At 40.0% G+C, this 61039-nt stretch overlaps 1 pseudogene; it reads right to left on the bottom strand.

The window, feature by feature from the left end:
• Positions 1-27075: 27075 nt before the first annotated feature.
• On the bottom strand, positions 27076-54134 carry LOC115816313 (butyrophilin subfamily 1 member A1-like; annotated as a pseudogene).
• Positions 54135-61039: the final 6905 nt, after the last annotated feature.

Genomic DNA, 61039 nt, shown 5'->3' with positions numbered 1-61039 from the left:
GAGAGTTGATGGTGTTGGGGGCTGGAGAGTGTAAATTCATCTGTGAGGTAAAGGGAGGGGTATTAGCTGTGGTCTTTCTGATTGATCCAGTCTCTGTTTATAGTCATCCCACAGTGAAAAGACAGGTTCATTACTCTGGATCACACTGGGACTCTGGCTATCACTCTTCTCTCTTACTGTCTTCCGCACTTCCCCCTTTTCTTTCCCTCCCTTTCTTCTCCCTGACTGTAATGTTAATGTAGGACTTTATTTTAAGATCTTTTACTCCTATCACTCTCTCAGTGAACTTCTAGACATCAGTCAGTCAGTCAGTCTGCATAACTGACTGCCTCACAGAGACTGATCTCCTCACTTTTACTGAGACTGTTTTCAGAGTAAGAGAATCCTAATCACCTTCTGTCCTGATTCTTCCTCAGATATTTACCACCATTGTTAAGATTATTAAACTCCCTGCTCTCTTTCGTACCACCCTCTTTCTCCCAGATCACTCACAGGATTTCTGTCTGTCTGTCTATCAGACACACACACATGGATATATGAACATTGTCTTAAATGTGACCTGGACAAGATAGACCTGATCTTCCTGCTCATGGACAGACACTCCACACTTTACACACTGACGAGCTTAGGGTTTCTGTGCAAGTCACTGGACACAATGAGCCAGATTACACCTCTTTCCACAAACATTATTTGACTGGACATTTTTTTTCATCATGGGCTTGAGTTTAATGACCAAAACAACCAGCAATAGAAGCAGCAATAGTAGATTTTAGGAGGAGCTAATGATTCATTTCATCATACATTTTGTACTTACAAAAAAAGTTTAAAAGACATCAGTATGAGATGAGGCATCATTTTGAGATCTTAGAAAAAAATCAATCACTCACCATTTTGTACAGCATTCTGTTTTTCCTTGTAAAAGCCTGTAAACACACATAAACAGTATTATTTGCATTTTTAATAAGAGATAAATAAGTGCCTTGTCTCTTTATAGTATATACCTGAATCTGCTTATTAATTAAATACGTTAATCTGTCTTCTTTCTCTACATTGTTGTAGCTCTATCTGGACATGCTATTCTCTACATAACAAAGTAAATCCCTGAATAATCTATATGAATATCACAGCTGAGCTGCAAATGTGACCTTCTGCAACGTCATCTCAACAGTTCACACAATTCACACAATTAAAGTTGTCACAAGGAAAAATTGATCAATCTAATTTACATTTGAATAAAAAGCAACATTTGAGCTGTGTAAAATGATCATGATTTTATTATTTCCACTGTAACAAAGCCACCTGTGTAAATACAAGATACAGCAGAGCATGCTAATGTGAATATTTGGGGCTTTAACAGTTTTAAATCTCTGGCTCTGTTCTGTTTGGGCAGCGGGTGGTTGTGTAGGTCGCTGAGTGGTGTTGTAGGTTGTTAGCTGGTGTTGTAGGTTGTTGAGTGATGTCATAGTTTGCTGACTGGTGTTGTAGGTTGTTGACTGTATATTCTTTTCCATGCTGAGGGGGGCTTTGTTGTGGTCTCACAAACTGGTCGAATACTGACCATGATCACATGATCAAAACAAGTTTATGACACTGGGCAATAATGAACTCTGGTTGCTGTTCTTTTACTTCTCCTCTGGCATGCTTTAATTACTTACTTTCTCCAAAGCCAGTAACACAAATTCCTCTCTGTCTCTCTCTCTCTATGTCTCCCTTCCATATTACGGTGGCTGAGACAAAAATATTATACGGAATCATTTATTGAGGAAAATGATCCAATATTACATATCTGTGAGTGGTATGTCTGCGAACCTCTAGTATTAGCAGTTAATTTGAAGGTGAAATTAGAGTCAGTTGATTTCAATCAACGGGATTAGGTTCTGCAACAATTACTGCATTACCGCCATACCGCGATATTAGTGGGTGTATCGCGGTGTTGAGTCCGTCACAGTCATAACAGCTTTTTTCCCCTTATCAGAGAGTGCTGCCATCCTCATGAAACTTTTGGCTTGGTTTGTGGCCTTGTCTACATGTATCCGGATATTTTCGAAAACACCTTTTTCTATCAGTTTTGAAAAGGGTCACATCCACAGTACAGGCGTTTTTTTTTTTTCCTTAACTCTCGACACAAGAACAAGAAAATGATTCTAAAATGTCGACCTCTGCACTGATCATACACATAACATTTAGCAAGGGTATCACATCATTCTAACTTTCTGGTCGACTGACCAATCAAATCAATTGAGAGGACTGAGGTGAAGCAGTTTGTGATTGTGGTGTTGAAAACTAGTGAGCAGTTGCAACTGTCAGCAAATAATGCTATGGAGGAAAACATTCAGTGTATGATATCCCCTGTCTATACCCACGTTTGTTAATTATATGTAAATATTGCATTCAAATAAATATTAATACGACATGTAACTATAAGTGGCCGTGTCACTACTGATTGCGACAAATCCTCATGACTGCACATCATGGCAACATTAACAGACGAGACAGACATGCCATGCAGAAATAATCTTTTTAATTACATTTATTTTTAACTCCGTTCAGCTCAATAATTTCAACATATTAGGCTTCCACACAGCAAAACACTTCGCAAATTTCACCCTAACACTTTTCGCTCAGAGAGCGTGGTTGCAAAACTAGTCAGCAAGTCACCTCAAAAGTTCAAATGCTTACATGAAGGTCTACAGTGGTCAATTTACCCTGACCAAGGCCACTGAGAGAGTTTTTTCTACGACTCTGGCTCCAATTACGTTCAAGTAATGTAAATAATAACTCACGTTGATGTAGATACAAAGGGTTGCCCATATATCTATAATTCATATACATGTTGTCATCCTACATCCTTCTGAACTGACCGGCTCTCATGTATTCTTTTTTATTTGCATGAAGTTGGGGATTCGCCATCTCAATTTTGTTTGCTTCACTGGATTTGCTCCGATTTCATCAGAGTGAATTTCACACCCATACAACCTGAATGAGAGCAAAGCGAAATTTGCTGCAATGGAACATAGGACCAGTAAAGTCAACTGAATGAACAATTAAACACAGGGGGGTTCGGATGCAGTATTACTGCAAACTGCAAAGGTGGCATTCTTCTGAGAAAGTTCTTGAAGGAAAGTCACGCCATTTTGGTCAGCCATTTTGTTTGTCGGACTGTTTCGTGTGCAGCTGCTGCATGATTACACTGGAAAATTAAGCGAAAACAAAGCAAAATATTGGCACACAAACGAGAAGGATTCTATCCATTGAACTTTTTCTTATTATTTTAGAAATATGCCTCCGGTATCTCAATGTGATCGCTGTTTATCACTGAGTAAGAAGATTTTAGAACTTGAGAGCCGGATTACCAACCTTCACTCCATCAGGGAGGATGAAAGATTTTTAGACTCGCTCCATGTAGCACCCCAAAGCACTGAAGCCTCACGCTTGGAAACGTCCGCCCACTGGCCTCCCACTGCCGCTGAAACCGGCGAACAATGTCGTTTGATGCCGGTGAAAGATCCCGAAGAAAACCCGTGGACCGGACTTGGAGCCAAACCAAAAACCATGGCATGCTCAACACCAATCACCACAACATCATGGTCCAATGTCCAGTTTCGCAGGCGAAGGGGAAGACGCTTCAGCTGCCACCCGCCACAAGTGGAACTGAGGCTAGAAAATGGGTTTTCGGCACTAAATGAGCAAGATAACTCTGCCACAGTGACCGGACCAGATGGCAATCTCAGACCGACAACCACCAACATGGCTGTTCCTTCTCTGGGTACCTCTCGACCCGAGAGTCGGGATAGGAACAGGCCTTCTCCTCGACGTCACTCACCACCTCGTCCAGTGGCGAAGTTCGCACCACCGAGGCAGATCAGCCGAGAGAATCCCCGCCGCACCTTCTCCACCGCCCGAGAAAAGCCTCGCCGCACATCCACCACAGGCCCTCCCTCCACTCTTGTTATCGGCTCCTCCATGGTGCTGAGACCCTCTGCTATCCGGGAGCACTTGTCTCACACATCAACTCATCCATAGTTAAGGATCACCCGACCGCATCTACAGTCATCACCCATACTGGATCTAATGACATCAAACTCCAGCAGACTGAAAAGCTGGAGGCAGATTTCAAAAGTGTTATAAACACACTACTTGACTCCAGGAAACAATGCATCGTCTCTGGTCCTGTTCCCTCAGTCTCTTTAGAGACATGAAATTCAGCCGCATTCGCCAGCTACACGTCTGGCTAAAGGGCTACTGTAGTGCACTATATATACCATTTGCGGATAATTTCGCAAGCTTCTGGAAAAGACGTGACTTGTTTGCACAGGATGGACGGCATTTAAATAGCCAATTATATCGAACTTGCGCTTCAATCACACATGGCTGTGAACAACTGACACATGGTGAGTCCAATGCCAATCAGCTGTGAACTCATATCACATGTAACACATAATTTCAATGCTGCCAATTCTAATATAGCATTTAGTACCTTGCTCTTGGCTCGGGCGAACACTGTTTCTACTGTCTCAAAGCACATATTACCTATTAACTCTGCCATACCTATACCTCTCTGCACAAATGCCTTGCCTTTATCTCTCATTCCATCTATTACTACTGTGCATAGAAAACGTAGGCCTAGGCTTAATGCTGGCTCCAATCACAGTAACCTAACTAATGTCGTAGTAAAACCCTTGAGCCATACGAAGTTGGACTTGAATATCAACATGGCACTTTTGAATGTAAGATCACTCACAAAAAAGAGTTTTTTAATCTATGATTTTATCTCTGAGAGGAATCTGCATTTTATGTTTCTTGTAGAAACCTGGCTAAAGAATGATGGCGCTGCAACTCTTGTTGAAACTTGTCCTCCTAACTATAAGTTCTTTCAGTCAGTAAGGCAGGACAAAAGAGGGGGTGGTTTAGCTGTTATTTTCTCAAATCAGTTCAGTTGCACTGAAATTGATTTAGGTAAATTTTCATCTTTTGAATATCTGGCCGTTGTTCTCGAACCTGAATCAGATATGATTATTTTAACATTATACAGACCGCCTGAGCATTCCTCAGTATTTCTTCCTGAATTCTTTGAGCTTATGTCCATTGCTCTTACTAGTTATGACCAACTAATCCTCATTGCAGATATGAATATTCACATTAATAACAGTTCTGACTCGAAGGCTGTGGAATTTATGAGTCTCTTAGATAGCCTAGGACTAACACAACATGTTACCGAAGCTACACATCGACAGGGTAATATATTTGACTTGGTAATATCACATGGAATAAGCATCAGCAATGTTTTAGAGTCTGACGTTGCTCTCTCTGATCATTACTGTGTACTCTTTGACGCTCTGTTAAATATGTCTCATAACAAAAAAGAATGAATGATTCTAAAACGGTGCTTAGATGCCACCGCAGAATGAAATTTTTCTGAATTTGCAAGCTCTTTTGATCTATGTAATGCACACTGTTCGTTAAATGAAATGGTTGATGCAGTGAATAGCAACTTAGGAAACGCATTGGACAGCGTTGCACCAGTTAAAATGAAAAAGAGATCACACAACAAAATATCGCCATGGATAAATAACACTGTCCGTGAGCTTAAAAGACTGTGTAGAACAGAAAACGGGCATGGAGAAAAACGAAATTAGAGATCCATCACAGTATTCTGAAGGACTGCATTTCCACATATAACAATGCCATCTGTACTGAGAGAAAAACCCACTTTTCAAAGATCCTTGCAGAGAATCACGGTAACTCTAAGGTACTGTTCAAAACTATCGATAAATTGGTAAATCCCGCTCCAGCTTCGGACATTCTTAGTTTAGCCTCTTCCTCAAAATTTGAAGAATTTGCACAATTCTTTAACAACAAAATAAAAACTATAAGACCTGGTATTGTCAGGAACTCCAGTAACCCTTATTATCTACCCTGTAATAAGCCGGCAAGTATGAGGAACTTTAATAGCATCACTGAAGCACAACTTTGTAAGATTGTAAGACAGTGTAAACCGTCAACTTGCTGTCTTGACCCTGTCCCCACTAAATTCTAAAAGAAATGTCTTTAATAGTGTCTCCACAACTGTTCTAAAAATAATTAACACATCTCTTGAGACTGGTATATTCCCCAATGCATTTAAAACTGCTGTTGTGAAACTGTTATTGAAGAAACCAAACTTAGACTACAGTGTACTACATAATTACAGGCCTATTTCCAACTTACCCTTCATGAACGAAATACTTAAAAAAGTACTTTTTAATCAGCTACACCACTTTTTAAATAAAAACAATATTTTAGAGAAGTTCCAGTCAGGTTTTATATCCAATCACAGTACAGAGACTGCTCTAACAAAAATAGTCAATGATGTTAGAATCAGTGTTGCTGCAAACAAGCTCTCAGTGCTTATTCTCTTAGATTTGAGAGCTGCATTTGACACAATTGACCACAGCATTTTAATCAATTGTCTAGAAAACTGGGTTGGTCTCTCTGAATGTGCTCTTAACTGGTTCCAAACATACATTACAGGGAGACAATTTTAGGTTAGTCTTGGAGGTTGTGTATCAAAGAAACATAGCATATCTTCTGGTGCTGCACAAGGAAGCTGTCTTGGCCCCCTTCTTTTTTCATTATATATGCTACCACTAGGTAAGATCGTCAGAGAACACAATGTTAACTTCCATAGCTATGCTGATGATACACAACTATACATTTCCGTTGAGCCAAATGATATAAATGCATTATACTCCTTGACCACCTGCCTGTCAGCAATCACTCAATGGATGAGTAATAATTTTTGTGGCTGGGTTCCCACAACTATTAAGGACAGAATATTTCAGAGCCATTGTTAGTTAAGACTGCATAAATTATGAAGAATAAAATCTATAATGATTTTAGTTGGGAATGAACACAAATCTACAGCTATAAAGAGAAAAGACTCCAGTGACATTTTTAGTAGAGACTGATAAAAATAATGATTAAGAAACTCTAATGAGTATGAATGAAATAAACAAGTGTCACCTTCAACATTGACTTGAACAATAGTATCATCAGACCAGTCTTTTGACTGAATATAACATTTGTATTCTCCCTCATCAGAGACTTCCACTCTGGAGAGTTTTAATGAAGTGTTGCCTTTCTGTAGTTCCTCTATAAACAGCTATGTCCTCCCTCTGTAAGACTGAATCTGATTTTCATTCCTGTCAACACCATTTTCATATAAATGCACCAGTGAGTCTGACGCATGGAGTCTAAACCACTCCACTCTCATGTCCACAGCACTGATGCTGGGTTTGAGAGAACAGGGCAGAATCACATCTTCACCAGCTCCAACAACAAGAGGACCATCTGGACCAACAACCTGAAACTGCTCTGGAATCAGAAATACAGAATTGAAAAATACATTCCTCATTCAAACTGAAGCGCTAAGGAGACAACACAATTTGTACAAAACACACCCATGTCTTTGGTGGGCATGTCAACTCTAAACACATAGTTTTATTAGATGCAAACACGCACACAATCACACTAAAGCATAAATATTCAAATGATGGTTTACCTGATCTGGACACTGTAATGTAGTGAAGACAGAAGAAAACTGCAAATAGTGACTTCATTCCTAAAAGATATGGTTCCATAAAAAAACAACTTAATGTGCAGGCTTCCAAACAAAAATACTTTTACTTTTTCCAAGTAAAACAACTATCTTGTAATGACAGACTATGTACAAAACTACAAGCACATATTGTTAGGTATATTTATCTTTATAAACCTCACAATTAAACTTTGAACATTCAGTGCAGAAGTCAAAAAATCTCACAAATTTACTCTCTATTTCATACATAGTTTATGGTGATCATGTTCTGTATTATCTTAACCCAGATTCTCAGTCTCCACCTTTTCCTGAGTTTAATGACTAAAGTAAGGTATTTGTGTCACTTGTCATACATGTTCACTAAACTTCTATTCACTGTAATCAGATGGTTTAGACAACCCAGTAAAGAAAATAACTGCAATTTTTTAAAACGGCCATTTGTTTTACAAAAATAAGTTGTTCTGTTGTAGCACTGTCAAGAGTAACAGGTCAACAGCTTATTTGACAGGTGTACAAACTGCTTCAAAACTTTCAGTGTCCAGCAGAGCAACAGTGTAAACCTGACAGACCTTCTATTTTAGCAAAACAATAAATATGTAGGTAAACATTCAAATGATATGATTTATGTCGCTGAAACAGTGTCAAATGTACTAAACACATCACGTCTCACACATAGACCTAAAACATGCTAACACAGACACCAGAGAGAGGAGAGAGAGAGAGGTATTAATGTCTCAGTGAAGGTTTACCTGATCTGGACAGAGCCGTGTAATGAAGAAACACACAAACAGACTTCATTCCCAAATAAGACACAACCATAAGTCACAAGTGACAAGTTTATGAAAACAAAAAAAACAGAATAAGACTAAAAAAATTTAAAAAAAGGACCAAATGTGCTTTCCCAACACTCTTCCTTAAAGCCACAAAAACACAGAACACGGTTTTATTTTCATCTTTTCATAATGCACTTTAATCTATAGGACCTTTGGTAAACAGATTCAGTCACTTATAAACATGCACACACACACACACACACACACACACATTCACATTGGCACACAGACTTAGCAATAATATACAACTCATTTAACAGGTGTGTGACAACAGACTCCTCAATTTATGGTACCACCGACTCTGACTCCGACCTCAGTAACCCAATTTTGCTTCCGACTCCGACTGCATGACTCCAACTCCACAGCCCTTCTGTTTGGGCAGCAACATGCTTCTGTTGCTTTATTTCGGGGATATTACACTGCTGACTTTGACACACCAAGTGATTTTGCAGTTTCTCTGACTGGTTCACTCTGATTTCTCTGTGTCATGATGGCCAGTTTCATTTTCACTTTCTCTTTTATTATCCTTATGTCGCCCAAACTAAACAACTTATGACAAGAACAGACTTATTACAGTTCCAAGATTCCTCAATCTGTGCTCATCACACAACTCAAACTAGTGATTACACAACACAGTGTATGTTGAGAGTGTTTGTGTGTAAAACTCACACATATGTATATACCAGCACACACACTGCACTGCAGCACTGCATAACCTGTCTGTATTCACTCTCTCCTCCTGCTTCATCTGACACTGCAGTAAAACGTTTTTAAGATTTTGGTTTCTTAAGTCAATCCACAAAATAGGAGCCAAATCCCCATAATTTCATTCAGAGGATATAGCTGTTGTTATTGGCCTCTGGTCAGCAGGCAACTTTACTATACATAAAACTCTGAGAGATAATACAGACAGGTACATTTTATTATCCGGGCGAACATTATTCCAGAGGCCCACATGCTTACGTTATCTATATTAAATGACTGCTAAGCAGACAGCAACTAACAAACACCAAGAAATGCATCCAGCAAAGATTAAAACGTTAATTTAATCAAATTAATGCGATTACAAAAAGCAGGAGGATTTGGTCGTTGTGACATTGTTTTTGTCAAAAATGTTTCTAGTTACGGCCTGATGAACACACAAAATAGACACATAAACACACGCGCGCGCGCACAGACAGTCTAACAATGGCTGTGTCCGAAATGGCATATTAGCCTAGTATACACTGCGTACTGAACACTACTCCACACGCTAGTATACAGTATGGTGCGCAATTATGAGAACTTTCGTGTAGTGTACGACACGTTTGTTATCGGTTGGGCTATCTGTTCTGTTAAAATCGAACAACACACGACTACCACAAATATGTATCAAAAGTAGCCGTATAAGAAAGCATATGAAGACTTATTAAACCAAAATATGCAACTGATACATTTATACTCGGAACTGCAGCTTCAGTTGAAGTTGAAGCTGCTTCTGTCGCTGTCCGCCATGTTTATAAATTTTTTAGACAGTTGGAAATCACCGCGTTGCTTCGTGGGATGCAATACCCGACGAAGTGAGCTCTGGTTGTATACTGCAAATTTTCGCCAGAGTAGTACATAATCCGGGTAACTGTCGTGTACTGCAAAATCTTTATTTTTCACGTACTGCATACTACTTACTACTTATTCAAGATCAGTATGCGAGTAGTATGTAGTATGCCATTTAGGACACAGCCAGTGTCACTTCATAAAATGAATAAAACACTGTAAACTTACCGTAAGGTTGCGGAGCATCCATCGTATTGTTGCCTGACCAACGCTGACAACTTCACAAGCTTACCTGTCGTGCAATCTTCAGTTCGGTGCAAAGACTGTAAACTCATACAGAGTAAATGATCATTGGAGAATTTGCGATATCGTTTCAATTTCTTTATTCGACTCCAATTTTCCACTTCCTTGCGTCTCGCTTATCGTTCATTTGTCAATAATGACTGAAACTATATAACCTCTCATGATCTCTAACTAGGAAGTGAGTCAAACAATCACAATTTGTTCAGTGAATCGTGTTATTTTTGTCCAATCTTTTTAATTGACAAAACGGGTTTCATTTTTGAAATCCAATCACGTACCTGAAATTGTCTTACGTCACTAGTCTCTACTAGTTTTACTCCCTCTTAGGTTTTTCTCGGAGTTCAACGGTTGCTGCACCGACTACCGATTACCGCTCAGGCTACAAAGGGCCCCTAGTGGACACAGAGAAATCTATGCCTGAACCAATGAATGAATGAACTTTTCTATTGAATGTGTTATTCCCCGTCTTTCCGTCCAAAAATTTACTCCTGCATACTTGACTGATCTGTGTTCCAGTTGCTGCAGACATTTTTTCCAGTCTCAGTGCACGTGGAAATGAGGATTTTCATAGTTTTTTTTAATAACGTTCATCACAATGGACAATAGTCCTCAACAACTGCCAACTATAATACAAAACCCAATTTAATGTCTAATTAGTTTAGTTTTGAAACATAAAGTTGGACTATAAACTCTTCATCCCTTCTCTCGCTATAGTAGTTTAAGGCATGCATCAGGCTGAGACCATGGGTCTAGAGCAGGGGTGGGCAAATCCGGTCCTGGAGGGCCATGGTCCTGCTGTTTTTCTTGTCGACCAACTAAATACAGTCTCTGATTGGCTGAAGAGCGTGCACACCTGTTTTCAAAGTGAAAATCAACAGGTAGCTAAGAAGTGAAAACAAAAACCTGCAGGACACCGCCCCTCCAGGACTGGATTTGCCCACCCCTGGTCTAGACTGTAATGAAGACCAAGATTTAGAAAAGAAAAAACAGTGTGAAAGTAACGTGTTATGATTTTTGCCTGTCCGATTATAAATACTGTGTGTTCATATGATAAAAAGAGATGAGAACATCCCTTACTTTTGTACTTACATTCTCACAGAAACTAGAACGGGTTAACAGCATATTTCAAAAACCAGTCCACATCTTCATATTAATGCATAAGTATAAACAAATCTATTTTTGATGAGTCAAATATGTTGCTTGCTGGAATGTTCTTTTTTCTTTTTTTTTTCAGATACCGATTGCTGACATCAAGAATTAAGTCTTACATTCCATGATCAGTTGTTTAACTTTTTCTCTAGCATTTGCTGTTTAACAGAAAATTTATGTCCACAATATATTTAACTCAGCACAGGGATAACGGCTGTTCCAAATAAAGATCCACAGTGTTGATTACAGGTGTGGTGATGGAGACATGTCATCCACAGGTTACTGGACTAAGTGATATCAGATATTAGGAAATCTGAAATCTTCCAGGGGATAATCTTCAGCTGAGGAGATTAATGAACGTGAATGTTTGGTAGACATGACTCCTGAATCCTGAATCCAATCTTCCAATCTTGCTCTAATCCTCCTCATATGTAAAATGATGTCCTCATGGACTTCATCAACTCGATGACTGTGGTCATGTTGGTGATGATGGTGATGACAGTGATGGTGACAGTACTGATGAGAATGATTCAGCTGAAGAAGAAGACAACACTGAATGTATGAAGTTACCAAAGGTGCTGTGTGAACAGACTCTAGAGGATGATGTGATACAGAACATCCACTCAGATCTTCTTTGAGAACTTCAGGACTTCTTTTTAAAAGTATTTAAATGTGTTTCTGTGAGACATTACAGGAGAATGGAGCATGATATTTAAAAGTGCTGTTACTATGCTCTAATCTAACTTAAGGTAAATTGTTATGTCCCAGATAGTGAGCTGGGTCTAGGGGTATGATGCAGGGACGTAGCATAAAGAAACCCACCACCAGCGTCGGGTTGGGACGGTGCGAGGACGAAAAAAACACACGGACACGGGAGCAATGTACAACAAAAAAAGTGCAATGTATTAAAGATATTTACAAAGTGAACAAAGGGATATTTACAAGAATATATATATATATATATATATATATATATATATATATATATATATATATATATATATACAGGAATGTTTACAAACGAACACGGAGAGGAGAGAGAACGATAGACGGTGCCAAAGGAATGAACAAAATAGAACAAAAACCACCCTAAATGCCTACCGGAAACACACACTTAACTACGAAAAACAAAAAGGTGGCAGAGCCAAAATAAACCTAACTACACTCACTGACTACCAAAACAAAACATACAATAGTGGCACCCGCCTCTAACCTAACCCCCATACACAGTTAACTCCTAGCGTGGGGATCCCCCTCCTACCTGTTCCTCTCCCCACGCCAGTCGAAAACAACCAAAGCCAATCCGTAATCCAAAACCTTAGTCAAACAATAACAAAAGTCAAACACGATACACAGCGAGTAGTTATAACACAAGAGAGCACAAGAGCGAACGTAACGAGACCGAAAATCTACCAACAGTTAAAAACCGGCATCTTTAAATTTCCACGCCCCATCTCCGGTTGGCCATCCGACGAGGGGCACTCCATCTTTGGTTGGCTGGCTGGGAACACGGAGGTGGGACGCAACACCAGGCCAGGTGGGGAGTGGCAGCTGTTTCGCGCCACCGCTGGATCCCTGCGTCAGATGACAGGGGAGAGGAGAGAGAGAGACAAAAGAAACAAGACACAGGACGCAACAAGACGCACACACATACACACAAATGCGCCGCACGTAACACCCCCACCCATAAGAACAAACTTGCCCCCCAACATCACATAAAATACACCAAGTTTGTACACAAAAACAAACACACACGACACAAGTGGCTTAGATACGAGACAAAGCGTCAGCTATCACATTCTCACAGCCGCACTTGTAGCGGATTTCTAAGTTATAATTTTGCGTGATCAGTGACCAATGCATAAGGCGCTGGTTCTGATTTTGCATGCGGGACAAGAATACAATTGGATTGTGATCCGTATATACTACCACCGGGAGTGAGCTAGATCCCACATACACTTCGAAATCTTGCAGAGCAAACAGGAGGGCCAGACATTCCTTTTCAATGATGGCGTAGTTACACTGATGTTTATTAAATTTTCTCGAGAAATAACTGACGGGGTGATCAATGTCATTGCCATCCTCCTGTAATAACACTGTGCCAGCCCCAGTGGCACTGGCATCCACCTCTTATCCACCTCTTATCTTAAATGGTCTACCATAATCAGGGGCACTGAGCACAGGTGCATGACACAATAGCATTTTCACACGCTCAAACGACTCCTGACATTCAGGCGTCCAGACAAACTCCCGCGAAGGACTCAAAAGACTTGTAAGAGGGGCAACTAGGGTTGAAAAATTCGGCAAAAACACCGATAGTAACCCGCCATGCCCAGGAAACATCGGAGTTGCCGCCTCGTCTCGGGCACGGGGAAACAGCGGATGGACTCCACTTTAGCGTCCACGGGTCACACCTTCCCTTGGCCAATGATCTTACCCAGATAGGTTACAGTGGCTTTGCCAAATTCACACTTGGCCAGATTAAGAGTTAAAGAAGCAGCGTGCAGTCAACTAAAGACCAAACGAAGGATTTCCATGTGTGTTTGCCAATCGGCAGAAAACACGACTAGGTCGTCTAAGTAGGCTTTGCAGTTAGGCACCCCCTCCAAAACAATAGACATGAGTCGCTGAAACGTAGCGGGAGCATTCCGCATCCCAAATGCCATCACCGAGTATTGGAGGAAATGATCGGGCGTAACAAAGGCAGAGATCTCAGCAGCACGGGAAGTTAATGGGACCTTCCAATACCCTTTTAACAAGTCAAGTTTACTAACAAACTTCGCCGATCCAACTTTGTCCATACAGTCCTCCGTAAGAGGCAGGGGAAACGAATCAGGCACGGTCACCGCATTCACCTTGCGGTAGTCCGTGCAAAAACTGTGCCATCACTTTTGGGTACCAGGATGCACGGTGAGCTCCAGGGACTAGAACTAGGCTGGGCTAAACCATGATCAAACAGGTAAGATACCTCCTGCCACATCAAAGCCCTTTTGGCTGGATTTAGACGATAAGCGTGTTGCTTAATTGGCTTAGTTCCATCCACATCGATATCATGGTTTAACAAATTGGTTTGCGTGGGTACATCATTAAACAAAGAGGGGTACTCATGTACTAAAGGTAACACATCTGCTTGCTGCAGGGGATCTAAATGAGTGAGGTTACGGGGAAGCTCTTGTAAAGCGGCAGAATTCTGTGGCCTGGCACACTGCCCCGGCGTATTCCGCAGCAACAGACCATCTTCATCTCTGCCAATAGTCAGCACCGGCACAGCGAGTGCGGAGGGAACAGCAGTTTTCGGCCCTGAACAGGGAGCCTCCGAAACCTGATTACGCACATAGGGTTTCAACATGTTGATACGACACGGTCAGGCGTCCGAATTACATAATCAGTTTGAAAAAGCTTACAGTCCTCAACATAAGGGCCAGAAAAGCGAGCTTGCAAGGCCGACCCAGGAATCAGCAACAACACCAAAACTTGGTCCCCAGGGGTAAAACTGCGGGGCACCGCCTTCTGATCATAGCAAGCTTTCATTGTTTCCTGCGAAGCAGACAGAGATTTATTGGCATAAGCGCAGGCAGAATGAAGACACTCCCTGAACTCACTAACATAGTCCAGTATATTGGACGGGGCTTTTAGGACATCACCCAACAACTGCTCTTTGAGGAGCTTAAGGGGACCTCTCACTGTATGCCCAAATACTAGTTCAGCGGGGCTGAACCCTAGCGACTCCTGCACCATTTCACGAACAGCAAACATAACGAATGGTATGCCAGTGTAACACTCTTTTTCATGTTCATTACAGTAAGCACGAAACATGACCTTCAGCATTTGGTGAAAACGCTCCAGAACGCCCTGTGATTCCGGATGATAAGCACTTGAAACTTTAGGCTTGACAGAGAGCGTTTGCATCACCTGCGCAAACACTTTAGACAGGAAATTTGTGCCTTGATCAGACTGCACAAATCTCGGCAAACCGAACGTGGAAAAGAACTGCATTAGTGCTTTGACTATAACGGGAGCCGTAATATTACAGAGAGGGAAAGCCTCGGGGTATCTGGTAGCAGCACACATAACAGTTAACAAATACTGATTCCCAGACTTGGTTTTTGGTAAGGGGCCCACACAATCAACCAACACACGTTCAAATGGTTCCCCTATTACTGGTATGGGATGCAAAGGAGCTGGGGGAATGGTTTGGTTAGGTTTACTAACCATCTGGCAAACGGAACAGGTTCGGCAATAGTCAGCCACCGCAGACTTCATACCAGGCCAAAAGAAATGCTGGAGCAAATGGCTGTAAGTCTTAGTAACACCCAAATGCCCTGAAAGATGATGATCGTGCGCTAATTGTAGAACATATTGACGATACTCTGCCGGCACCACAATCTGGAAAACAGTCCTCCACCCCAAGTCCCCCAATACTGCTGGAGACCACCTTCGATAAGCAAACCTCTCTCAACAAAATACATGCGCAGCTTACCCTGATCGGTCTCTTCGGCAGCAGACAAACATGAAACGAGGGAGGGATCAGCACGTTGGGCTGATATAAGCTGCTCTAGGGTGATCGGCAACTTAAACGCTTCTTCAGTGCTGTCGACAGGACAATGAATTATGGAGTCAGTGACTGGCGATGCCTCAGACAGTGTGTTTTGGTCGGAGGCAGTGAGAAATGACTCGGAAAGATCAACAGCGTCTTTATTTTTAAGGGACTGAGCATGGGTCATTACACAGGCAGAAAATACAGCAGGAAACTCACGAGCAAGGCCATCAGACTGGGGCTCCTCTGTGGGCATAGCAGTCACCTCTGGCAGAGGCAGCACCATACCACCCGCCAGATCATTCCCCAGAATTAACGCCACCCCTTTTACTGGCAATGACGGTCGTACCCCCAGTTTAACGAAACCATTAACCAGGTCAGACTGTAAATGAATCGTGTGTAATGGAACCCTAAGACAGCCCATCTCAATACCCTGTACCAATACATAAGACCCAACGAAGGTGTCATCTGAAAAATCTAATATGTCAGAGTAAATAAACGACTGCGCTGCACCAGTATCACGCAGTATGACTACAGGTATCTGCTCCTCCGATTTACCGGTCTTTGACACAAATCCGTTTAACAGAAACGGAGCATAGTTAGGGTCAGGAATGGGTTTAACAGTAACAGGGTGGTTAGATGGCTCAGAGACAGTTTTAACTAGACCCACGCCTTTGGAAGTTTCCGACTGTTGCCGCTGATGTTTGCTCTTTAAAGTCGGACAGTCGGCAATTAAATGACCGGGTTTGTGGCAATAAAAACATTTCCAATCAGCCTTTGAACGGGACGAAGTAGGACTGAGCTGTTTCCAGCCCTGAGGCTTGGTAACTGGCCATGTTTTCTCATCACCCTGAGTCAGAGTACGATCGGACACAAACACAGACTTGTGGGTCAAACTAAACTCGTCCGCCAACACAGCGGCTTGAGACAGTGACTGGACCTTTTGTTCATTTAAATACAGCGCCATGCGCTCAGGCAGACAATTTTTAAACTCCTCCAAGAGAACGAGCTCACGAAGAGTCGCAAAGTCAGACACCTTGCTAGACGCACACCACTTATCAAACAGTTTCCCCTTTTTCCCTTGCAAACTTGACAAACGTTTGACTAGATAATTTCTTGTGATTTCTAAAACATTGTCGTAAGCCTCAGGCACCAACTCGTACGCTCACAGTACAGCTGCCTTGACAGTTTCGTACTGCAAGCTCTCGGCCAACGACAGTGCAGAACACACCTCCTGTGCCTTACCTACAAACTTGCACTGCAGCAATAAAGGCCAGACCTCTTTAGGCCATTGCAGTGACACAGCAATGCGCTCAAACGCACTAAAATAAGAATCTACCTCAGATTCTCGGAAAGGCGGCACCAGACTAATATGTTTGCTGACATCAAACCCCAGCATAGCCGGTGGAGCCACTGGGGCAGAGTCCGCGACTGGGGAGGGAGAAACAGGACTAGACTGGGCAACGGGAGCCGCAGCAATTTTCATGGCCTCCAGTTCCAGCTGCCGCAACTTAATTTCTTTCTCAACCTCCAACTCCATCCGGCAAACTTCCAACCGCCAGTTAAGCTCCGCTTGGAGTGCATGTTGCTTCTCATCAGACTCATGCTGGAGGCGCGCCAAACGTACTCTCAAACGAGGGTCAAGGCCACCGGACGGGGAGCCACCGCTCTCGGTCATGGTGGACACGTAGGGTGGCAGCGTGACTTTGGCCTCCGCAGATCCGAAAAAAAGGAAAACGTGCACACACAAAAAATCCAGACAAGGGGTGGGAGAAAAAAAAAAGAAAAAAAAACTGTGTATAAAATTTCCCGGACGAGCCCCCAATTTATGTGTTTCTGTGAAACATTACAGGAGAATGGAGCATGGTATTTAAAAGTGCTGTTACTATGCTCTAATCTAACTTTAGGTAAATGGAAAATATAAATGAAAGTATGGTTACTTTTTCTTTTCATTGTGAACTTTGAGGGGTCCAGCAGAGCAACGTGAGAGACCATTTATTTTATAGGGACACAGACCATGAAAAAAACCCCTTGTTTTCTCAAATATTATGACTTAAGTCACTGAAACAGTGTCAAATGTACTAAACACACCAGTTTTCATACATAGGCATAAAACATGCTAACACAATCAGCAGAGAGAGAGAAAGAGAGAGGTATAAATGTCTCAGTGAAGGTTTACCTGATCTGGACAGAGCCGTGTAAGGAAGAAACACACAAACAGACTTCATTCCTGAATGAACCACAACCATAACTCAAACAAGTTTATTAAAAGAAGAAGAAGAAGAAGAAACACTTTAAAAGGAGAAGAAAAAGTAAAGACAGTGACACAGAACAAAGTTTTATTTTCATCTTTTCATAATGCACTTTAACCTGTAGGACCAGTTTGTCAACAGATTCAGCCACACATAAAAATACACACACACACACACACAGTTTTTAGTCGTTTATCAACAGTGTGTCTTTGTGTTTGTGTGTGCCAGTGTGTGCATTACTACCAGTAAGCTATGCCTAAATATTAAATATAAGTTCTGTGAGTGTTAAGGTCATAACATAACTCAAAGTACCTATGCTCATAACTGAAACAGAGGGTAAAACAACGTGCGACAACTCCTGAGAGCAAATTCACCTTAACTCAGCAGAACAAATTCTCACTTCCTTGTCATATGTTTGTGATGATATTGTTTCTCCTGCTTCATTTCAGTGTCAGCTTTTTCTTTTGTTAAAATAAAATAAGTCGCATGGAAGTCTCAGACAGTTTAATCTAGCACTGAGGGAACTGACGAATCAATTTCATAACTGTAAGGACTGTGGCCATGAAACCCAACCCTGTACAGAGCAGTGTTCAGAGAGTGGAACTTATCTCTCTTTGGACAAAGTAAAACAAGGGGTGGTTTTTAGGATAAAACATCATAGAGATTCCACGCAAGTAATTGTACCAATAGCCTAGGAGATCAGCCAAAGCACTGTGCCAACTGTGCATATGATTAAAACCAGAGTAACAAGAGTTACTTCACAACCTGAGAAAAATGGGTGTGTAGTCATCAGCTGATCAGTGACATACTGGTTGTGGAGCCAGCAGTTTTTCTGGATTTGAGCGACAATGTAATGTAATCCAGATTAAAAGTTACGGTCTTGTGACACTAATGGACTTAATTCTCATGATAGTCTTTCCTACTCATTCTCACCAGTCTTTGGTTACCATGGTCTTGTTTTCTGTCCAAATAAGACATTACACCATCACCAAGGTGTAGCTCCTTCAGTAACTGAACCTGCTTCTCCAAACTTTAGTTGTGTTCCTCACTGACCCCTAGTTCACTGACAGGTCAGCAACGTCTCAACAGGCAGGAACCACAATTCCACCCTTACATCAGTTTATTCCTTAACTATAATCTTCACATCTGGAAGAAAATCTTTCCCTTTGTTAACTCAGCAGCAGGCTCTACAGATAAACCCATTAACAATCTGTAACATTTAGATGTTGGTTGACTCTTCTCAGGCAAAAACATGTCCTGTCTACGGAAGTCCATTGTATGATATTGTATTATTTCTCCCCCATAAATATCACCCTGTGATACAAAAAGACATACCCCAATTTGACCTTTGACTGCTACTGCTGTCTTTAGTGTCAGGGTTACTGCTGTTTTCTCACTCTGCTCTCTCTCTCTCTCTCTCTCGCTCTCTCTCTCTCTCTCTGCATCTAAAACAATGCTCTTCAGCCTGGATGCCAGGGTTAGAGTGTATGCTGCCACTGAGGCTCACTGCAGTTACAGTCAATACAATGATTCACCGAGCAGTAAAGGTGAAACTAGATACTGATGTGACTTTTAAAGGAAGCAGGTCTCTATCTCTTTCACATTTTCTTGTCAATTTCCATTCAGTCTACTAATCTTATTTTATCAAGAGAAAGAGAAAAATACAGTGTAAAATCCATTGTAAACAGTGTGGCTGACAGGGCAAATGATCAGTAGAACTGAATTTTTACCTTTTGGCATTCAAAATAATGGGTAAGGTGTGAATAGAGTTTCTAAGTTAAAAACTGATCAGTGACCCCTTTTTTCCATAAAACAGTGACATTTGAAAAATCATTCTGCTAGTATTTGCATGTCTCTCTCTGTGTACTTGGTTGTAATTATTTTCACCTCCGCAGGGGGGAGTGTCAGTGTGATGACAACATGGAGGGCTGTAGCTTATACAGACATCTAGTGTATGCTGTGACTGTTCAGATGCGTCAGACAGAGGTGGCAAAAGTAAAAGCAGTAGTACTCTTGCTAAAAAAAAAAAGTACTCTAAGTAGAGTTAAACTGAAAACTTAAAAATATTTTTCAAGAGGGTTATTTTAGCTGGAGCCTATCGCAGCGTTCTTGGGGCGAAAGGTGGGGAGACACCCTGGACAGGTGGGGAGACACCCTGGACAAACACACACATTCATACTTACTGTCTCCAATTCCCCTTTGGGTTGTGGGACGAAACCAGAGCTCCTGGAGGAAACCCACGCAGACATGGAGAGAACATGCAAACTCCACATAGGAGTTGCTTTTTGCTGTGAGGTGAGAGCGCTACCCACTGCGCCACCATGCCGCCTTTTTTAACTACCTAAAATAATTTTTTTTTTTTTAGCAAAAGTATTTCTACTTTTACTATCTCTGGCATCAGACATGTTCTTTCACATTTCTGACCCCCTCTAGAGTGAGTTCTAGAGAAAAGGGAAAGAAGAGGAGGAGAGGAGTGGAGAGATCTATTGCTCAGAAAGCTGACCCTTCAGAGAGCACAGGAGAATTGATGTTTGTTCCCAGTTCACCACTCCCTTGTCCTCTACATGATACATGCTCTCTGCTCTAACACACAGACACATTCTTGTAGAATATAGTAATTGCTCTAACATACAGATACATTCTTAGAGCATATAGTAAATAAGAAAGCACAGATCCCTATCCTATTATTGACTTGTCATGAGGAACTTTTTCCTTCTAAGAGTTATAGCTATAAAGCAAAGTGATATTTTTCCCACAAAGCAGATGTTTCTTTTTCAACCTTAGCAAAGACCTGTTTGTTTAAACATATCCTCTTATTGTTGCACAAAATTATGGTGACATAATTCACTCTTATAAATAAGTAAATATAACTGAGTTTTTACTTCTAATTTTATTGTCCTTGTTGTCCTCTCTACCTCCTCTCTCAGAGCTCCTCCCTCAGTGTGTTGATTTGTTAAGATATATCTATTAAGTTTTATACAAATTAAGATGAAATAATGATTGATAAAGATATATATAAATGAGTTAAACTCGTTCTTCATTAAACTCTTATCTAAAGCATAACTTTTTAACTCAAAAAAGCCCTGCTGCTCATTAATTTAGGACCAGTTCACTCCTAAGAAAATGGTCTTATATATTGAGATCAAATATATTTGTAAAAATGAACAGTGCAAATGAATTTGAAGAGAAAAAGACTCACATTAAAGTACAATAATATTTCATTCTTATTCTGTAACTCTTCCCTCTTATAGTGTTACAAACAAAAGTGCAGACATTCTGCTCATCTGATTTTAACAAATTAAATAGTGTAAAATGGTCTAATACAGTCATGTGCAGCATAACGACATTTCGGTCAACGACGGACCACATATACGACGGTGGTCCCACAAGATTATAATGGAGCTGAAAAATTCCTATCGCCTAGTGATGTCGTAGTCGTCATAACTTTGTAACGCAACATATTACTCACATGTGGTGATGCTGGTGTAAACAAACCTACTGTGTTGCCAGTCATGTAAAAGTACTGTATAGCACATACATGTACATAAACACACACACACACACACACACACATATATATACGTGTGTGTGTGTGTGTGTGTGTGTGTGTACAGTATATAATACTTGATTATGATAATAAACAACTATGCTACTGGTTTATGTCTTTACTATACTGTTCTTTTATTGCTATTTTAGCAATAGGCTATACTATATTGCCTAGGTGTGCACTAGGCTATACCATCTAGGTTTGAATGAGTACACTCTATGATGTTCGCAAAACGATGAAATTGCCTGACAACGCATTTCTCAGAACTTATCCCCATCATTATGCGACGCAGGACTGTACGGTGAAAACTCATTCAGTCTGATTGACAGGAGTGATGGATATAGACCAGTGCTTTGCACAGGGACTGAAGTATGGATAATGTTTCTTGGTGAAAATCTGACCAGTGAAAGAGTAGATAAGATACTTGGCCCCCACATTATAAAAAGACACAAGACCATCATCATAATCCACAGACACCCCCACTCTGTCAGGCCATTGTCTCAGGGAGAACTGGACATGGGTGGAATCTAGAGCTGTACATTTATGGTCCATTTCAAGCTTCACAGTCCAGTATCCATTCTCAGGATTAAACTTAACCTCTCCCTTTTCCTGTGGAAAATACAGAAATCAGAGACAGAAATGAGTTTGTTTTCACCTTTAGACACACTGACACTTACAGGATCACACAAACAGTTCATATAAAATGACACAGTCTCTTATTAAAAATAATATTCAACTCACCAGCATATATTTGTCATTTCTGGTCAAGTTCTGTAAACAAACAATGAGTATTTTCAGTGCTACTCTAGCATTTTGTGCTTTCAATAAATGATTTCTTTTATGAACTACAAACAAAAAACATTGTTTGTAGTTCAGTGCTGCTAAGGGGTTAAATGAAATATCACCCAAGATACAGTAATACACACACACAATAGTAGTAATACGAGTTTTCACTGTCAAATTACACACTGGTTAATTAAAAAAAAAAAACACACACACACACATTAGACACAGATCAATCTGTGATGGCTGTATAATGAGCTGCACATACAGCCTTCTATATCAGTCCAGTTTTCATCCCATTTATCATTCTAATACATATATACATATAATTTAAAATAATTCATTACACCGTTTGTCTGCCACATCTTTTTATTTACTCTCATGGAACTGAGTTTAGTGACAAACTTAGTTAAACGATTTTTCTGATCTTTGCAGATGAGTCCTTCAGAAAAATGAGATACGAGTGGAAACAAGGCCTATTTACAGGGTTCCTTAGAGAGGGCAGAGCAAACCACCACACTAATCACCTGAAGGGACTGACCATCGGCTTTCACTGTCTAATTATTCTTTAAACATGTTTTTTTTAAAATAAGACTAATCATTAAGTAATACATTATAAATATTTAGTTTTTAATCATTCCATAAATGTACATTTTAGTTCATTTCTATTGTATTGTCACCACTTTCTGTTATTTGGTGCTGGCCACCACAGTATATGTGCGTGTTTTGGAGCTGCGTGTGATAGACTACCTTTTGATGTCCATGTGTCAGTGTGCTAGAGCACTAGAGTGTTTGTCGTGTGTGTAGGAGTGAAGCTGTTATTCTGCTGTTGTTTTAGACCTCTGTACTAAGGCAAGAGCAGAATTAACTCATTTTTCTTTATTTGAACATTTTAGTACCGTGTATTTTTTTTTGTTTTCTTGCATAGCACTTTGGGTTTTCTCTTGGTTCAGTGGGATTTTCTTTCATTCAACCTAATCTTCTTGTAATGAAGCCCCAAAATTTTGTCTCTGTGCCCTTCTCTTGGTCTGTCCATTATGCAGTTCAACGTCCTTTTTGATGACAGTGTTCAATTTTCCTCTTTTTTGGATTTGCCGTTGTTTTACTTATTTTGATCCTTTCATTTTAGTTTCCATAATTTATGAATGCCATATCTTATTTAAGCTCTGTTTCTGTCTCCTTGAGTATTGTTGGGATATTATTGTATTATTTCATTCGCCCTCTGTCCTCCTAATGTATATTCTTCTTAGTGAACAATGAATAGTGATACAGAGACAGGAGCAAGACCCTGGTCCAGACTGCTTTTAGTGACTGTGGCCACTATTGTTTCTCTTGCCAAATTCAAGTTATCAGCCAGTGTGTCCAGGGTTTGGCCAGAGAATCTGACAGCTACCCAGGCCAACTCCCTGTCTGCCCCTTTGACTGTCCCACAAATTCACATTCATTATCATTTCAAGCAATACATCATAATTTTTTACCCTGTTCTCAGTGCTTTATTTGCTAGCACCTTAACATGCAATGTTTCATTGAAAGATCTTGAATTTGGTATTGTGTAATGAATAACTATATGTAAAACACTGATGAGTTTGAATCATATATCTGTGACATATATGTACATTATTTTGTAAACAAACAGTTTTAACTTACCACTGTTTTATATATATTTATTCATTATCATCTATAGTATTATTATTATTAAAAACTCTCACTTGGCAGGATTCAGTCCCATCTATAATACATTTAAATAGAACATCATGTGATCATATTCAGGTTATGTTACACATGTAGGGCAAATGGTAATATATCTGCTTTGATCAGTATATGATAGGATTTCATTTTTTCACCTGTACACAGAAGTTTCTCACTCTTCTCACACCTCTATCCACACACATCAAATAAAGACAACAGGGCTTCCTATTATGAATAACTAGTCATGCCCTCATCTCAATCTACCTATCAGCAATCTACTTCTCTGGTCTACAGGAAAATGTTTCATCATTTTAGCTGTAACAAAAGCCTCACTCTCGTCACACCTCAGATACAGGACACGAGGACAACTGGGCCTCCTGATTCAATGAAAAAAAAAAATGGTATATATTCAATTTGGAATGATCACATAATGTTTCTAAAGGATTTGCTAAACTGAATGAAGGGCTCTAAAAGATAAGCAACTAATAATAATAAAAAACTAATATCTTATATTTAGAAATGACTCACTAAAGTGTCTCCCTGCTTTTCTTTCTCTCCTTCATGCATACTACAGTACACTACTCATGCTCCTGGGAGATTTCAACTTGTCTCCAGGTACAGTCCAGTTCATCAGAGTCATATTACACCTGCAGTGATCCAACCTCATACAGTCTCAGTCTCCAGATACTTACAGGAGGAATCAACAACTCTATTACTCGTCAACCGAAGCTGTCTTCATTCATGATGAGTTATGTCATCACTCCTCAAAAGGCAACTTTATATCCCAGTGTCATTCAAAACAACATATCTGGACCCCTCCCCCTCATTTTATCACAAACACAAATAGCTGCTATTCCACCAGCTTTCCTCTCACCACTCACACAATGAACGTCTAGACATCAGTCAGTCAGTCTACATAACTGACTGCTTCACAGAGACTGATCTCCTCACTTTTACTGAAACTGTTTTTACAGTAAGAGAATCCTAATCACCTTCTGTCCTGATTCTCCTTCATCTACTCACTATTGATTATACTCAACCCTCTTTCTCCCAGATCACTGACAGGATTTCTGTCTGTCGATATCACATATACCCATAATCCGGTCATACACTGTGATTTTATAAAAATACATCAACATGAGATGGTCTCCTTAACAAAAAATGTGATCACTATTGCCTTGGGACTGCTATTCCAGATCTCCTCTAATTCTATCTGGCCAGTCAGTGAGACCATAACCAACCCCCCTTTACCACAAAAATGAATTTAAAGCCACCAACATCCAACACACCCACAAACTCCAACACCATCAACCAACATATAGTCTTACAGGCCCATAAAATATTGTCTGAGATTCACAGACATTAAACACTTGATTATTCATAACTGGGAGCCCTATTGTCTTTATTTCCTGTATTTCAGTGAAGGCTTTGCTGCAGTTTATTACAAATACATTACTAATCTCTATGGTCAACGCTGCTCTCATTTAAAGCATTATCTGTACATTTGTTATCATTCTTTGTTCAGCTGTGTCCTTATTTTGGGCAGGATTGCAGACTGTCCTTGAAGACAAAGATACTCTGAGTTATTTCCTGAGAATTTCCTTCTTAGAATCTCTGACAAAATTTCAAATACTTTTGAAACATTTAACAATGACTTGAAAAAATCAATTTCCTGATTACAGTATTTTCGATGCCCTGCTGCATGTAATTTAAAGAGCTTAATAAAGTGATTTAGTCTGACTGACAGGAGTGATCAGTGGAGCTGCATTTTTGCCTCCTTCATGATAGAGACTGAAGTATGGATAGATTTTCCCTGTGAAAGACTGATCAGTGGAAGAGTAAATAAAAGACCTGGCCTTCACATCATAAAAGGAGACCAGACCCTCTTCATAATCCACAAACACCCCCACCTTCTGAGGGGGACATCGAGATCAGCACGAGCCTTATACTAATTCCCGTTCCACAGACTCACAGTCCAGCATCCATTCTTGGGGTTCCGTGAACGATACTTCTTGTCAGTGTACTCACTGACCACTCCTAAACTTCAGTCAGTTTTCCCACTGACCTGCACCTCGTAGTAAAATCTCCTTGAGGAGAACCCCTCCGCTCCCAGGACAGCATTAACACTGTCATCAAACCTCTCTGGGTTGTCAGGGAGATTCTGTCTTACGTCTCCACTTCTCACTTGTTTCCCATCATCAGACAGGATGAGGTAGGAATTTGCTGTATCAGGATTCAGAGTCACATCCACCATAGAAAACAGAAAATAATGATTTGTATTATGTGTATTTATACTTATCTACTACAGATTATAATTGTCTCAGTTAAGGTGATATAGATATAGACATCATTTATTTACAAAAACCCAGTGTGTATTGTTAACTTTGTGTGGTGGTGATGACAAAGTGAAGCAGACTAGCATACTAATGGTTGTAGGTTTGAATCCCAAACATGATGGTTCATTACTGATTTGTGTGTGAGTAAGACACTGAACTCCATGGTGACTCAAGAGGTGTTTGTGAGATAGAAAGTCATAATCAAAAGGTGCTTTGGTTAAGTCTGTCAGCTGTACAACTAGACCTGGACCATTACATATGTTTAAATGATCAACTTCTATACCTACTGTAGAAAATGTTTAAATCTGTATTTTTTTACGTTATCATTTTATAGGTAATGATCAAGGTTGGTGTCCTGCTAAACTCTGAAAACAGAAAATGAACATTATGGGTGCTATGCATTTTGTGTTATGCCCACAAGGTGAGTGCAACAATAAGTAAGGGGGGAGAGAATGCGGATCAGGCTTAAACAAATATAATTTATTTAAATCAACGCAAAAGAAAACGGATGCGAGCCATCAGGGGTTCCAAAAAGGTTCAATGAACGTAAACACGTCGGTCCGACCGGCCACCTCCAAAATTAACATCGTCCACCCCGGCAACCTAAAGCAGACAAACAAAAAAGAAAGGAGAGGAGGAGCTGGGACAGGTGGAGGGGCAGAGCTTTTAACCTCAGGTACAACTGCGCGCCGGTGTACCCAGTTGAGCTGCTTGCCTTCTGCCACACCACCAGCATGCCTACCAGGGAACACACAAAAAGATAAACAAAACCATGGCCTGGGGGAAAAGGGGCAAAGCCCAGAGGGCCGTGACAGTGTCTATGATAAATGATCTTTTTATACAGTTATAAGAGCGACTCTTGTCGGTCAGTATTGGGAATTTAAATAAAAACTCAAGGATATGAACAATAGGTACGTCAGTTTCAGGCAGAATTTAGATCAAAATTAGATGATTAGGAGATGATTTCTGTCTGTCTATCAGACATAGTCCAATGGATATATCGCCACTGCCTTAAATGTGACTTGGACAAGAGAGAGTTGATGGAGGTCTTCTTGCCCATAAAAAAAGGCATCAGTTCATCTCCACTGATGGACAGACAAACCACACTCTAAACACCACCAAGAATCTAGCAGTTGTTCTTTATGACCAGCTGAGGTTTTCTGGGCAAATCACTAGCAAGATCATGCTGATTATACCTCTTTCAAAATGTGTCCTTTTACTGGATATTTACTAGGGGTGCGCAGAGAGCCCAGTATTTATATTTGCTGAGACAGTATATTATTTGCATTTGAATATAAGTTGAGAGGGGCATAACATTCCCGTTTTTGTTTTTATTCCAATTCTGCTTTTAGTTTATTAAAGTGTTAATAAGGTGTTCTTCAATAAACTAACTATGAACACTTAAATGTTATCTTGGTTTATGCTTTTCAGAAACCCAGCAATAACTATAAACATCACTGAAAGGAAAATCATTTTAAAGCTAACATTCAGTTCCTAATCCACATTCAGGCCACTAAACTAAACTCTGAAATAATAAATGCCTCTGTAAACGACACACAGGCTGACCGAGCAGTGAGCACAGCATGTAGGTAAACTAGCTAGTAACCAGTGTTGGCAAGTTTCTGAAAATTAGTAATTAGTTACAGGTACTAGTTATTTCTTTCAAAGGTAATTGAATTACTTTACTTTCATATGCAGTAACTGGTAATTAGTTACTAGGGAAAGTAACTTGTGTTACTTCTAAATGTTTGCTTCAATTCTCTTATTAATGCATACCAAGCAAATCAAGCCTTGGTTGTTTGGACGGAGTGGCTCCTTGGTCTTCCAGAAAACATAATTTTCAAATTATTTGTACAAAATAAATCTGTAAAAACCCACTATTTGTACTTTATTTAACATGGGTTCTATTTGAATTGATATCTAAACAGCAGGTACTACCAATGAAAGTTCCAGTGATTCATCGGTGACTGTCCAAAAGACGTCCGGACCAGATTACTACATACAGTAGGAGCTGCTATATAGTTCTATAGCTGTGTAGTGGAGCTAAGTGGCAAAATTAGTGTGAAACCACTAAACAGAAAAAATAACCAATACACTCATCTCTGCAAACTAACGCCTGTGATCAGATAGTTAGTTACCAAGTGCTTCAGTTTTCTGAATGGACAACAGGCACTAGCTATGGAGGTCTCACTGGTTGATTTGAGCAGCAAGTGTACAGTAAAGTGTGATTTATAGTTGTAAGTAGGCTCTGCACAGAACCTATGCAAGTGGCCTGCGCCATTGTGAGCATTTATACTTGTGTGCTGGTATGGCTGTGTCGCTCTGCAATTACACTTCCAAAAACGCTAGCAGAAATGCGGTGCTACCAAGTGGACCAATCGCAGTTGCTGTGGTCTGTGGATACGCGGCTACACTAAAACTACACCATAGATTATATGCAGAATCGTTTATTCAATGGATAAAAACACTGTATAACTCACCAATGGCCACAGTTTCTACTAACGGACTACCATCACAGAGTTTCATGCTACACAGAGGGACCAGGCAAGGATGTCCACTCTCACCATCACTTTTCGCCCTGTTCATTGAACCTCTAGCTGCTGCAGTACGCCAAAACAACAACATCAAAGGAATTCAAACCCCCAACACACACCACAAACTCAGCCTTTACGCAGACGACATACTGCTTTGCCTCCAAGACCCATCAAATTCCCTGCAAGAAGCCATGAAGCTTATCAATTTATTTTCTGAAATATCAGACTACACTGTAAACTGGACAAAATCAACAATTTTACCCATCTGCGGTGTTGACTCATACACTACAGCGAAAAACACGCCCCTCACCTCCTCAAGTAATGTTAAATATCTAGGCATAAATATCTCCGCCAAGCTGTCAGAGTTGTTTCGCCTTAATTTCACTCCACTATTAAAATCAATAGAAAATGACTTAAACCGCTGGACAAATTTACCACTCTCTCTAAATGGCAGAATAGCAACTATAAAAATGACCATACTACCTAAAGTGAACTACCTCTTCAAAATGACTCCAACTCAACCCACTACTAACTGGTTTAATTCACTTAACTCCATGACAACTAAATTCTACTGGAAAAATAAACCACCCCAGATTAAACTAGCAACTTTACAGAAACACAAATCTCAAGGAGGACTGGAAGCACCAAACTTCTACTATTATTACCTGGCTAATCAACTACAGTATATCTCAAAGTGGATTCATCCCAACCAACAGAATAACCCATGGATTGAAATAGAACAGTCAGAATGCAAAGAAATTTCAATCTCCGACTTGCCATTCCTTAGCACTTCCATAAAACACCACGATTGCTTCAAAAATATCGTAATCTCAACAACCCTGACAGCTTGGTGGAAAATTAATAAAATCTTTAAATTCACAGTGTCACCATGTAAATACACCCCAATATGGCACAACCCGGACTTTACACTCAACAAATCACCACTTCACTCCACCACTTGGAAACAAAGAGGTATCACACAGCTTCAACACATCTTTCAGAATAACACCTTCATCACTTTCCAGGACCTGGTGCAAAAGTATAACATAGGGGAAGAGCAATACTTTCAGTACTTACAATTAAAATCCATTCTAAAATCCAAAATTAATAAAACTAACAACAACCTACATCCACCCCCACTAGTGGAAGAAATGGAAAAAATAAATAATACTAAGAAAACTATCTCCAAATTATACAAACTAATATCATCCTCTGACCAAACAATATCCCTCCCCATCCAAGACTGGGAAAAAGACCTATCACTCTCTACCAATGCAGACTTCTGGACTCTAATCTGTAGAAACACTTTCACAATGACAAACAATACTAATCTTCAACTAATACAATATAAAGTAATCCACAGAACACATATCACCCAGCACAAGATGTATAAGATGGGATTCCTAGATTCAGACATATGCTCACATTGCACAATGAACACCCCAGACAATTATTTCCACTCTACCTGGTTGTGCCCACCAACTTACAACTTTTGGAAACAAGTTACTGACAGAATATCACTTTTTATGAGCTGTAACATCCCGCTCTCTCCATCCCTCTGTCTGCTCGGGGATACCTCTGTGATCAGCCCACCAATCCAAAACCCCCAACCCATACTCATTGCCCTAGCAATTGCTAAGAAAACTATCCTCTTAAACTGGAAAACAAGAAACACAATAAATATCAGACAATGGTTAAACCTTCTCATAGACCACATATCCATGGAAAGAATTTCATTCCAACACAAAAACTTATACTTTCAAAAAATCTGGGCCCCTTTCATAGATTCACTGAATTTGCCTGCTAGCTAACCCCCCCCCCACACACACACACGCATACTTCAAAGAAACTATCACTATTATTGTTATTAGCAGTAGTAGTAACTGTAGTACTAGTATTATGATGGTATTATTGTCAGTATTGTTGTTATCCTTATTAGTATTATGGTCATCAATGTTGTTACTATTATTATTACTGTTTCCATATTATAATTATTGGCGTTGCTTCCCCCATCACAGCTTCAGTCCTTTGTCTTGTCCCACGTATAGGTGTTTTTCGTTTTTTTTTTTTGTTTGTTTGTTTTTTTTTTACTTTTCTTCTATTTCCCTCACTCCCTTATTACCTTTCATTGATTTTGTCCTTCTGTCTGTCTCCTTGTCTACCTGTTCACCAGTCTGTCTGTCATTCTACAGTATGTCACCTGTCTGTCTGCATGTTTGTTCATTTGCCTGTCCACCTGTCTCCTCTGTACACAATAAAATTTATAAGAAGAAACAAGAGAAAAAAAAAAAAAAAGAGAGAGAGAGAAAAGTATGATGTGACTCCCATGTTGGAGGGGTGGTGGCGGGCTTAAAAAAACAAAAAAAAAAAACAAAAAAAAAAACAACAAAAAAAAAAGATTATATGCAGAAGTATAAACCGGCCCTTGGTCCTTTTGCAGTCATTAAATGATATCATTCATTCATTCTCCAAGGCGTTTATCCTAATTAGGGTCACGGAGGTGCTGGAGCCTATCCCAGTGTTCATTGGTCGAAAAGCAAAGAAACACCCTGGACAGGTTGTCAGTCCATCACAGACAATACATTATATTCTTTTGAAAAGTTAGATCACTATATCTTGAAGAGTCATGCTGAGAAATCCCAAATAAGACAAGCAGACTCACCTTGTTTCTGCTCAGAATGTTCTGCAAATACACAATGAAAGCAGTGACTATGTTATTACCATTGGACATGAAACTGTCTGTCCTATGCACAACTCATACCTAAATCTATTAACAGAACATTTAACTCCAAAACATTCAGTGTGTACACCAAGGTTGTCATGTATGTGACTCTGTTGAATCTAGTCTTCAAAGCTGTGTAGTTATAAAACCCATAAAGCTATGTTTATCTTCCTTTTGTGTCTGAAACCAGTGAACGTTTATGATATTAAAGGAGCGAGAAGCTGTTTGTCCTCTATGACACCTGATTAGATGAAGGTGTGTTAGTTCAGGGAAACACCTAAAATGGGCAGAATTCTGGGTCTCAAAAAGCAGGACTGCAAAACACTTCTCGAGGAGGTTTACATCTCACTCACTCTTCTTTATTTCTACAGTGTTTAGATGATCATAGTTAACATTTTCAAACATTAAATATATTGACATACTGTTTCCCTCTTCCCCCATTTCTGTTAAAAATGCCCCTTTAAAATCCTCTTCCTCTCAATAAATGGTCCAGATTGCCAGAATATGGAAAAATGTATATATCTATATATCATATATGCATCTCAAAATTACCTTTCATTCTGAAAAAATAGATAAACAGTCCAATTAGTCCAAAGAAAATGAGTAAACCTGCAACCAACATGCAAATGACAGCACTCATCTAGGAATGAAAAATGCTCTCTGAAGCAAAACGATAAAATGTTAAAAAAAAAAAAAAAAGTTATTCAGAAAAGATAGAAAAATAAAATAAATATGGCCATGGTTTCAGGTAGAAAACATGTCTTATCCTGCTATACTTGAATATTGAGTTACTCACTGGATATGACAATCTCTGCCTCCTTCATATGGTCTCTCAGTATTACTCTGCAGTAGAACCTTTTGGTGTTACTGTCCTGTACAGTGACAGATAAACATGGAATCTTTCTGTGTCTCTGTATCTTCAGCAGAGAGAAGATTTCCATCATTATCCAGCCACACAACTTCAGGTTCAGGCCACCAGTCATTTGATTCACACAGTAGACTGACCCCTTTACCAATACTGTAGCCCTCCATAGAGATCACTGGCTGGGTTCCTACAACTATTAAGGGCAGAATATTTCATAGCCATTGTTAGTTAAGACTGTAAAAAATGAGAAATTTAAAATTGTAAATGATTTATGTGAATGAATTTGAATCTATAGCTCTAAAGACAGAAGACTGCAAAGACATTTTTAGTAAAGACTACAAAAAAATGAAGAAGAAAACTATGAGTATGTATGAAATAAACAAGTGTTACCTTCAACTTTGACTTGAACAGTAACATCACCAGACCAGTCTTCTCTCTGAATATAACATTTGTATTCTCCCTCATCAGAGACTTTCACTCTGGAGAGTTTTAATGAAGTGTTGCCTTTCTGTAGTTCCTGTTTAAACAGTGATGTCCTCCCTCTGTAAGATTGAATTTGATTTTTGTTACCGTCAACACCATCTTTGTATAAATGCACCAGTGAATCTGATGTATGGAGTCAAAACCACTCCACTGTCATATCCACAGCACTGATGTTGGGTTTGAGAGAACAGGGCAGAATCAGATCTTCACCAGCTCCAAGAACAAGAGGACCATCTGGACCAACCACCTGAAACTGATCTGGAACCACAGGCCAAGACTTAATATACACATTTTTGAAATACCATTACAAGTCAGCAATACAGCAAGAATCATGCAAAATGAAGCCTACTCACTTGATTATGACTTGTCAGTTGTATGCAGAAATATTAGAATACAAACACAAGCACTCACACATACGCAGGTAGGGAGGGGGAGGGAGAGAGAGGTAAATAAACCACTAAAGGCAACTTACCCGAACTGGATATTACAATTGTTAGGGCTGGTGAGGCCTGGTAGACTGAGGACCCAAAAGCAGACTCAGAGGACAGAACGTTATAGCAGATGTTTAATGAAGTTCTTCTTTCCAAAAAAAAATCCAAAAGACAGAATCACGGTGATGGTACCGGTGGGCAGAGACAAAGGCGGTAGTCAAAACAGGCAGAGAAAATCAGGCACGGAGAGACAGGAAAACCAGGCAGAAGTTCCAAAAAACACTAAGCAAAAACACTATCCAAAAACAGGCAGAGGTCAAAGGCACCATGGGCAGGGCAGGGCAGGGCAGGGCAAACACAGGAAACATGAAAATGGTGAGATAATCCAGCAAACTAGTGGGGAAACAGACAGGGCTTAAATGCAGTGGCTGATGAGGAAAATGGCAGCAGGTCAGCGGGGACCAGGCAGGAAACATTGTAAAACATGGACTGGAGCAACCTTGAACAGACAGACAAGACATGCATGACAGGACACAAGGAAAACATGGATTAGGACGTAGAAGAGCAGGGCTGGGGACCATGACAAATATAGTGAAGAAAAAGAAGAATCATACTAACAGACTTCACCCCTGACTTGAGCCTTTATCCTCTGCCATGCAGTGTTACAGAGGCAAATAACAGTCAAAAGAAAAAAAACATAAAAGTTTGCTTCTCAGTTTACACAAAATGACTGAAAGCATAGACATAATGTTCAAATGTTTTAGCTAAACTTTCACAGCAAGAATTCATTTTTGGTGAACTACAAACAGATTCTATTTGTTTGAATTCATTTCTTAATGGCATCAGTTTTTTTGTACAAAATATTTAAGTCACTCCCCATCACAGACAATGTCAGATTTCAACTCAATTTCAGGTAAACTATCTCTTAGACAGTGTCACTATACTGCCCGAGGTACAGCTGCACATGATTAAGGGTGGACATCCCCCTCTTGCTCGATCACCAGAGACAGTCTGTGTAATACTGTAAGTGTTTTCTTAACAACGCATGTACAATTTCAGGGAAGGGCAAAGGCCAAACAACAAAGTAGCTACTTCACAAAGTAGCAAGAGAAAGAAAAAGAATTCTACAAAACCTACAGGAGAAAACAAAATGACATTAAAACTGCCCTTACTTCCTAACTTAACAAAACCAGGGGGGTATTTCAGAAAGCGGGTTTAGTGAAAACCCTGAGTTTGTTAACTCCGAGATGAAGGAAACTCTGGGTTTTCCGTTTCAGAAAGCGAGGTAACTCAAACTCTGGCTCAGTAACCGTGGTAATTGACTCTGTGAACCTAACCTGCTCGCTGGCAGGTTTTCTTCAAAAAACCCTGAGTTTCTCCCTAGCTCCTCCCTCCGGCTGAACCTGAAGCAGCTGTCAAACATGGCGTCTCCTTTCGTCGCTAACCCGATCGGTGTTGAAACCAAATTAATTAATAAATTAATTCGCATAGCTGTTGGTAAAATATTACTCTCCTTTAAGGTAACCACTGTAGTAACCATAATAAACAATGTAACCATAATGTATTCATTATTATAGGGGTGAGTCAATGCAGTCGTTTATATTAACAGCTATAACTATACAATCCTTTGTATTGCAAGAAACATCAAGTTCTCTTTGTTCAGAAAGAAAAGGCCTGTGCGGCCCTATAGAGGACAGCATGTGAGATAAGGTTGGCGTTTCTGCCAGAGTGTTGAGGTCAGTCATAATATATGGAAAGAGAACGGCACCTCTGCCAGAGTATTGTGGTCAGTCATAATATATGGAGAAGGTGAAATATTCCTGGTTTGTGCTATATCTCGCTCCACCGCTTAGCAGGGCAGTAAATATGGTAAACGTAAAGGAACTAGACAATAATGACGATAAGAGGAGTCTGTGAAGATGGGCTGGCCAAGGTGCCCCACATACAAAGAGACAAAGTAATGTGTATCTTTTTTGAGAAAACGTGTATAAAGGCCGGTGCTTTGTGAGAAGGAGTCAGTCACTCCCCGGGACCTGACTCAGTTTGTTGTATGCCTTTTGAACTCTACAATAAACTTACACTGCATCTGACTCATTGTTAGACTCCTATTGTTTTGTCTCAGAACAGGTATCGTGTGGCGTTGGGACTCAGTCTCATTTGGCCCAGGCTGAGAATTTCACCCACATAGCCTTATGTCGGGAGAGGACTTTGAGACCCCGATTAGATGTATTATCATTCCCTGATGACTACACAATCGAGCGTTTCCATTTTTCATCACAATCTGTCATTTATCTGAACAAATCCGGCCTACATCTCTAATATTAGACGCCGTGGACCTCTTGCTCTCAGGTCGGAGCTAATTCTTTGCTCTTCATTTTTTTCTTTTTTCTTTTTTTTTGCCGACGGGAGTTTCCTTTATAACACTGGCGACGCCGAGTATATCGGGAAAGCAACTGTTTGTAGAGCCGTAAAAAAGTGTCCCTTGCACTTAAACGGCTACTGCACATTTTCCTAGTGTCAGACCTCTAAGGACCATCAAAGAGGAATTACACAGGATTGCAGGTGACTGATGTGGAATCATTCAGTTAAAGGTAATGAAATTTTAAAAATTATATCGTGTTCATGACGTTCTGCTGCGACCTCAGACTGGGATCAGTCATTAGTTTTTATGGTGCAGCGTTTCCCAGTGTCATGGGCTGCATCGATGGCACACAGATCCCTATCACTGCTCCTTCAGTTAATGAAGTAGAATATGTGAATAGGAAGTCTTTCCACAGCATTAATGTGCAGGTACACTGACTATTGTCTTACAATAACAAAGCCTGCACATCACAGTATACTGCAACTAATATTTCTCATTCTCTGCACTGTCAAGATCATATGTGATGCAGCGCACTTGATCACAAATGTTGAAGCCAAGTGGCCCAGCTCTGTGCATGATATACGAATGTATCATTAGTGTACCCTGAGCAACAGATTTGCACATGGTAAGTAAATCTTTGCACAAATACCATTCCTTGTCTCCCTCTTTTAACACCATTAAGATGTATGCACTATATAATTACAGGACAGTTTGATGGCCACCTGCTTGGTGACAGAGAGTACCCATGCCAGCCCTCTCTGTTGAGCCCTTACCCTGACCCTGAGCTGGGCCCCCAACAAAATTCCAGTGTGGCCCACTGCAGGTCTAGAGCCTGGGTTGAGATGACAATAGGCGTGCTCAAAGCCTGGCTCCAGTGTCTGCGTAAACTCAGGGTAACCCCAGAGACGGCGTGTGACATTTTTTTGCCATGTGTTGTTCTCCATAATAATATTGCCACAATTGGAGGAGAGCAGCACCCTGCCGCACAAATGAACGATCCTGAGGAAGACAGTCCCATCCACCCTGCAGATGTCCTGGATGGAGGAGCCGTCTGAGAGAATTTGCCAAAAACTTTTCACACATTAAGATACCACCACCCCCAGCAGTCGAATAAAGAAAATTCAGTCACATTTTATTTGGTCTTCTTTATTTCCTACAAATGCAACAATTACTATATTTAGATTGTTCCAACAATTAACAATTCACCTGTGACCATGCACCCACCTCTAACTGCTGTTCCAGTAATTGAATTTCAAGACAGGCCATTTAATCTGCCACTGCAAATGCATCATTTCTCAGTCAGTTTTAGCCATTTTCCTCCTTAATTCATAACTGAGAAAACATAAGGATGACATTAAATTCTACAGTTCTACATGCAGAATTAACCTGGCATTTATTGAACATCTCACTGTGTCAGTCTGTGTTGTGGAGGTTGATGGACTCTCCTCCTGGTAATGCCCAGTCATGCTCTGTTAAAAAGGATAAGAGTGTGTCATCCCTTCAATGTGCATTTTAAACTCAAAATTCCACACAAGAATGTAAAAACATTTTAATAGGGACAGAAATATCAGTAGCTACCATACATAATAATGTAAACCACAGTAGGCCTTTCTGAATCCCTCTCTGTGGCAGCAGACAACATGTCTTCATCATCATCCTGTGATGAAGAGCTTTCTGTTTCAGTATACTTGAAACTACTATAATTGGCAAAATCTCTGGGAGTATTTACAGCCCAAATGTTAATCTGCTAAGCAGGATATTAGGCGAGAGGACATTTGTGTGTCTTAAAACAGCATTCTGTTGGGGGTTAAAGCTACTCCAAGTTGAAATAGCCACTGAATGACATTTACTTGGTTTAACATGTCAAATATGATTAAAACCAAAATGAGGTACAATCATGAGCCTATAGGCCTAAGCAAAATGTGTCTTACCTGTTTGAACTATGTTTTTGTATTTCATTTTCAGCGGCTACCAAGTGCGGTTTGTGCCTGTGGGATTGCTCCTAAAAGAAAATAGAATTTTATTCAATTACATTCCACCACTTCCACTTGTAATATTAAAAGAAAGTGTGCTTACATGTAAAATGAATAGACTTCTGCATTCAAACCTACGCATTGACTCGGGCAGCAATTCTCTCCCACGCCAATTATCTCGCCTTTGCCGATGCAGGTGGGAACCGAACCAAACACCTTTTTGTTGTGAGGCGACAGCGCTACCCGCTGCGTCACTGTACGTTCACACTGAGAGCGGCGAGAGCGTCAAGAGTCGCCCAAACCTCCCTGCCAACGACGCTGTTGAACACTGTGGACGCTCTGCCGTTGATGAAATAGGCGGGTACAAGTTCTTTCGGAAAGCTTGGTTATGCAAATGTTTTTAAAGGAGCTATAAAGCAAACAAACAGGTCGAGCGGTATCTTTGTGCTGACTGACCACCAGTAGGCTATAAGTTAACCTTATGAGATATTTTAAATGTGAAGGTGCGAAATCGACCGATGACAGAAATAAATAAACAATGCTAATTACATATTTCGTAACAAAATTAACTAATGAAAAACACTACTTAAAAGTTTTTTGTTGTTGTGTGTCTTTTGTGTTAATGATAGGCTAGGTCAAATTCCAGCATGGAGTTTATAGGACACGTTTACTAGCCTTGGTCTTTAATTAACACTAACGTTTGTGCATAACCTACATTACAGTACAACATGGGGAACCCACCACCGATATAATCAGTTTCTCCTCCATTTTGCTTAGGACCAAAAGTTTTGTGGGAACAATAGTTTATACTGTCGTGTTCTCTACAATTCTCTAGAGCGGAGCACTTCCAAGTTTCTATTGGTTGCCGCCCAACCGCGTCATATCTCATTACCATAAAGTTAACCGAACTTCAACTGTATTTTGACGCCCAAACCACCCTCGCCGCGACGCCCTTTGCCGCGACGCTCTTCGCCGCTTAAAGACGCTGGCTCTCATAGAAAATGAATGACTTCCGGTCACTTTGACGCTCTCGCCGCGCTCAGTGTGAACGTACAGTCACAGTACCACCCCAAATTGTTCTCATACTCGCCATAAAGACGTATCAGAATTTCTATATGCAGCGGGGTGAAGTAAAACGACTTTTGTTTTCGCCGGTTGCCATGGTGAATCGTAGTATCGGAGCTCCATTGATGATGGCTTTTTATAATTGTCATGCACGCGCTTAACTCGGAGTTAACAGACCCAGAGTTGATCGAACCAACTTAGATCAGCTTTTCTGGAACCGAAAACTCAGTTTCCCATCTCAGGATTCATCAACTCAGAGTTCAGGATTAAACTCAGAGTTTGTTAAACCCGCTTCCTGAAATACCCCCCAGGAGAAACTGTGATCAAACAAAAAGGTGCCTAATCCCTTACAAGGTTCCCAGTGTATGAATTGAAATATTTGTCCTCTATGTTTCTTTTAGAGGCTTGAACCCAAAACACATTCATCTATAGAGATGAAGCCCTTTTAATGTTAGAACAGTGCTAATCAAACTGTGACTTACTATTTACCATCATAGAGTAGCTTTTAATTACCAAACAACAGGGCAATTCCTCAGTGCCACGCCCTGGTTCTCTCTCTCCCCCTCTGCTGGCCATTCTTATGTTGGGTTTATGTATTCACTTCCTGGTTTCCTTTGCTTCACCTTGATAGTGAATCGTTAGCTGCACCTGGTTTAATTAATCTAGTTCTGTCCTCTGTTCTCTATAAATACTCCTGGGGGGTATTTCAAGAAGCGGGTTTAACAAACTCCGAGTTTAATTCTGAACTCTGAGTTGATGAACCCTGAGATGGGAAACTCTGAGTTTTCGGTTCCAGAAAAGCTGATCTGAGCTGGTTCGATCAACTCTGGGTCTGTTAACTCCGAGTTAAGCGCGTGCATGACAATTATAAAAAGCCATCATCAATGGAGCTCCGATACTACGATTCACCATGGCAACCGGCGAAAACAAAAGTCGTTTTACTTCACCCCGCTGCAGTTAGAAATTCTGATACGTCTTTATGGCGAGTATGAGAACAATTTGGGGTGGTACTGTGACGCAGCGGGTAGCGCTATCGCCTCACAACAAAAAGGTGTTTGGTTCGGTTCCCACCTGCATCGGCAAAGGCGAGGTAATTGGCGTGGGAGAGAATTGCTGCCCTAGTCAATGCGTAGGTTTAAATGCAGAAGTCTATTCATTTAACATGTAAGCACACTTTCTTTTAATATTACAGGTGGAAGTGGTGGAATGTAATTGAATAAAATTCTATTTTCTTTTAGGAGTAATCCTACAGGCACAAAGCACACTTGGTAGCCGCTGAAAATGAAATATAAAAACATAGTTCAAACAGGTAAGACACATTTTGCTTAGGCCTATAGGCTCATGATTGTACCTCATTTTGGTTTTAATCATATTTGACATGTTAAACCAAGTAAATGTCATTCAGTGGCTATTTCAACTTGGAGTAGCTTTAACCCCCAACAGAATGCTGTTTTAAGACACACAAATGTCCTCTCGCCTAATATCCTGCTTAGCAGATTAACATTTGGGCTGTAAATACTCCCAGAGATTTTGCCAATTATAGTAGTTTCAAGTATACTGAAACAGAAAGCTCTTCATCACAGGATGATGATGAAGACACGTTGTCTGCTGCCACAGAGAGGGATTCAGAAAGGCCTACTGTGGTTTACCTTAATATTATGTATGGTAGCTACTGCTATTTCTCTCTCTATTAAAATGTTTTTACATTCTTGTGTGGAATTTTGAGTTTAAAATGCACATTGAAGGGATGACACATTCTTATCCTTTTTAACAGAGCATGACTAGGCATTACCAGGAGGAGAGTCCATCAACCTCCACAGCACAGACTGACACAGTGAGATGTTCAATAAATGGTAGGTTACTTCTGCATGTAGATCTGTAGAACTTAATGTCATCCTTATGTTTTCTCAGTTATGAATTAAGGAGGAAAATGGCTAAAACTGACTGAGAAATGGTATACTTGCAGTGGCAGATTAAATGGCCTGTCTTGAAATTCAATTACTGGAACAGCAGTTAGAGGTGGGTGCATGGTCACAGGTGAATTGTTAATTGTTGGAACAATCTAAATATAGTAATTGTTGCATTTGTAGGAAATAAAGAAGACCAAATAAAATGTGACTGAATTTTCTTTATTTGACTGCTGGGGGTGGTGGTATCTTAATCTGTGAAATGTTTTTGGCAAATTCTCTCGGACGGCTCCTCCATCCAGGACATCTGCAGGGTGGATGGGACTGTCTTCCTCAGGATCGTTCATTTGTGCGGCAGGGTGCTGCTCTCCTCCAATTGTGGCAATATTATTATGGAGAACAACACATGGCAAAATAATGTCACACGCCGTCTCTGGGGTTACTCTGACTTTACGCAGACGCTGGAGCCAGGCTTTGAGCACGCCTATTGTCATCTCAACCCAGGCTCTAGTCCTGCAGTGGGCCAAACTGGAACGTTGTTGGGGGCCCAGCTCAGGGTCAGGGTAAGGGCTCAACAGAGAGGGCTGGTATGGGTACTCTCTGTCACCAAGCAGGTGGCCATCAAACCCTCCTGTAATTATATAGTGGATACATCTTAAGGGTGTTAAAAGAGGGCGACAAGGAATGGTATTTGTGCAAAGGTTTACTTACCATGTGCAAATCTGTTGCTCAGGGTACACTAATGATACATTCGTATATCATGCACAGAGCTGGGCCACTGGCTTCAACATTTGTGATCAAATGCACTGCATCACATATGATCTTGACAGTGCAGAGAATGAGATATATTAGTTGCAGTATATTGTGATGTATAGTCTTTGTTATTGTAAGACAATAGTCAGTGTACCTGCACATTAATGCTGTGGAAAGACTTCCTATTCACATAGTCAACTTCATTAACTGAAGGAGCAGTGATAGGGATCTGTGTACCATCGATGCAGCCCATGACACTGGGAAACGCTGCAACATAAAAACTAACGATTGATCCCAGTCTGAGGTCGCAGCAGAATGTCATGAACACGACATAATTTAAAATATCGTTACCTTTAACTGAATGATTCTATATCAGTCACCTGCAATCCTGTGTAATTCCTCTTTGAAGGTCCTTAGAGGTCTGACACTAGGAAAATGTGCAGTAGCCGTTTAAGTACAAGGGACACTTTTTTACAGCTCTACAAACAGTTGCTTTCCCGATATACTCGGCGTCGCCAGTGTTATAAAGGAAACTCCCGTCTGCAAAAAAAAAAAAATGAAGAGCAAAGAACCTGCTACAATCTGAGAGCAAGAGGTCCACGGCGTGTAATATTAGAGATGTAGGCCGTAGTTGTTCGGATAAATGATAGATTGTGAAGAAAAAACGGCAACGCTCGATTACGTAGTCATCAGAGAATGATAATTCATCTAATCGGGGTCTCAAAAACCTCTCCCGACATAAGGCTATGCGAATTAATTTGGTTTCAACACCAATCAGGTTAGCGACGAAAGGAGACGCCATGTTTGACAGCTGCTTCAGGTTCAGTCGGAAGGAGGAGCTAGGGAGAAACTCAGGGTTTGTTGAAGAAAACCTGCCAGCGAGCAGGTTAGGTTCACAGAGTCAGTTACTGCGGTAACTGAGCCAGAGTTTGAGTTACCTCGCTTTCTGAAACGGAAAACCCTGAGTTTCCCTCATCTCAGGGTTAACAAACTCAGAGTTTCCACTAAACCCGCTTCTTGAAATACCCCCCTGGTTTTGTTCTGATGCTTTGTGTGGAATTGTCAGTATTTGAAGTCTGTCTCAGTAGTCCTGAAGTTCTGTCTTGTTTCAAGTTCTGTGAAACTCCACAAATGCATCCAGCATTTTCTCCAGTTCATGACACTCAGATTTCATAACCTTCACATAACCCCAATGACTTGTAAAGGGGTTATAATGTAAAGGGGTTAAAGTGGCACCTTTGAATAGGTAAAAGAAAGTTGATTTTCAGTCACACCATTGTGTGCAGTTGCAGCCAGCCCAATTCTTCACCAAGCAGCAACTGTGAAACCATTAGGGAGCCATAATAATCCACCTTTCAGTTTTATTGAATTAAAGCTTCTAATAACAGAAACAGGGAGTGACATGAGAGAGAGATTTATTAGGGGACATATAATAAGACAAAATGTGAAATGAAAGTGCACGTTGCTGGACATCACATCTCATTTAGACACTAACATGTAACACATAGAGACAGGTCATGTCATCTTGTCTCCTAGCTACACTGGCACTGAAAAGGTGAATAAAATGAGACAAGGGAGTGATGGAGATACACTACTGTTCAGCTCAGTCAGTCTGCACTTCATCAACTCAGATATTTGTTATCTTATTTACAGTTAGTACCAATGAATCCATTTAATGATCAGCTGTTAGAGGAGCTGATCTACTAGTCAAGATGATATTGAGGGAATTTCAATTTTATTAAATGCAGTGTTTCATTTAGACCAGGGGTGGGCAAATCCATTCCTGGGGGGCTGGTGTCCTGCCGGTTTTTGTTTTCACCTTTTAGCTACCTGTTAATTTTCACTTTGAAAACAGGTGTGTATTTAGTTGGTCGACAAAAAGAACAGCAGGAGCATGACCCTCCAGGACCGGATTTACCCACCCCTGATTTAGACAGTCGTATGTCACAGGTATGATTATTTGAAGTTACTATGTTTAGTTACCACATGTACACTTATATTTATTCATTTTGCGGACACATAAATCCAAAGTGACTTCTAAGACAGGCAGAATACATAACCAAGCAAATAGCCATTGAGGAGCTGATTGCTGCATTATCAGACCAGATACACACATAAGTAAGTTAAAGCTGGAACTTATACCTGGAGCTTATCCCAACGCTCATTGGGCAAAAGGCGGGGACACACCCTTGACAGGTTGTCAGTCCATCGCAGGGCCATTTAAAGCATTCAAATAATAATAATCAAAATAATAAAAAGTGCATTAGCTCATTGCAATAAATATTTATATACCTCATGCTACTGTGTGTAATTTAAAGATTTGAATAAACTGATTTAGAGAAAATTCATTGAGTGCAATTGAGTGATGATCAGTGGTACTGAGTTTTTACCTTCATCACTAGTCATCACTTAAACATCAGCTGCTGAATGAAGAATGAAATGTGTTCTGTTCATTCATTCTTCTATTCATTCACACTGTAAATTCATACTGTAGTTCATTCTGTAGTTTGTCCTTGCACTAAGGTAAAAATTCAGGGGGGTGTTCCAGGAGGCGAGCTTAGTGAGAACTCTGAGTTAGTTAACTCAGAGTAAGTAGTAAACCTCCTAAAAGAAGAGCCCCATGGCTTCATTCTCTCAGCAAAACAAAGCCATAGGACTCTTCTGTTAGAAAGTTTACTACTTGTTCTGAGTTATCTAACTCAGAGTTTTCACTTCACCTGCTTTCTGGAATACCCCCCAGGGGAAAACTAATCTGGATGACAACTGACAGGCTGAAAGTTTGAATGAGAATAAAACTGTGTAATCACATGCTCTGAAAAGAAATAACATCTCAGTTACTGAGTAATATTTAGGCTGTACAACATATCACAATTTGGGTCAGTGCCAGACACATTTCAAGAAGGATTTATCTCATTCAAAAAATGTAAAAATGTTAGTACTTGGTGGATTCACCTTTAACTTTCCGACCTTTGAAATATGCTTCACCTACCCCTCACTCCTTTGTTTGTCATTGCTTGATGTGTTGCCTGACGTGCTCCCTGTCTGAGTGTTTTCTACTGTTTCTATAGAGTGCCCTGTGGCCATGGAGAATGAATCACAAGCAAGTTTCTGTTTCTGAAGTCGTCCCATTGCCTGGCCTCACTCAAACCAAAACTGTTGTAGTGCTTAGTTCTGCTCCAAATGAGGCTGTATCTGAGTTTGAGTTTTTACACCAGGACTTCAATATTTGTGGCAGCCGGGGCACCAGCAGCTACTGAAGCCACCAAGGATGCCTTTCCTGTTGTTGAGCTAATTGGCCTGGCCTCAGCAGAGGCAGCACCATATGAATCACCCGCAGCTGAAGCTGCAGTAGTCCTCAAAAGTCCTACTGCTGAATTTACTGCTCCCAAAGCTCCTAGTGCTGAGACAATATTACTGTATGATATAAACTCACACAGTGAATCTCAATAGAAAATGAGCCTCGCCTGCATATTCTCTTTGTCTCTCATCAAAAATAAGCAATAAACATTATGAGAATTATGGCATGTCTTTGGTAAATCATCTTTTCTGTTATAAAAGTGACCCTTGTTTGGCAGAGGTGGAAACATGAATAAAAACTCAACTACATAAACAATAAGTTGGTTCATTTAGTATTGAGATCTAAATTAAGTGAGTAGGAGTGACATGGGGTTCACATTAAAAATGGAGTACAAATCCAACTCATAAAATCTCACCTATTGTAAGTATCTTTTATGAGCCCTTCTTAATAGAGTTCAGTTGAGTGAACTGAAATCACTCATGTAAACTTGTGATAAAATTTTAAAATTATTCACTTTACTAATAGAAAATGTTGGTGATGGTTCTTAGACAAAATAAAATGCTGCAGAGAAACCTTGTAATCTTCCAATGTCATTCTCCTTGATTTGTCCAAAGACCCTGCTATGCTGATGACAGTCAACACTTTCTTTCCTTACCTCTCAGTTAACTGTGGATATCTCTGTCTGTCTGTGTGATATATCCATATAGGTGGCCAACAGGCCCCATGGCTGATGTGTGACCCAGCAAAATTCTTACCAATTCTTACCTCAGATTACTCCACAAGTGTTCACTATTCCTACAATGATTCACTACACAAGTAATACAATTGTTACATGTTTTTCCAAAAATGAGAGTTATTTCCTCAGAATAAGTTTCATTTGCACCCTTTTATAATGTAGCTAAACCTGGATAACTTGGTTGTACACAGGCACAGTGACAGGCAGATGTTTGTATGTACCCTGATGACATGCTTAAGGACATCAAATGAGCCTGATTCGTCCATCATTATGTAGATCCCAGTCACATGAGGCCACATTCCAATATGTCACATTCCACAGTTTTTAAAAGAAGTGCACAGATCTGATAAAGCGTAGGAGACAACCTCAGCCAAGGATCAAGGTGAGAATGAGAGGTCTTATTAATGTTAAGAGTCAGTACTGTTTTCTCTCCAATCAATTCAATTCAATTTAGTTTGCTTTATTGTCACTGCACAAGTACAGCAAGAGTTTTGTACAACTGAGTGCAAACCAATAGGACAGAAAAATAAACTGAACTAAGACTAACATAAATTAAGCTAAACTAGGGAAAAACAGACAAGTGTTGTACATAATCTATAGTGCATATAGGTGATTTACACTGTTAAGAGGAAGAGAAAAACAGTGTAGGACTGAGGTATTCAGATCAACCAATAATGACACAGGGGAACAGGGTTAGGTGGGGAATGGGTGCAGTGATAAGTGGGCAGAGTTCAGATGGATAACAGCCCTGTAAAAGAAGCTGTTCTTGAGTCAGATTGTGTGGGCCTTTAGGTCCCTGAAGCGCCCTCAAGATGGGAGTGATGTGAACAAGCAGTGACTAGGGCGGGTGGAAGCTTTGGTGATATTAAGAGCTCTCTGCAGACAGCAATGGCAATAAGATGCTCTCCAGGGCTGGTGGTTGGGTTCCTGTGATATCTTGGGCAGTCTTGAGTACTTACTGCAGGCCTATGCTTCCAGCTGAGTAGAAACTGGAGTACCATAAAGTGAAACAGTAGGTCAGTATGCTCTTGATGGTGTACCAGTAAATGTTCATGGGGAGTTAGCAGACAGATTAGCTTTTTTAGCCTTCTCAGGAAGTAACATCAGTATGGTCAGTAACCATATACTGATTACACTTAGTGAAACTAAAATCTTGGTCTGTGTTATTACTGGCAGTTCAAAATTTCATCTTTTGACAAATACACTTAAAAAAGTCCACGAGCAAAACCAAGAAAATATACCATTATGCTATAAACAGATACAGTGTAACCTTTGATGGAAACACAGACTCACCTCCATGTTTTCTCCTCTTCTCAAACTCTGGAAAGACATGAACGTTTACAATGTACAGAATTTCTTGTGACTCTGATCGGCATTTTTCTTTTTTTTGCTGCCATAATAATCAGATTGAACATTGCTGGAAAACTGAATTAAAAATCTTTAACAGATTATCAAAAAGGGCAGTCAAATATGTCAGTCAGTGGTGCAATGCAAACTAAGATAATGTGACATGTGCGTAGTCATTGTCTTCATGGACTGAGGGAAATAACTGAGGTATCAGAGGGTTATGTTTAAATTCTTTGCATTATGGCTCTGTCCTTTTGAACAAAACACAAAGTTGCCCCAGACTCCAGAGACATGTAACTCTAACTTCAGAGGGAAATATACATATGTGTGTGTGTGTGTGTATGTGTGTGTATACACACACACACACACACACATATATATATATACAGTTGCGTCCTGAGACTTATTTTTCTCTCTTATTTTTCTCTTTTCTCTCTCACGTCCTGAGACTTATTTTTCTCTCCCACTCCTCCTCCTCTTCCTCCCCATTTCCTTTCCAGATTGCTGGCGGTTCACCATTGACTGGACGAAGGGCAAGGGAAGTTTGAAAAGAGCAAGGCACTGGTAGGGGGTGTGTAACGTTTTATTTTGCTCATGTTTTCTCCTGTTTATGCTGGTTAGGGAGGCAGGGAAGTTTATTTGTATTTCTTTTTAATATTATTTTGGGTAGGTAAGGTGGTTCCCTCTCCTCTTCGTTAGCGGTGTTTTGTTTACTATTTTGGCCTTGCCCACCCCTGAAGTCTTTTCACTGATAATAATAATAATAATAATAACAATAATAATAATAATAATAAATATAGCTGCAAGCAGCAATGGCGGGGCCAAGCAGCTTACAGGCACCATGTAGACAAGTAATCGGAACCACCCTGGAACAAGACACCAGTCCATCACAGTGTGGGCAGACTGACCCCCACTCTTAGAGCTTTAGCAGAAACCAAGGAAAACAAAATAGCACTCCCATGGCCTGCCATAGAAAACAAGGGGGAAAAGGATAATACTGAGATGGCTATAGAACAAAATGGACAACACAGTGGGTTCATAATTTCTCAACTAGGGTCTTTTACTGTGATAACTCACAAGAATGTTCCATGAAATATCTCCTTTTCGCTGAAGTAATTGGTATTTTACTATATTTTTTGTACTTTTTTTCTGGTATAGCAACCCCATGTGACCAGGTTTTATGAAACTTGGTGGGTACTTACTAATCCCCCTGGCAATGATGTGTAAAGTAAAGTCTCTGCGATTGCACAAACACACTGTGAACAGTGAGCCTGGGGAGCATTAGGGTTAAGTGCCTTGCTCAGGGGCACACAGCCTGTGGATGTTGGGCCTGGGAATCGAACCAGCAACCCTCCAATTACAAGCCCGGTTCCCTAACCTTTAGACCACGGCTGCCCCAAAAAAACAGTGTTGTCCCTGGGTGGGCTTGAACCACCAACCTCTCAGTTAACAGTTGAAGGCACTAACCGATTGCGGCACAGAGACATGTGAACCAAGTTTGGCATCAATCCATGCAAGCATTCCTGAGAGAAACTCACTTCCTGTTTTAGAGGCCACTCCATTAAAATTCATTGGACAACAGTGGCCATATCCTTTGGCCTAGCAAAATTCTTTATACAAGTTTTGATCAGGGTGGTCTGTAGATGATATGTACCAAATTTGGTGGTGATTGGATCAACGGTCTAGGACTAGTTCGCAAAAGTAGGTTTTTGGAAAAATTCAAAATGGCGGACAATCCAATATGGTAGATGTTCAAGAAATGGATCCATTCAGAGCCACCAAGAGGCCAAATGTCATGAAACTTGGTGGGGGCCCAGTACGTATCATGTCAATGAACTGCGCCAAGTTTGGCATCAATCCATGCAAGCATTGCTGGGATATGCTCACTTCCTGTTTGGAGCCTTCGCCATCAAAATTCATTGGATGACAGCGGACATACCCTTTGGCCTAGCAAAATTCTTTATACAACTTTTGGTCAGGATGGTCTGTAGATGGCGTGTACCGAATTTGGTGGTGATTGGATCAACGGTCTAGGACTAGTTCACAAAAGTAGGTTTTTGGAAAAATTCAAAATGGCGGACAATACAATATGGCAGATTTTCAAGGAATGGATCCATTCTCTTCAGCATGACCCAGGGAATAAGATGACACAAAGCTCACCATTCTAGGTCACAAGGTTCAAAAGCTATAAGCAAAAATATATTGTGGAGTTGGGCCTGTTGGTGGCACTAGAGCCAATGATGGAATGACACCAAATTTGGTGACTGGATACCTTTTACTGCCCTCTATGAGGGTGCTGAATTTCATCATGATCTATGAAGGGCTTCTATGCTCTGCCATTGAAAATGACTTATTCCAAGATGGCCGACAAAGAAAATGTCTGACGGCTAGGGGTCATAGTATTCCATTTAGGGCTTGATACTGTGATGATGCACAAGAAGTTTGGCTCAAATATCTGCTTTTGTCTTGGAGTTATGGGTATTTGAATGCAATTTTTCATGTTTGTGTGCTATAGCGCCACCAAGAGGCCAATGTCATGAAACTTGGTGGGGCCCCAGTATGTATCATGTCAATGAAGTGCACCAAGTTTGGCATCAATCCATCCAAGCATTGCTGAGATATGCTCACTTCCTGTTTTAGAGGCCACTCCATCAAATTTCATTGGATGACAACGGACACACCCTTTGGCCTAGCAAGATTCTTTATATACGTTTTGATCAGGATGGTCTGTAGATGATGTGTACCAAATTTGGTGGTGATTGGATCAACGGTCTAGGACTAGTTTGCAAAAGTAGGTTTTTGAAAAAATTCAAAATGGTGGAAAATCTAGGGGGGCGGAATTGACGCTGATGGGTCCATTCGACTCGCCATGACCCAAGGATTCAGGGGAAAAAAAGATCAGGAGTCTAGGTCAAGCGGTTCAAAAGTTATGAGCAAATATGTACCAAAAAAGTACCTTGATTTTTGGCCTGTTGGTGGCGCTACAGGGATGCATGGACTGACCCCAAATTTTGGTGCCTGGATACCTTGGACTGTCCTCTATCAATGTGCCAAATTTCACAAAAATCCACGAAGGGGTTCTAGGGGCTGCCATAGACTCCCATGGCGGAAACAATAATAATAGTGAAAAATTCTACCAATAACAATAGGGTTCCAGCAGTTTCGCTGCTTGGCCCCTAATAAAGCTGACTAACAATACTCGATGTGGGTGTTGGTGTTGGTGTTGTGTTATCGCTGGCGGCAAGTTAAGGAGGGAGTTCCAAACAATACACACACACACACACACACACACACACACGCACACACATTTATATCTATATCCATATTTTATCAAAGCCTCAGACAAATACAAATAAATGCTGTCTTTAATCCATCAGTTCATCCAGTGCAAATTATTAGAAAGAATAGTTAAAAAATGCAAAATATTAATTACTTTTGTTTTAAGAAAACACCAAACTATTAGGATTAATAATAAAACAATAACTGAGGATAAAAAAGCAATCCATGTGACATGGGTTGTCCAGGTTTGAAAAATATTGCCTGAAACACAAAGAATAGAAATAGATTTTACTGTATGCAAAAATGATTTAAGTAGATTTACATTACACTAAAATGAGTTAATTGATTAATCATACTATCTGACGTACTTGAGATGATGAATTCTGCTTCCTTCATATGATCTCTCAGTATTACTCTGCAGTAGAACCTGTTGGTGTTACTGTCCTGTACAGTGACACGTTTTCTAACATGGAATCTTTCTGTGTCTCTGAATGTCTCTGTATCTTCAGCAGGTAGTCTGGTTCCCTCACTGTCCAGCCACATAACTTCAGGTTCAGGCCTCCCGTCTTTAGTTTCACACAGTAAACTGAGTCCCCCATCAATACTGTAGCCCTCCAATTAGATCACTGGGTGTGTTCCCACAACTATTAAGACCAGCAACAGCAAACAAAATAATTTCTAGGGGAGTTCAAACTACAAAATAGTTAAAACTAGACTAATTTTCTTTGAAATGAACATGACCCTTACCTTCAACCCTGACTTGAATAGTAACATCATCTTGCCAGTTTTCTGACCAAATAAAACATTTGTATTGTCCCTCATCAGAGACTTTCACTCTGGAGAGTTTTAATGAGGTGTTGCCTTTCTGCAGTTCCTCTTTAAACAGTGATGTTCTCCCTCTGTAAGACTGAACTTGTCCTATGTTCCTGTCAATGCCATTTTCATATAAATACACGAGTGAGTCTGATGTATGGAGTCTAAACCACTCCACTGTCATGTCCACAGCACTGATGTTGGGTTTGAGAGAACAGGGCAGAATCAGAGCTTCACCAGCTCCAACAGCAAGAGGACAATCTGGACCAACAACCTGAAACTGATCTGGAATCGGGGGACAGAGTTCAAAAATACATTTCTCATTCAAACTGATGCTAATGACACAACTGTGCTAATGACACAACAGAACTTGTACAAAACATACCTTTGTCTTTGGTGGGCACATCAGTTTTACACGCGCAGTCTTATCAGATTCGTCTTCACAGTTTTATGACTGAAACTTCTTGATGATATTACAAACTATTGAAACAGGGATTTGAAGATCTTTGGCACTTGCATTTGGAATTGTTATGTTTTTTGATAATAGCATTTCCGATGCTCTCAGATAGCTCTCGTCTTCGCCATTGCGAAAAAGAAACTGGAAACAATCAGCCCCTTTTGATGCAGTAAAACCATGATTCATTGGTTAATTCAGGTCATGTAAACGCTGAAAATTAAGCACAGATGAGTCTTACTTGTTTTTTACTTTGTTTGAGGAGCTAATTTAAATTCATCAAAAGGGTTCCAATACTTGTGTCCAGCATGCATTTTACATCTGTATTTTTTCTTTCACTATGTATAATTTTGACTATAACTCTGGACATTTCATTTAATATTCTGATTCTACAAAATTGGCATTTATTTCTGAATACATTTTAAATTCTGTGCTTACAGTTTAGTTGTGCCATTAATTCTGACTGGGACTGTATATGAGTAGAAATGCTAAATCAGAACATCTGATAGGAAGTAATATTTATTTTCCAAAGGCTGAGACTGTACAGTGTACAACGTAAGCAATGCTGATGTCATATCATGAAATGTTACAGATCTTTATTGTATATGCATTCATGTGGTTATAGTGCAAATGATATATCACATATTATATAATCGTATTCCTTGCTGCTGGGTTCAATTTTTTTCCTCAGAGTATCAGTGAACTCAGTATCATCCCTTTCATTGTTTTATCAGTTGTATTATAAACCGAACAGTTGTATATCATATGTGCTAATACTGAATGTAATGAAACATGTAACACTGTGTGACACTGGGAGATCTGACTCTCTCTACTGCATGGAAATTTCCATATGGCTTCATCGACAGCAAGTGCATCAGGGAAATGTCTACAGGTGTGAGACCTGCTTCCAGCAAATCCTCTCTTCAGCCACAGCCTCGTTCAGAGTCTCCTGAGTTTTAACACACCTGCAGCAAATTCACCTAATCACCACTGGGGGCTTTAAGGACTGCAGTTACAGGCACCTCTTTGTGAGGTATTGAGCTTGTGCTACTGAATGTTTTTGAATGGTTGCTGTATCTGATAGGCTGTTCCTGTGTTTGACCTTTTTGCCTGCCTTTTTGACCCTGCTCATTGTCTTGCGATTTTGGCTTGTTTGTATGGATTCCTGTTGGCTCCTCCTTGGATTTTTGACCCTGGCTTGTGTTTTTTTGACTGTTCCTGAGGATTCTGATTTGGATTTGTTGAACGGATTTATTAAAGTACCAGAGCTCTGCACTTGGGTCTTCAGTTACATTCATCACAACAGGTTTGAGCTAAATTATGGTCTGATTATGGGACCGTGTTTTTTCACAGTATACAAACATGCACAACCCAGTGCAAAATATTACCTCTTTACCAAGGTTGAAAGTGAAATTTAAAAAAAGGCATATAGGCTATAAATCACAAAAGTGAAATGGTTTCTCACCCTCCTGTCAACTCATATTTATCGACACGAATTCCAGTATGATTGTAGGAAAATAATTGTTAAATTCATGCAAGATAGGCGTAACATGTTAGGCCTACAAATCTACAGTTGTGCATACCATCACTCTTTAAGTTTCAAACATGTTGAATTAAAAACATCATTTGGCTATTAGAAAATAGAATTTAATGTTTTGCAATTACTAATGCTTGTATCTCAGTACCAAGACTTATTTCGGATTAAAAGTAGTTGGTAAATTATTTAAGCTCATATTGTGAATTTTAACTGTTCTGTTAAGATTAAGTAAGAATGTATGAGCATGATGCAGTTTGCGCAAGAAGCCCTTTTTATAGTTAGAAATCATTAGAAACTGTTATATTTTGGTTCGTTGCTTTGAATGTTGCTACTGCAAAGGACTGTGGGACAAATGATCTCTTTTTCCTTTCGTAAAGGATGGTCTAGTGTACCCTGTGCTACAGGAGATAGGAAAGGAAGCATTAAAGCACCTTTCCTTAGCATTTAGAAAATTTGAACAGCTCTTATGGCTGCCACTTAGATACTTCTGGGTCATTTCACATAGTTAGGAACCCTCCTAAGCCAAAAAGACCGTCGGGTAGCATTCCGACAGCAGCCGTTTCTCAATGTGCGTTATTCTCTGTACTTGTGTTCTTGTGGACTGTTCCATTTCAAAGTTCACATCTAGCCAAGAACAGATCAAATCCCCAGATGTGTTCTTGATTTATGGGTTTTATCAAAGATGCATCAAGAGGTGACTTGTGTGGCCTTGGGGAGTCAAGTTTCCCAGAATGCATTTCACCCACATTTCACAAAATAACAGTAATGTTGGCAGGCAAGATCCCACATGGCTGTAAGTTTCGTATTATGACTGCTGTTCTGTCACCAAATGTAGTTTTTGTGGGGTTTTTTTTTTTTCAGGCGAGAAAGTAATATTTCAGAATTTGAATATGGGTCGATAGTGCCTCCTTGAAAGTTCTAAATGTTCGGAGATGTGACATCTACTAGTCGACCAAACGGGCTTGCTCCAGAGCCTCTAGCCAGCGAGAACGCTGCTGTTTCAAATGCAGTTTGTGTACTGCATCCTCCCGCGTCATCGGGAGTCCAGACTCCCGAGTTGAACTTGCGAGTCTGAACTCCCAAGAATGGGAGTATGTACTTGACATACTTCGTATTGAGAGACAGCTCAAGTGTAAGTCTACGATCCGTACCTGGAAGAACGATCCGTTCTGCACGTGTGCACTGAGGTAATCGGAAACCTTTTTATTGCCTTTTTACTCCTTTCCCTAGCATGTATGTATATAGAAATCATAATAGTGATCATGTACAGAAACTCATGCAAGGACAATTTAATGATGGATGATATCCAGCACTACATGTGGTTGAGTCTGGGTAATCTCTTCATCCCATGCCCAATCTCTCTCCTCTTCATTTTCTGTCTACTCATGACTGTCCTAGCTCAATAAAGGCTAAAAAAAGAGGGAAAACTAAGTATGTCCGTATTATTGTGTAGGCCCTATAATAACATCACTGCAGCAGTACAATTTGTTAAACCAACCTTGAATTTAGGGAATGTTGCAATCTTACTGATTGATACGTCTGCTGGGCATCCCACATTTTTTTGTGTCTTGCCAAAGAGATCTCTGGCTGCCAAAACTGTAGTCCACCATCTGTATAATGTGAGCGAAATTGTAAAGGAATTGAAGAATTATTTGTACTTAATTCATTTACATTTACTTTCTGTACATACAGTCTTTACTAAGATCAGTTAACGTTGGTAGACTGTCTATGCACACTCTGCCTACAGGTGAAGGTGTAGGCAACATAGGTAAAGGAGACGAATGCATACCCCACAGAAGCTGACGAATTTCCATTTTATTAGTATCAGTTGTTCATTTTCTATATGAAAATATAGGATGAATCAGTACATTTCTAAATGAAATTACATAGACCTAGATATTTTATAGCGCCTCGGAATGTGCTTGCTCTTGTGTGTGACAAGTCTGTGTGTCGTGCGTACACGGAGTACACTCACCATCTTTTTAGCCTTTTCCTCGGCATACTTCGGCTTCTGGGTTTAGGCAGGGACTTTGCCTTGATGGTAGACAAGCCTTTTAGACCCCACAAACATAAATGGGATCCCTGTGAATTCAATGGCTGGCATTCCAGAACTGCCAGCCCATTGCCAGTAAGCCTGGTTCATCTGTAAAGATTGCTAATCTGTATAACAAACAGTGTTGGGGTAGTTAGTCAAAAAAAGTAATTAGTTATAAGTTACCAATTACTTCTTTAACCTGTAATCGGATTACTTTACTTGTTACTCCTTTTCAAAAGTAATTACATTGCACTACTCATTACTTTGATTCTGAGTTACTCTCTAGAACTACAAATTCCCCAATTTACCCCATAAAAATACAAAGAAAAACATCATACACCTTTCATTACTTTATTTTTAATGCAATAGCCAGGTGCAAAGTATTAACACAGTTAAAGGCATAACTTATCAGCCTTTAATTAGAAAACAGTGCAGCCAATACTGATTGGACTAGCCTACACAGTAAAAATGATACTTCATACAGTGCCTAACTATGGGTAGTTCCTGAGGTAGCTAGTAATATATTTTGGTATCATCAGCTGACAGCTGCATTATCTGTATTTTGTAATTAAAAGTAACATTAAAACTCTCCATATTATTGTCCTGCTTAGCTACAGTGTATTTTCGGGTTTTCTCAGATGTAGCAGACCTTGCTAGCTAGCTAACTAACCAGGTGCAGGTCTTGTCCCATTTAACGGGAGCTACTGTCAAGGACCCAATCTCTTCTTGGTGACAGTGGTAGTCATAGATACACAATTAAGGTGAACAGGTGTGCGTCGTGTCATAGCTGCTTCTGGGATCATATATACACTGATAACAAACAACACCACTTGACCTTGAGACAAGCGAATTTATCAATTTTTTCTTGTCACATTTTCATTAATCAACTTATTCGCTGATTCATCCACAACAGTAACGTTAGTTACCTCACGTGTAGCCAGTTCTCCTCAGAGACCCTGTAGCTGTCAAACAGTTTTGTGTGTATTTCATTGCACATTTGCTTCTGTATTCATTTGTTTTGTGATCTTGCCTGTCCCTTTAATTCACCTGCGTAATGTAATGTGAACTGCTGCATGTTGCAAGGAGGGCATGTATAAGTGGGACACCTATAATGTTTTTTGGTATGGTCCAGCTAAGCTGAATCATTTTGAGTCATGAATCATTTGAATCATTTTCTCATTAACATCCTAAAGTAAAACTCATAAGGTAAAACTTACTGCAAATTTACTGAAAATTTCAAAGTAATGTTTACTGATAGCAATGCATTTTAATATCTTGAACAGTTTTCCCACTCAGATCTTCTTTGTGTACTTCAGGATTTTTTTTAAGTTTTTTTTTTTTAAGTAATTGCCAACTTCTCATTAACGTAAAGTAAAAGTCACGAGATGAACCCCAGTACACATTTACTGAAAATTTCAGTGTATGTTTGGTGATATCAATGCATTTTAATATCTTAAACATTGTTTTTTCATCGACTTAGCAAGTATCACGTGGAAGGGTGTGTTTAAAAAACTACAGTAATCAGCAAAAAGGCTAGCACACAATTAACTCTTAAAATGTTAAGGTTGGGTTGACATGCTACAGGAGAAACCAAAGAATCATCCTACACTACATGACATGGACTATATAGGCTATGTGATATATGACTGTATAATTTCCATATTATACTGTATGAAAAGGGGAAATGAGGGCCTCTAAGAAATTCTGTCTGTACTGTGAAGGTGTTATAAAACAATTGCCTTCATGTGTAACAGAAAAAAAAGAAATGAAATAATGTTGTTTTGCTGGTAATTGCTATGCTTAAGTTTTCTATGGATTTACTCTTCCCCTTTATTTCTTAAATGAGACCTTTTGTAATGTAGTACCCATTTGATCATTTTTCTCTGGTTATTGCTGAATTTGTCATATCCTTACGGTTCCCTCAAATATCATATGATTTCCAAGTGCTCCCATGTCTGTTGTAACAAGACAGAGAGAGAGAGAGAGAGAGAGAGAGAGAAATAAATGTGATCCTCTTGCATTCCAAAGTACATGAAACTGTACTCTTACCGTCTCAGTGTCTATATACAAAAACAATCTGGAACAGGGAGAGAGGGAAGGGAGGCTTATGATGTTTGGCTGAGAAACTAAGAACAGAAGAGAGAGAGAGACAGAGAGAGAGAGAAAGGAAGGAACAGTGTAAACCAGAGTCATCTTGAATCCCTAAGTTTTTATTGCAGTGTCAGTGGTAGATGTTTATACATTAATGTTTCCTCTTTGATCAGCTATATTCTGCTTCATGTACTCTCCGCACATGCAGTGGAGACCACTGAAATCTTTACACACAAATAGATTTTTTTTTTTTTTTTAGAATTTCATACAAAAATTTTCAAATTCTTTTTCACCCTTTGAAAATAATAATAAAAAAGAGAAAATGCAGGACCTACAATATAACACTTACATTTTATCATCCCACAGTGCATAAATTAATACTCGAATAAACCGATTTATTAAAATATCACTCAGTGTGACTGACTGAAGTGATGATCAGTAGGGCTGAGTTTTTACCTATATGATTAAAATTGGGACTGAAGTATGGATAGAGAAGTATCAAAATTCACAACGAAGCACAATGGTCTGGCACAGAGAGCAGCAAAAGTCTTCCTCCAGGTATACACATTGCCATTCGAGTCTGCCCAATCCTAACATGTGACTCCACATCAGGTCCTATCTCCAGGAGAGAGAGGGAGGGACAAATAGCAACAGAGAGACAGGGACCATAGTGTCTGTTTATTTAAGAATATACCAAAGTGTTTTCTATTGTAAAGAGTAATATAATATGGTATTTGGTAGTACAGCATTTACTAGTATATAGTGCATTATAATTTCACTATAGAAATGATGGTGTAAAGTAGGACACTGTGATAGTAATGTTTCGTAATGTACGATTCAATTAAATTCAGTGTACTTTCTGTTTGTTCTACACAGAGCACAGAGCACATGCCAGTCTTAATGGTCAAAATACCAACTTCCTTGTTTCTTAACAAGTGAACTATTTGCTGTGGAAGCGGGCTTGTGACCGGAAGGTCACAGGTTCTATCCCCTTGACCAGCAGGAAAAATGTGGGGAGTAGGTGAACAGCACTTTTCCCTCCCTCAACATCTATGGCTTAAGTATCCTTGAGCAAGGCACTTAACCCCCAACTGCTCCCCAGGTGCTGCCCACTGCTCATGCACCTGCTGTGTGTGTGTGCTCACTTTCAGGTGTATGGGATGGGTTCAATGCAGAGGTTAAATTCACTGCTGACAGTGTATGTGTGCTATCACAGAGAATAAAAAAATTATAGAAACAACTGTAACACCGTAATCACTGGAACAGTTGAAGTTCTTGAATGTCCATCTTATTTTTTGAAGTTGGACGAAATGAGAAATTGGTGAGTTACATTTTGTCCAAATGTACCACAGTCTGCCAGTTATGGTGCAAAAGTGAGCTAAAAATGCATGCAAACTGGGAAGCGCACTGAAATTCATTTGATGGTCAAGGTCATTGGCTGCCTTGGTGGTATAACAGAGCATTAACACCATCAAATAGGTGAGCTGAGTTAATTTATTTACCGGTTAATTTATTGGTTAGAAAAAGGTGAACGTGAATTATCGCAAATGTATGAAGCAAATGTATGCGTGTCTATGTATATTACACAATTGCCTCAGCAATTATAAAATTAAATATAGCTGCAAGCAGCAATGAAGGGGCCAAGCAGCTCATGGCCACAAGGTAAAGAAGTAATCAGAACAACCCGGGATCAAGATACCAGTCCATCACAGGGTGAACAGACACATTGACACCCACTCTTACACTCACAAAAATCAACACTAAAATCAAGACAGGGTGTCTAAAGCCTGCCATAGAAAAAATAATGATATTAAGACAGCCTAAATACAAAATGGTAAACACAGAGGGTTCATAATTTCTCACCTAGGGTCCTCTACTGTGATAATGCCAAAGAAGTTTGGTTGAAATAGTGTGCTGTCATCTTAGAGTAATGGGAGAATTAATACATTTGTGTGTGTTTTTCTGGTAAGCGCCCCCATGTGGCCAAATGTTATGAAATTTGGTGGGTACAACAAATCCCAATCTGATGATGTGGACCAAATTTGGCATCAATCCAACCAAGAATTGCTGGGATATGCTCACTTCCTGTTTTGGAGGCTTCGCCATTGAAATTCATTGGACGACAGCAGCTGTATCCTTTGACCTAGCAAAATTCTTTTGATAACCTTTGGTCAGACTCCATAGTAGATGATGTGCACTGAATTTGGTGTTGATAGGATCAACAGCCTTGGACTAGTTTGCAAAAGTAGGTTTTTTTAAAAAAAATTCAAAATGGTGGAAAATCTGATCAGCCGCAAATTGACGACAATGAGTGCTTACGACTCGTCATGAGTCAAGGATTCATGGAAAAAAAGATCTCAACTCTAGGACAAAGGGTTCAAAAGTTACGGGCAAAAATGTTGCTTCCAGTTTGGCCTGTTGGTGGCACTAGAGGGATGCACGGATTGACCCCAAATTTGGTGCCTGAATACCTTGGACTGTCCTCTGTCAATGTGCCAAATTTCGAAAAAGTCCACCAAGAGGTTCATGGGGCTGCCATAGACTCCAGAGGAGAAACAATAATAATAGTGAAAAATTCTAACGATTACAATAGGGTTCCAGCAGCTTCGCTTCTTGGCCCCTAATAATAATCATGAAAAACCCAAACAATTACAATAGGTGCCTGCAGCTTCACTGCTTGGCCCCTAACAAGGTATTCAATAATGCTTAAAAAGTCAAATAAGATAGAGAGTAATACTCCAGATCACCTAAGGAAAGCATCAAATAAAAAAAAAAGTAAAAGTAAAAAAAAATCCCCTTCTACATTGGTGTCTCCTAAAATGTCCCACAGACAAACTGGCAGACAGGTAGCTTCCAAAGAACAAAAGGAACTTTCAGACACCCCCAATTTATATGGGTACCACCTTTGGGCACACCAACCCAACCACCCAATCTCGAGCAGGGACCCATTAGAAGGACATACCTGTCACACCATATTATCATTTCTCTTTCCTGAGTGTGAGTGAGTAGTGCAGAGATCACATTGGCATCAGTGTCAGGGGTTACAGCTGTTCTATCTCTCCTGGCTGCTCTAATGAGCATCAACCGGAAGTGCTCTTCAGGCAGGACGAGAATGCATGCTGCCATTGAGGCTCCCTCTGTGCTGCAGTTTTAGCCAGTACAATCTTTATCCACTGACACCCTATTTTATAAAAACCAAAGGCAAAAAAAATCTGTGTAAACTCATCCAGCGTTACTGACAGTGCTGATGCTCATGGACTGAACTGGATTTTTACCTTTTTACATTTAAAATCGGAGGTGAGGCGTGACAGTTTCAGACAGTCTTTTTCTAAAAAAATTACATTAACCTCCCTATCCACAAGGTGGAATGTGAAAGTGCTGAGTATCCGGAAAGCTGTTGTGTTTACAAACCTCTTGCAAACGCTGTGAATCTGCAGAAACTTTAGACACTTTTTCTCATATCTCTGAGGTCTACTACTTTTCCTCTTGTCTACAGTGAGTTTTGGAAAGAAGGGAGGAAAAGTGGAGGAGAGGAGAGGAGAGATCCATTACTCAGACAGCCAGCTTCTCCAACCTCAGCACAGCTGTGTGTTTGAGCATAAACTCAAATGTTTCATACAATTATACATATATTATGACCTTAAAGAGTTGTTATTGTTTGAATGTGTTGATGGTGATGTCTCTATTTTGTGATATTAAGATTTGTTAAATTGTGATGGTGATTACTTCAGTGGAAACTGGTACTTGTAAAGTTTCTGCTTTTGTTGATGATTGTTGAATAAACCTATATACACTCTGCAAGTCATGCTGATAAAT

Source organism: Chanos chanos, chromosome 7 (genome assembly GCF_902362185.1).
Source record: "Chanos chanos chromosome 7, fChaCha1.1, whole genome shotgun sequence".
NCBI lineage: Eukaryota > Metazoa > Chordata > Actinopteri > Gonorynchiformes > Chanidae > Chanos > Chanos chanos.
The sequence above is the reverse complement of the archived record's forward strand: the minus strand, read 5'-3'. Positions and strand labels throughout refer to the sequence as shown.